We start from the raw sequence: 58,299 nt of genomic DNA, 5'->3' as shown, positions 1-58,299 counted from the left end.
ATTCGAGTTTGGTGATTCAGCACCGACAAAAGCAATTGTCTATAACAGACCTTTAAAAAGAGTGGATCCACCAGATAAAACTATGTTGGAAAATAGCGTTCGCCTCAGGTCCATGTCCGACTTCTGAATGGCAAATACTAACACCTCATGGATTCCCTCACACTCCTCCCCAATCAGATCTGGTCTGAAAAGCAATTCTGGGGCTCTGAAGCGGGCTGGGCCAATCTGGAGAGTGAACAGAGTGCAACAGTCAGAATAATTCTGGAAGGATCAGCAGCAGCTGCTGACATAGAAACAGCTTCCTCTATAACCCCACACAGATTTAGTATATACAGAGCTAAGAAATACAGAATTGATTACAGACAGTTATAACAAATTTCCTACTTGAAACCCTTTTCATTGTGCTGCCTAATTTAAGCACCTATATGAATTTAAAGGAGAACCAAAGCCTAACTAAAGAAGTAGCTAGAAATGTTGTACATTATGTTTTGTGCTTCTGTACCAGCCCAAGGCAACCACAGCCCTTTAGCAGTAAAGATCTGTGTCTCCAAAGATGCCCCAGTAGCTCCCCATCTTCTTTTCTGCTGATTCACTGCACATGCTCTGTGCTGCTGTCACTTACTGAGCTTAGGGACCAACTCACGATATACAGTACACATAGAATAGAAATGTCACAATATAAGACTGATAGCAATTAATTCAGATAATTACTACATTACAGCACAGAAACCAGTGCAATTAGCATCAGGATTTATTAAACAATGCTGTAGCATCAGCTTATATTACAGACAAACCTCATTTTCTGCTTGATAATTTGCAACAACCCCTAAGCTTAGCTTCTCAACAGCTGCTCAGAGCCCACTGAGCATGTGAGTGTCACAGACACTTTCTAAGATGGTGACCCCCTGTTACAGGTTTGAAATCCTGGATCATTGCTGCTATTGAGAAGCTGAAACTTTAGGCTGGTGCAATAAGTTCAGTTTATAAAATATGGCATTTTTAGCCATTCATTTTTAAGGTTTAGTTGTCCTTTAAACAATTTGCGTGCATGCTTATAGCAATGACAGTTCCATTTTAACTGTACGTATTGGTGAGCTGTGCTATGGAAAAAGCTCACTGCTTAATGAATAATATAATAATGCAAAGCTGCTCCAGAGCAATGCTAGCCTATACTACTCACAGCTGTAATTGCTGCCAAAACTAAAACCTCCAAATATGTTAATTGGAGGATTTGATTATATGATTATAATCTTTTTTAAGTGTACGATTATCTTTTATAGAACAAAATGTGAAATCATTTTGAGAGAGAGGCGCCAGCCTCATTGGTATTTAACAAAAGCGTACCCACCTCTATAGTGCTGCCGTCAGGTAAGTAGTATTGAGCCTTTTCAGTTTCCAATGTCTCATCCTTCTGAGGATTTATTGACAAGTAACACGCACGCTGGATACAAAATGGAAAAGAGAAAGAGCAATAAAATAATTTTAAACAATTTTGGGTTTTAATACTTCAAAGGATCAGTAACCCCAAAAAGTTTTTCTGAAGACCGGGAAAAAAACAAATCAAAGGACTGTAAAAAAAAATCTTTAAATCTAGAAAAACAGAAAACCAGGGGATGTAAAATAGGGTTTGACTGTATATCTTAATTTTTAGGGAAAATGTCCTGTTTTAAATCAGACAGCTTTTATTCTACAGTTCTGAAGAGAGCAATGAGTAACTCTTAAATTGGTCCTCATATTTTTTAATTATTTACCTTCTTCTTCTTCTATCTCTTTCAGCATTGAAATAGAGGTCCCTGATGCCGGCAGTCAAAAAAACGAGTGCTCTACAATCTAACTGTTCTTGCTACTTTATATTACTATTATATTAGGCCCTCTCCTATTCATATTCCAGTCTCTCATTCAAGCCACTGCCTGGTTGTTAGGAAATACTGAACACTACCGGCCAGAGAGCTGCTGAACAAAAAGCTAAATAATTAAAAAATAAAAAAGGAAGAGTTAATGCAGATATCATTGCCTCCATGAATGGTGATCTACACTTTCATCCCTGTTTATCTCCCATGTTAAACTAAAACCACTGTAATCCACAGAGATTATTTCTTGTTTGATATGTAAATGTGATCTGATGGCAATTCCTTTGCTGGCTCTTTGCAGCCTGGGACCGTTTAATAAATGTGTTTACTATTTATCTATTTATTTACTAAACTCCGAATGCCAAAAACCCAGAAAATGTGTGTTTTTCAAATCCAAATTTTAGTGGGAAAAAAAAAGTCAGAATCCGAAAACCCGGCATCTCAGACCTGCCGAGGTTGCATATAAGTCAATGGGAGAAGTCCCAAAGATATTTCGATCTACGCTGGGTTTTGTGCAATAATCCGAATATTTTGTGGTTTTCGGGCAAAAACCTGGTGGAAAATCTGAAAAACTGATACCATTTGTTTTTTTCCTCGAAAACAAAATTTTCATAAAAGTGTATTAATAAATAAGGAGAAAAAACCTGTGCCGATGATGCCTGAATGAGATTGTGAAGAGCACTGGGTCTAATTACTTGCAGAGCGAAAAATTAACAAAAACGATAGCATGTTGATTTAAAAAAGGCTATGAACCTCTTTGATGGTTTTCACAATTTCAAACTCCGCTGAGGTGTGGAAATCGTATCCTTCTTTCCGCAGGTAAAGGCGCAGGAAACGGGAAACATCTCTGCCTGCAATATCGATTCTCATGATGGAATGAGGCATGGCAAATCCTTCATAAATGGGAACTGCATGAGTCACTCCATCTCCAGAGTCCAGAACAACCCCTGTTGTCCTCCCTGTTGCGTAGCTACAATCCAGCAATATAAAAGAGTAGCGTAAGAGGAAATGTTACAAATATCATTTGTATTACCTCAAGATGAAGTTTATACTCACAGACTTAGCACAGCCTGCATAGAGATGAACAGCGCTGGGACATTAAATGTTTCAAAGAAAACTTCCGCTGCTCTTTCTCGGTTTTTACGGGGGTTCAGAGGAGCTTCTGTCAGTAACACAGGATGCTGCAGGGAATGTAGAGAGAAGGCAGTTACCGTATATACTCGTGTATAAGCCGACCCGCGTATAAGCCGAGGTACCTAATTTTACCTAGGAAAACTGGGAACCTGTATTGACTCGTGTATAAGCCTATACTACACTTTTGCCTGCACAGCTACATTTTACTTAAAGCTGCTCCCCCCTCCCTATGCGCTGAGCACTGACACGCGCAAGTATAGAAGGTGCTGTTTCAGGTTAATTAGGCTGCTTATGTGACATTTGCGCATGTGTCAGTGCTCAGCGCATACAAAGGAATTACCTTTGTACATGATGGAGGGGCTGATTGGCTGATAGAATGAATACGAATGTTTGGTGAAGGGGCTGATTGTAGAATAAGGGTGCTGGGTGGGTGGCTTATCAGGAATTCACTTTAGATGAGTGAGACTGAAAGGAACCAGCTGGACACTGGGCTAGTGACTGAGCACATGTGACTAGAGGTCTGTCCGACATAGGAATGTTCCAGTACATGCATGACTAAATCCCCTAAATAGCAGAGAAGCCTGTACAGACAGTGAGCAGACAATGTAGAGTGTACTTGTACTTGCAATAGTAACAGGTGCCTAAATGTAGAACAGGAATGGCTGCCAATTACGGTAGTCAATTAGAACGCGCCCCGCCTCCCATTAGCTGGAACTCACCTCACCGTGACGGGGTAAAGCACATTTTTACTTGGGGTCCGGAGCATTTTGCGCTAGGCGCTTCCTTTCTCCGGAGGCTGCTAAACTACAATCCACGTCACACTCCCGCGCTCCCATTCAGTTAGCGCTGGGGGATGCCTGGGACCGCATTCTATCTGCAGCTCAATCTCGTCTCTCTCTGGCGTGGGACGCTGCTTGGAATCATTGACTGACTCATTTCTTCCGCAAAACTCTGCCCTGAGCAGCCAGCGGTTGAGCTTTGTTTTTAAGTACCGTACCTTTTCCTCCGTGTACACCCCCCGCCCGCCTTACAGTGGCTCTTTGCTGGTGACGTCACCAGAAGGAGAGCGGCTTGTCTGATACTGGGCACTGGGAACGAGTAGCAGGGGAGAGACTCGCGTATAAGACGAGGTAGACTTTTTCAGCACATTTTCAATGCTGAAAAACTCGGCTTATACGCGAGTATATACGGTACATAAGCAAGATAGAAGTTATACTAAATAACGGATGTTCTTAAAGTCAAATACATCTTTAATATTGCATGTGCGTGTGTATGTACATGCTGTAACTGAATGGTCATGGGCAGTCATAATTCATGGCATAAAATAAATTTAGAGAAAGAATTTAAAAGGGATTCTGTCATGATTTTTATGATGTTGTTTTTATTTCTAATAATTTCACTGTTTACATATAATTCAATCTACCATATAAAATCTCATTTGTGAACCAACAAGTGTATTTTTTTAGTTTTAGTTTAGTAATATTGGTGTGTAGGCGCCATCTCAGGTCATTTTGCCTGGTCATGTGCTTTCAGAAAGAACCAGCACTTTAGGATGGAACTGCTTTCTGGCAGGCTGTTGTTTCTCCTACTCAATGTAACTGAATGTGTCACAGTGGGACCTGGATTTTACTATTCAGTGCTGTTTTTAGATCTACCAGGGAGCTGTTATCTTGTGTTAGGGAGCTGCTATCTGGTTACCTTCCCATTGTTCTTTTGTTTGGCTGCTGGGGGAAAGGGAGGGTGCGATATCACTCCAACTTGCAGTACAGCAGTAAAGAGTGACTGAAGTTTATCAGAGAACAAGTCACATGACTGGAGCAGCTGGGAATCTGACAATATACTAGCCCCATGTCAGATTTCAAAATTAAATATGAAAAAATCTGTTTGCTCTTTTAAGAAACTGATTTAAGTGCAGAATTCTGCTGGAGCAGCACTATTAACTAATGCATTAAAAAAAAACATGCCTTCCCATGACAGTGTCCCTTTAAAGAAACAATGCACCCTATTTGTAAGGATGGGTTCACATTTGCATACGAATGCTCAAAAACATATATTCCGTGTTCTATACAGGATGCCTTATTAATAATCTCCTTATATCTATAAGTGGGCGCAGCCACAATTGCTCTAAGGTGGTGACCTCATCCAAATATCCATATTAGTGAATTTCACAATAATCTCACTAGATAAATTCCTTCCCTGCAAGCATGTACATAATCACGTGTAAATAACCAGAATTCATGTTTCAGTTTCTATTCTGTGGTATGGGAAAAGTGTGGTCTCACACACCTTGCATCACCTCCCTCACCAATACCTCTTCTTAATCCCCTCAGTTTAATGATAAGAAAGACAAGCAGTAAGAATATTGTACATCGACACTGTACCTCCTCAGAGAAAGTCTGCAGCTGGTCTTTTGAATAGACATATTGCCAGATACGTTCCATGTCATTCCAGTCCTTTACTATTCCATGCTCCATTGGGTAACGGATTGAGAGAAGGCCCCTGTGCTCCTACGAGTATAAAAGAAATAGATTAATATCTATAATATGTATATAGTCATTATATATACATCACAGATAAATCTTTGTGGGGTATTACCTCTGCCTTTGGTCCGATAAACAAATCTCCCTCCAGGGCACCAGCCATGACGCGGATGTGTTTAGGCCTTCCCACACTTAAAAAAAAAAAAAAAAAAAGAATGAACACAAAACAAGGTTATAGTTACTTCATTATGGTCTCACAATGGAAAAAAAGCCCACCATTAGCAGGGGCTACTCATTAATAAAAGGGGATACTCACTAGTTTGGAAAGCAGTACTTTGGGATTTGGTCCCCTGCAAAACCAGCTTTGATGACTCCAGACCCCTGTAGAGAAAAAGGATTTTATAAATCACCACGTCTCACAAATTCCATGCACAGTAATAGCACATCTGCGTAAAGCCTGACTGTACACGTATAAGCCAGAAACCGTTTCTTTTTTTTTTTTTATAAAATATGATGCCAGTACTAGTTATAGATCCCAATATAAAGTCCCAAAAGCAAGAACAGTAAAGCATGTTGCCATGTCTGCATTTCTACATGATTGTAGCCCTTTTTAAAGGTCCAAACTTCGGTCAGGGTTCCTACCCCCCACTTACCATTATACAAGGTTGCATATATACAAAAATATAGCTATATAGTAATTCAGCCACAGATCCAACAATTGACCCACAGTTTTGACACCACCAGAGGCTGTTACAAAAAAAAATAGCCCTATTGGCCATATAGTGATTCTATGTTTGCCCAATTAACTACTGTATGCAGCAATCATGCCAGACTGAGAGGTGATGCAAATATCCAATAGGCTGGAAATACGGTTAATACCCACTGGATCTTAAAACATACTCAGCAGTTTCATGGCGGCATTTTGAGTGTGCCTGCGCTGTGCAAACTTTAGTATTATTCCATGGATGCATAACTACATGTGTGCACTGAACATCACTTCTCTGCAAATTTGAATTCAAACAAAGTTAACAAAGCTGCCATACTGCATGCTCCGCTGAATGCTCCAGACAACAGTAGCACTTCCCAGGGACATAAACTGTTCTCTTTGGGGTTTGTGAAGAATGTCTCACCTAAAGGGTCTGGCCACATGGGCAGATTAGTCGCCAGGCGACAAATCTCCTCTTCTTCACGGCGACTAATCTTCCCAATCTGCCTTCCGCCGGCTTAAATGAAAATCGACTGGGGGCAGGCACACGGAACCTTTCGTTTTTCCGAAGTCGGCCATAATTGCCTCACGAGGAAACTTCAGGCGACTTTGGAAAACGAAGCGCTCTGTGTGCCTGCCCCCAGGCGATTTTTATTTTAGCCAGCGGAAGGCAGATCGGGGAGATTAGTCGCCACGAAGAAGAGGAGATTTGTGGCCTGGCGACTAATCTCCCCAAATCTGCCCGTGTGGCCAGACCCAAAGAAGGCAACATAGCAAGTGCATAATCTGGCATGCCCTTTTACTTGTCATTCAGGGAAAACATACCTTATTGTTCACATAAACTACACATCTACAAATCTCTTAAATCACAAAAAGAGAAGATAGCAATCAAGCCAACTATGATGTTGACGTTTTATTACTGCCCTGTTATTTTATTGTCTATATCAACAGTTCCCTAAGACACTGAATGGGGCATGGCTCCACATATGTGGCATGTTTTATGTTGTTTTTCTGCTTAGCAATCCATAGAGCTGATTCCTATAGGGAAAGGCCTTTCCCCTGCCCCTTTAATTCCAATGGGTAGCACGTTGTTCTGGCAGGAAAGAGTCTTAGCCATGTTTAGATAGCAATACCTCCAGCCTGTCAGAGCTGAGACTGCATGTGGCACCGAGTCCGAGCCTCCTATAACAACCTACACCCTGGGAAGTAAATGTGAAACCAGAATAAATTGTAATTTAGCCAGTGTATATTTTAAGATGTTTTCATTCTTCCATTCTGACCCTGGAACCAACATCAGCACAAGAACTATTTATAAGGATTGAGGCTTATTTAGGATAGATCAGAGGAAAACCCACCTACCTAACATCACCATGTGCATTGCCAAGCATGGACTGCAGTGGTGTAAAGCATACTGTCACCTGCACCGATAAATGGAATGCACCATTTTGAAGTCTGGGTTTTAGCACCTTAGTTTGAGTTAACAGTTAGTTAACAGTTGAGTTTGGAGGAATAATGGATAGAGCTATTTTTTATGGTATGGGCTAGGAGACCCTGGTTCTAGTGAAAGCAAAGCTTAAAGCTACAGCATACAATGACATTTCTGACAACTACATACTTGCTCACGGGCAACAGGTCCTTTCCTGTTTCAGCACAGTAAGGGCCCAATGCACAAAACAAGCTCCATACAGAATGGATTTGCAAAGATGGGAGTGGAAGAACTTGGCTGGCCTGCACTGAGCCCTGACCTCAACCCAAGTGAACATCTGAGGGACGTAATGAAACAGACTGTGAGCCATGTCTGACCCCCACTGCCAGTCCCCAACCTCACGAATAGTCTTGTGGCTGAAAGGATGCCAATCCTACATTATAACAGCAAAGAGAGGACCAACTTCATATAAATCCCCTTGCTTTTGCACATACAGTGAACGAACAGGAGGCTGTAGGCTGAATTCTTTTATACAGGTCATGATGAAATCTCTGATGAGGGTACAGCATTCAGATGGAACTTACTGGCCCTTATACTGACATTGTTCCAGCATTTGGGGGCTCTTGACTGTTAAACAATCCCTTGCAATCCTTATACATAAAAGTTTCATGTATTTATGCCCAAACCAAAAATGCTGTATCATGTACTAACTGCTTGCTATTTCCATATTCACAGAAATATGATTAATAGAACTATGAATAAATCAGTAGATATATATATATATATATTTAATACACATGAATCTTGTTAATGATATCCTTAGAAATGATTGTCATTTCTGTCACATGACTCACTGGAACTTGTGAATTATAATAATGTACCCCTGTTGCAAAATATGAGCATATTAGAAGTCACCTCAGAGTTCCATGACCTGTATAAAAACACTCCTCGGTAACTTATAATATTCTTATATTTTTCAAGAAGGGGTACTTTATTCACTAAATAAATAAACAATATATATATATATATATATATATATATATATATAAATAAAAATACAAGAGTCCTCTGCACTCAACCCATTATCAATATATTTAAGACAGCGACATTTTGTGCATACTGCTACTGAAAAATGCCTTACCCTTTAAACAAAACAGGGATTGTTTGTCCATATATTGCAATATATTTAAGCTGGCCAACTACGTCAAAGTCATCCCATATCTGGCCAGTCCTATGCTCAATTTTATCTGATTCATTAAGAATTATATTGCTTCATTATACATTTTACAAAGGGACTAAGTTTTACCTGCAACTTACTTGCTGCTTTCAAAGTAAAACTCCCAAACTTGGCTGCCCTTTTATTAGACACCAGTGGGATCACCTGACTATATCTATATATATCTATATATATCTATATATATCTATATATATATCTATATATATATATAATATCTGTTGTGTGCCACACGCTAATCAAGTTTTTTTGGTGGGTGCTTGATCAAATATGTAAATATCTATAGAAAAGATCATCACCCCCTTTTCTTCTCTCTGTACCCTATTGAAAATTTCTAATAAATCAGAATTTAAAAAAAAAAAAGAAAAGATCATCAATCCAGTTCACCATCAAATAGTGTTGATTTTTTCCACCTGCATTCTAACATTTTGGTGAAGTGAACTGGAGTTCATAAATTTATGGTGAAATCTTAAGCATAAAGAAAAAAAAATCTTCCAGAGATCTTTACATAGTCCAATAACAAAATACAGCTAATTATCTTGAAACGTATAAAGTAAAACAATTAGTATTTAGGGCTATTCCACACGGGGAGATAGCCACGCGTTTGCGGTCGCGGCGACAAAGCGCCGCGCCAGTCGCCGCGACCGGCGCAGGCGACAGTTTTGTATGGGCGCCTATGTAAAAACGCCTATGCTAACCACACGAGGCGATGCGCTATTCAACAGTCGCCTGAAAATGCCTCGCCAGGCTTTTTCAGGTGACTGTTGAAAAGCGCATCGCCTCGTGTGGTTAGCACAGGCGTTTTTACATAGGCGCCCATACAAAACTGTCGCCTGCGCCGGTCGCGGCGACTGGCGACCGCAAACGCGTGGCTATCTCCCCGTGTGGACTAGCCCTTAAAGTGAAATGCCAAGGAAGGAAAAGGTCATGCTAAGCCGTCTCTTTCTTTTGGAAAGCTTTCCAACACCATTAGACGTGTTCATTTGGAATGTAATTGCTATTGAATGCTGTATCTACCTGGGTGTTAACATTCTCAGCGCTATTGATTCTAACTACTAAAACAATTTGGCTGATGCCTGCCGAATTTGGAAAAGAAATGCCTTCAATTGCAGTTACGTTTACTAATCACATTAATGGCGCTTCAGCAATTTCCATCAATTTCCGCGAATGCGCAGTTGTTGCGAACTGGGAAATTGCTCCAACTCAGATTACTGAAGAAACGAAAGATGGTTGCCGTGATCTCCGATCCCTGAATCTGCACGGAGGGGTAAGTAAAAAGTTAGGGCCATTTGCACGGGGTAGCAGCTAGGCTGGGGGGGGGGAGGGTCCACTCATTGTTGCATATTTGGGGTCCTCTGAAGGGCCTGGCCAACCAATATCTGCCTCAAAATTGGCAGGTTTGAAAGTCCCGTTGGGAAAGGGCTTTGTTGATGAGGTAACATAGTAACATAGTAAGTAAGGTTGAAAAAAGACACATGTCCATCGAGTTCAACCTTTTTTTTTTTTTTTTTTTTTGTTTATTAACTACCTATCTGCCAGTTGATCCAGAGGAAGGCAAAAAAACCCATCTGAAGCCTCTCCAATTTGCCTTAGAGGGGGAAAAATTCCTTCCTGACTCCAAAATGGCAATCGGACTAGTCCCTGGATCAACTTGGACTATGAGCTATTTCCCATAACCCTGTATTCCCTTACTTGCTAAAAAGCCATCCAACCCCTTCTTAAAGCTATCTAATGTATCAGCCTGTACAACTGATTCAGGGAGAGAATTCCACATCTTCACAGCTCTCACTGTAAAAAACCCCTTCCGAATATTTAGGCGGAACCTCTTTTCTTCTAATCGGAATGGGTGACCTCGTGTCAGCTGGAAAGACCTACTGGTAAATAAAGCATTAGAGAGATTGTTATATGATCCCCTTATATATTTATACATAGTTATCATATCTCCCCTTAAGCGCCTCTTCTCCAGCGTGAACATCCCCAATTTGGCCAGTCTTTCCTCATAGCTAAGATTTTCAATACCTTTTACCAGCTTAGTTGCCCTTCTCTGTACCCTCTCTAATACAATAATGTCCTGTTTGAGTGATGGAGACCAAAACTGTACGGCATATTCTAGATGGGGCCTTACAAGTGCTCTATACAGTGGAAGAATGACCCCCTCCTCCCTTGACTCTATGCCCCTTTTAATACAGCTCAAGACCTTATTTGCCCTTGATGCTGCTGACTGACATTGCTTGCTACAGCCAAGTTTATCATCTACAAGGACTCCAAGGTCCTTTTCCATAATGGATTTGCCTAGTGCAGTCCCATTAAGGGTATAAGTGGCTTGGATATTTTTACATCCCAGGTGCATGACTTTACATTTATCAACATTGAATCTCATTTGCCACTTAGCTGCCCAGATTGCCAGTTTGTCAAGATCCTGTTGCAAGGATGCCACATCCTGGATGGAATTAATTGGGCTGGATAATTTTGTGTCATCTGCAAACACTGATACATTACTTACAATACCCTCCACTAAGTCTTTAATGAACAAGTTAAATAAAAGTGGACCCAATACTGAGCCCTGGGGGACCCCACTAAGAACCTTACTCCAAGTAGAGAATGTCCCATTAACAACCACCCTCTGTACCCGATCCTGTAGCCAGTTTCCTATCCATGTGCAAACGACTTCATTAAGCCCAACAGACCTTAGTTTAGAAAGCAGTCGTTTGTGGGGCACAGTATCAAACGCTTTGGCAAAATCCAAATAGATCACATCTACTGCCCCCCCACTATCCAGAATCTTACTTACCACATCATAAAATGCAATCAAATTCGTCTGACATGACCTATCCTTCATAAAGCCATGCTGATTGTTGCTCATAATGCCATTCATTAGGACAAAATTTTGAATGTGATCCCTTAACAAGCCTTCAAATAATTTGCCCACCACAGATGTCAAGCTTACTGGCCTATAATTGCCAGGCTGAGATCGTAATCCCTTTTTAAATATTGGAATAACATCAGCTTTTCTCCAATCCATAGGCACCATACCAGATGACAGTGAATCTGAGAAAATCAGAAATAAGGGCTGGTCTAAAACTGAACTAAGCTCTCTTAGAACCCGGGGGTGTATGCCATCAGGCCCTGGAGCCTTGTTTACATTAATTTGTATTAAAGCTTTTTGAATCATATCCTGAGTCAGCCACTGACTAGATTGAGCTGGATCATTCGTGCAGTTATTAAGTGAGCCTGTGAACCCAGACTCCTCTATTGTGTACACTGAAGAAAAGAACTGATTTAACACATTTGCCTTATCTGTATCTGTTACAACCATACTGGTACCATTATTTAATGGAGCAACACTCTCAACCTGCATCTTTTTACTATTAATATATTTAAAAAACTTTTTAGGGTTAGTTTTCACCTCCACCGCAATTAACTCTTCATTTCTTTTCTTAGCCTTCCGGATTGCTGATTTACAACATTTATTACAGTGTTTATATTCATTAAATGCAGCTTCTGTCCCTACAGATTTGTAGTTTTTAAATGCCTTTCTCTTCTTTCCCATTAACATCTTTACCTCTGTATTAAGCCACACAGGATGATTCTTAGAGCTTCTACGTTTAGTCCTTAAGGGAATAAATTGAGAACAGTAATGATTTAATATCATTTTAAAGGACAACCATTTCTGTTCTGTGTTTTTAGCTGAAAACCTAATGCCCCAATCAATGCTCTGTAGGGCAGCCCTCAAGGCACTAAAATTAGCTTTGGCAAAATTCATGGTTTTTGTTGCCCCAGTATATTTTTGTTTTTTGCACCAGACATTAAAAGATATAACATTATGGTCACTATTACCCAGGGGTTCAATGACTTGCACATTTTCTATAAGTTCTGGGTCATTTGAGATCACTAAATCAAGAATAGCATTTTTTCTTGTAGGCTCCTCAACAACCTGTGCTAAAAAATTGTCGTGCAATAAGTTTATAAACTTGTTCCCATTAACTGATCTAGCAGTCTCTTCCACTGTGTCTCCGTGGGCCCCGTATGATACCAGTGTTGGCCCACAGACGAATATTCACGTAAATCCAATATTATCCAACACATAAGTAACCAAATAGGCAGAGGAATAATGTTAAGAGAATAAGAATAAACAACAGTCGTGGGGCAGCCAATGAAATCTGCCCTGGCACCCATTTTGGAAAAGCCCACTGACATTGATCACGTGACGCCCTAGCATAAACAGGAAATGCCCCAGCCTTGGGACTGCTAAAGCGCAACTCCTCGCAGACAAATACAATTTATATTATCCCAATAAGGGCTGATTGAGACCCTGAAATAGACATAACGGGATGTCATTATGCACATCACAGTCATCCCCATCCTTCCACACCCGGTCCATATTATAGTCCCACCCCTTCGCAAAAATCCACCAGTGACAAATGGAAAGTAAAATGCACTTCACGCCGTGTACCAATCACAGTACAGGGTGCGGCCCGCTGAGCTCATTCACACCGGCCAGCCACCCTTAGTTTGAGCGACAGCTCCCTCCGCCAATCCGAACGCTCCAATGCAACATTTGCCACACCCTTTATTCCACTAATATTCACTGACGCGACAGCAAGTTCGGTTGAGCTGACACCACACATTCAAAACGTTCAAAATCCTACATGGAAATAATGCTTTTGTCACCGAATATCGGCTCAGTGAATAGTCTGGCACGCTCAGCCTCAGTGTGGCGCCTGTTGCCCTAAGCCTTGGCAGAGAAGTGCAGCAGACAGGAGGGGTGCGGTTGCTATGACAAAGGGGAAAATATGCTCCCGAATATTCACTGGCAGGAGCCCAAGGCGATACCTGCGAATAACTACGCGTTATGCAAAAGCTTCTCCACGTTACTTACATTGTCAATCACTACGGGCTGGTTTGCAATCACATCGTATGACTCCATGGCGCCTTCCTTCCAGAAGCTGACGGGCCGGCGCTATCCGCTTCTGCGCATGGGCAAACCAGCGAGAATGGGTAGTCACGTGGTAGTGATACGCAATCCTGTCAGAGAAAGGGGTAGGCGGGAATTAGGCTTGTGGGGGCAGGTAGTGTGTGGAGATGCCGGATGTGCTGGTTGGGAGCTCTCCGCTCTGAGTCCCTTGAAATTATGGATTGCTGCTCTAGAGCTGCGAGCTCACCACAAGACTCCTATAGCAGTGACGCTATACTGTAAAACTGGGATTTTGCCCGTAGTAACAGTGGGGATAAGGATAATAGTCTCTGGAAAGGGACTGTGGTTGTGGGATAGCAGGTATAGTAGGGAGAGATGGTGCCTATAGTAACAGTGGGAATAATAGTCTCTGGGAAGGGAGTGTGACTGTGGGATAGCAGGTATAGTAGGGAGAGATGGTGTCTATAGTAACAGTGGGATAATAGTCTCTGGGAAGGGAGTGTGACTGTGGGATAACAGGTATAGTAGGGAGAGATGGTGTCTATAGTAACAGTGGGGATAATAGTCTCTGGGAAGGGAGTGTGACTGTGGGATAGCAAGTATAGTAGGGAGAGATGGTGTCTATAGTAACAGTGGGATAATAGTCTCTGGGAAGGGAGTGTGACTGTGGGATAGCAGGAATAGTAGGGAGAGATGGCGCCTATAGTAACAGTGGGATAATAGTCTCTGGGAAGGGAGTGTGACTGTGGGATAGCAGGTATAGTAGGGAGAGATGGTGCCTATAGTAACAGTGGGATAATAATCTCTGGGAAGGGAGTGTGACTGTGGGATAGCAGGTATAGTAGGGAGAGATGGTGCCTATAGTAACAGTGGGGATAATAGTCTCTGGGAAGGGAGTGTGACTGTGGGATAGCAGGTATAGTAACAGTGGGATAGTCTCTGCGAAGGGACTATGGTTGTAGGATAGAATTTTTCTGGTCCCATTAAAAATGTAAAATGAGGGGGTTCTATTTTATCACAAACTGCTTAAAATAGAAAACATTTGTACATTTCAAAAGTACTCAGAGAAACAGAGCGTTTCCATGTATTGATTTTTTGTTTAAATCCCCATTAAAGGAGAGCCAAATTGGGCTGGTTCAGTCTTTGGGTAAATGATCAGACAGTACTTGACACCTACTGTAGACCAGTATAGACCAAAAGCTATTGCCTCTCTGATCAATATTTGACTTGGACACTATCAAGAAGGGAAACACTGAAGTGGTTCTCCAGCTGCTGTGGGGTACCCCACCTTCTTAAAATTAGCAGTCTGCTAATTTCCAGTATGCAACTCAGCACTGATTTTTTACAAGCACTTTTTATAATGACATTTTTATTATCACATTTTATAGCCATATACACTTCACTATTGTATAATATGGTCGTCTTTTGATATTTAATATTGCATCTAATAATGTATTCAGATATGTGATATACCTTTAAATTGTAATGTGATTATAGACTGCACACTATTTAAAAACTTTAATACGTGGTGTTTGATTAGCTCTGATGAAGTGCCGGTTTGTACCTGTATAAAAACAATCCTCAGTAACTTATAATATTCTTATATTTTACAAGAAGGGGTACTTTATTCACTAAATAAATTAACTCTATATATATATATATATATATATATATATATATATATATATATATATATATATATATATATATATATAGTCAACTACAAAAGTCCTCTGCACTCAACCCATTATCAATATATTTAAGACAGAGACATTTTGTGCATACTGCTACTAAAAAATGCCTTACCCTTTAAACAACACAGGGATTGTTTGTCCATATATTGCAATATATTTAAGCTGGCCAACTACGTCAAAGTCATCCCATATCTGGCCAGTCCTACGCTTAATTTTCATCTGATTCATTAAGAATTCAATTGCTTAATTATACATTTTACAAAGGGACTAAGTTTTACCTGCAACTTACTAGCTGCTTTCAAAGTAAAACTCCCAAACTTGGTTGCCCTTTTATTAGACACCAGTGGGATCACCTGACTATAGCTGGGAGGGGTGGGAGCTACAACATGGAGACATTATATATATATATATATATATATATATATATATATATATATATATATATATATATATATATATATATATAATGTCTGTTGTGTGCCACACTCTAATCAAGTTACTAAAATTAAAAAAATTTGTACAGTTTTTATAAGAAACCTGACTGTATGCAGTAAAATTCTCCCTTCATTTACTGCTGTGGATAGGAATTGTCAGACGGTCCCTAACTGCTGAGCAGGGAAACAATCATACTTATGAACAGCAGGGGGAGCCCACACCTTACTTCTCAGAAATGCAGAACTCAAGCAGCTTTGTTTATGATGATCCATAAGCAGCCCAGACCACACTGAGCATGTGCATAGTCTTAGTTTTGCAAAGATGTTTAACAAAGTTACAAGATGGTGACCCCCTGTAGCCAAATTTGAAAGCATAAATTATTTGTTTGATTAGGCTTGTGGTGCAGTAAGTTCATGTTTATATTTAGTATTCAAAATACAGCATTTCTAGTCTTATTCCATTTTAGACTTTACATGCCCTTTAAACAGGAAGTGACATCAGACGTGGACAAGGCAGACAAAAATGTATTTTTCTATTTAAAGAAGTAAAATATACATAATAGAAGAAATATAGATAAGACCATCATCAGAAAACCCTATCAACAACTTGCAGGGTACCTGCTTTTTTTTGAGGGTACCAAACCCACTGCAGGACTCTAATGCTAGTTCAATCATCTTTGGTAATTGTTTTTTTTTTTTTTTTTTTAAAGTTCACCTTTTAGTTAACTTTTAGTATGTCATAGAATGGGCAGTTATAAGCAACTTTTCAATAGGTCTTCATTATTTATTTTTTATAGCTTTTAAATGATTTACCTTTGTTGTCTTACTCTTTCCAGCTTTCAAATGAGGGTCACTGACTCCATCTAAAAAACAAATGCTCTATAAGGCTACACATATATTGTTATTGTTACATTTTATTGCTCATCTTTCTATTTGGGCCTCTCCTATTCATATTATTATTAAAATCAATGCATGGTTGCTAGGGTAATTTGGACCCTAGAAACCGGATTGCTGAAATTGCAAACTGAAAATGTTCTGAATGAAAAGCTAAATAACTCAAAAACCACAAATAATAAAAAATGAAAACCAATTGCAAATTGTCTCAGAATATCACTCTCTACATCATACTAAAAGTTAACTCAAAGGTGAACAACCCCATTTAAGTTGGACGTGCAAGCCAATATTTGATTGTTCAGTCTGGGTGATTTAAAACATACTGCCGGACCACCTGTCCATATATGGAAAGTTGGGGGGAGTGTTTCAACAGGTAATTTTGCAGTCATGGTGGATCAAGTATTATTTATCTGTCCTAACTAAAACTTTCTGTTGGTCCACTAAATGGAAATAAAGAGGAGCTGCAGCTCTCCTTCACTTCCCACTGTTCTGATGGAATGTAAAAGTGGTGGTACACGCACCTAGCTGCCTGTAGTATATGTGTCTGTTTGGCCCATGGGCTGTTCAGGTACCATATGGGTTTATTCTTGAAACAAATACCAGCCTTACAGGGATCTGTGGATCAGGAATATCCTGCCCTGGACCTTCTAAAACTGGGACTAACATGGACAAAGTTTCTGAAGTGACTTCATTGGGGTGGGACCACGTGAAGTGTTTTAGATGCCTTGTTGTTAGGATGTTGGCCCGAACCACAGTAGCAATAACAATAAATGTGTGCAACGATCGGCACACAAAATCCAGAACCAATGCTAGGCTCCCTGGTCTCGGCTCTTGTTTCTGCCTTCTCGGCTAATTGGTGCCTCCAGGTCTTATAAAGAGAGAAGCCAAGTTAAGGGTTCTGGACTAGCAGAGGGGCACAATCGTTAGCAAGGGTCAAAACCAGGGTATCAATCAAGAAGAGTCAGCAGGCACGGGTCAGAATACAGATTTTAGAATAGTCGATTACCAGGCAGGGGTCAGGATCACAGAAGACAGATTAATCAGGCAGGCAGGGGTCACAACAAGAATCAGATACAAGCAAGATACAAAATAGCACCCAGGAACTCACAGGAGATTAACCTATAACGGGCCATGAATATGACGCCAAGTCCCCTTTAAATAGTTCTGAATTTGTCACCATTGCGCGCTGACATTATTACACCAGTGCCAATGCGCCTATAAATTCAGAAGGTGTGCGCACTAAGGAACCGGCACTAGACCACCTCACTCACCAGGGTGAGTGTCTCTCACAATGTGCAGCCTTACAGAGCCTTATATTGGGTCAGTGAAACCATTTGTATACTGGAAAGAGTCATTAAAAAGCAGCAAATATTTCAAAAACTATAAAAAATAAGGTCCAATTAAAAAAAAGTTGCTTAGAATTGGCCATTCTCTGACATACTAAAAGTTAACTCAAAGGTGAACCACCCCTTTAAAGAAAGGGCTGCGTTTTAGCCTCATATATACAGTTTGGTCCATAAATATTTGGGCAGAGACAACTTTTTTCTCATTTTGGTTCTGTATATTACCACAATGAATTTTAAATTAAACAACTCAGATGCAGTTTAATTGCAGACTTTAGCCTTTAATTCAGTGGGTTAAACAAAAAGATTGCATAAAAATGCGAGGATCTAAAGCTTTATTTAACACAATCACTTCACATTTCAGGGGCTCAAAAGTAATTGGACAAATTAAAAAACTGTAAGTAAAATGTTAATTTCTAATACTTGGTTGAAACCCCTTTCAAGTCTTGAATTTATGGACATCACCAGATTCTGGGTTTCCTTCTTTTTAATGTTCTGCCAGGCCTTTACTGCAGCGGCTTTCAGTTGCTGTGTGTTTGTGGGCCTTTCTGTCCGAAAGTTTAGTCTTCAACAAGTGAAATGCAGCTCAATTGGGTTCAGATCAGGTGACTGACTTTGCCATTCAAGAATATTCCACTTTGCTTTAATAAACTCCTGGTTTGGCTGTATGTTTTGGGTCATTGTCCATCTGTATTATGAAACACCTCCCAATCAATTTGACTGCATTTAGCTGGATTTGAGCAGACAGTGTCTCTGAACACCTCACAATTCATTCGGCTGCTTCTGTCCTGTGTCACATCATGGATAAACACTAGTGTCCCAGTGCCACTGGCAGCCATACACGCCCAAGCCATCACACTGCCTCCGCCATGTTTTATAGATGATGTGGTATGCTTTGGATCATATGCTGTTCCACACCTTCTCCATACTTTTTTCTAGCCTTTGAGTCAATTGTCCAATTACTTTTGAGCCCCTGAAATGAAGTGATTGTGTTAAAAAAAGGCTTTAGGGCTCTTACACAGGCGTTTTTTGCTGCGCTCCCCTGCATTCTGCTTTCTTCCGTTCAGCCCCAGGGGAGCGCAGGAGTAGACGCACTCAATTATTGTCAAGGGGGCTGTAATCACCCAGACACATGTATGCGCCAAACGCAGGTAGGAGGCAGCATGTTGTACAGCCCCCTTGACAATAATTGAGTGCGTTTACCCCCTGCTGCTGAACAGAAGAAAGCGGAACTCAAGGGAGTGCAGCAAAAAATGCCCGTGTGTAAGAGCCCTTAGTTCCTCACATATTTATGCAATCTTTTTGTTCAACCCACTGAATTAAAGCTGAAAGTCTGCAGTTCAGCTGCATCTGAGTTGTTTCATTTAAAATTCATTGTGGTAATGTACAGAACCAAAATTAGTAAAAAAAAAGTTGTCTCTGTCCAAATATTTATGGACCTAACCTATATATATATATATATATATATATATATATATATATATATATATATATTTAATACACAAAAGCTATCAATATCTTGTAAATGATATCCTTATAAACGGTGAGTTCTGATGTCATCAGTTATAAACCGTGAGTTCTGATGTCATTTCTGTCACATGACTCACTGAAACGTGTGTATTAATAAATAAAGTACCCCCAGTTGCAAAATATGAGGCCTTCGGCCTCGTGTTTTTATATGGTCATTAAACTCCTCGGTTACTTATAATATCCTTCTAATACACAAGAGCTATGAATATCTTGTGAATTATATCCTTATAAATGGTGAGTTCTGATATAATTTCTGTCACGTGACTCACTGAAACGTGTGTATTATAATAAAGTACCCCCAGTTGCAAAATATGAGGATATTAGAAGTTCCCTCGGGGGTTCCATGACCTGTATAAAAACACGAGGCCGATATGGTCGTTAAACTCCTCTGTAACTAATAATATCCTTATATTTTACAAGAGAGCCTCCTTTATTCACTATATATTCCAGATTTACTTGATACAAGTAACTGCACAAGGAAAACACGGGCACACATTGCTTGTATAGGAAAAATAATAATCATTGCAGTCACTGTGGGAAAGGTATATCCCCCTGGCCTTGTGTCACTATTTCTAAACCCCACAATTCTATTTTACCACAGGCTACGCCAATAATGGCACAACATAAATCAAACGAGAAGGAGGCCGAAGGAGCTGAACGCTACGATTGATATGATTGACAGTGATTACAGCCATTGGTAAGCAGAAAGGGCCCTGGACCGCAGAAACACCGAACTTCCGGAACAAGCAATTGGCACGGAGGCTAGAAGAGGGCCGTACTAACCGAGCTTCGTCCAAAGGCGAGAGATATTGGCAGTACAACCAGCCAATCAGCGGGAGCCGCCTCTCAGGACCACCATCTGCGCTCCAGCAACAAGCTGTTGGACGCCTCAGACTTTTCCCAGCCGTCTGCTGGTTGGTGGGGGCGAGTTTACCGTAGTTTGTAGGGGGGAGTGATAGTCGCCTGTTGTTCGAGTGGGCCCCTCGTAAGTGCCGAGCCCACGGTACTCCCCAGACATTTCTTTATTGTCTCCTGTTGGTGATTTGCTTGGAAGGGGGAATGGAGGAGCTGAGGCCTAGTGGTGCCCCCCTTCCCCAGGCTTTCCCGTCCCTCTTTCCTCCCGGTTTACACGTTATCTATAACGAGTGCCGAAGGCTCTATCCGGAGCAGGCGAACCCTCTCCAGGTCACGGCCATTGTGAAGTACTGGTGAGTATTCCGAACAGGCTGCCTATTGGGCTAGTGAGACAGACGAAACGTATATCTGCAGGGCAACTACAACTCCCACAATCCTCTGCGGCACCAGCTGGGGATCAAGTTTGTAAACTCTTTGGGGTAGATTTATCAAGAGTCGAAGTGAATTCGAGGGAATTTTCAAAGTAGAAAAATTCCATATTCTAAGTAATTTTTTGGATACTTCGACCATCGAACAGAATACTTTGATTCGAAGTAAAATCGTTCGAATATTCGACCATTCGATAATAGAAGTACTGTCTCTTTAAAAAAAACCTTTGACTTCAATACTACGCCAAATGAAACCTGCCGAAGAGTTATGTTCGCCTATGGGGACCTTCTACAGCATTTTGGAAGTCGATCGAACGATTTTACTTTGACTGCAGGATACCCAAATTCAATGAAAAAACGTTGACTTCGATATTCAAAGTATTTCAATTCGATGGTCGAATTTCGAAGTGTTTTTAACTTCAAAATTGAACCCTTGATAAATCTGCCCCTTTGTGTTAATTACTATATACTTTGTAACTTGCAGGGAAGGGAGCTGTGTGTACAGAGCCTTACACGACATTGTGCTTTTAATGCCTGACACTTGCCTGTCTATTGAGGAGAATAAGGCGCTGTTATCATTGTTTACAGGGCTGGCTTGCCGTTATGTTATCTTCTAGTATGTTATAGAATGTCCAGTTATAAACAACTTTAAAAAAAAAAATTATTTGCCTTCATCTTTTGACTCTTTAAAACGTACTAATGGGGTCACTGACCCCATCTAAAAACAAATGCGCCTGAAAAGCTACATATTTATTGTTACTGCTGCTTTTTATTACTCATATTTATTGTCCTGTCCTATTCGTATTCCAGTCTCTCTTATTCAAATCAATGCTTGGTTGCTTGGGTAATTTGTACCCTAGCAACCAGATTGCTGAAATTGCAAAGTGGATAGCTGCTGAATAAAACGCTAAATAACTCCAAGACCACAAATAACATGAAAACCAACTGCAAATTGTCTCAGAATATCCCTCTCTACATCATAATTAACGTTAATTTAAAGGGGTGGTTCACCTTAAAGTTAATTTTTAGTTTGTTTTACAGTGGCCAATTCTAACCAACTTCTCACTTTGTCTTTATAGTTTTTGAATTATTTGCCTTTATCTCCTGAATCTTTCCAGCTTTCAAATGGGGGTCACTGACCCCATCTAAAAACAAATACTCTGTAAGGCCACACATTTATTGTTATTGCTACTTTTTATTACTCGTCTTTCTATCCGTGCCCTCTCCTATTCATATTCTGGTCTCTTATTCAAAGCAGTGCATGGTTGCTAGGGTGATTTGGACCTTAGCAACCTGAATGTTTAAATTGCAAACTGCAGAGCTGCTGAATAAAAAGAATAAGAAACCACAAATAAGAAAAAATGAAAACCAGCCACTCTCTACATCATACTAAAAGTTACTTTAAAGGTGAACAACCCCTTTATAAAGGTTATACTTCACATGCCACTGTCCATTATGGATTTTGGCATAAATAAAGATTGCCATTATTTGTATAACATCAGTAAGTTATGAAGTGGCAGTTCATCACAGTATGCATCATGTCGACCCATGAGACATAGAGATGGGCACTGTATGAGCAGATTTTCCCAGGCATGGCCAGATGCTAGTCTCTGTTTTTTGGGTACAGTCAGGGCTGTTTTTGCTAGAAGTCAAGTTGAGAAACTTTCAGAGGCAGAAAATAGCTAAATAGAAATGTAATGCTAAGAGCCAAATTGCAATTTTAAGATTGTATATGTAGTTCATTTTTAGTGGTTTTAAAGCTGGCTAAAAATGTAAATCTGTCAAAAGGAGGCCTAAAGGCAGGGTCGGACTGGCCCGGCAGGACACCGGGTAAAAACCCGGTGGGCCCCGACCCTCATTCGCCCCCACTGGGCCAGACCCCCTCTCCCGATATCCGGGTTGAATTTTTTTTTCGGCGGCGTGCAGCACATTTGCTCATGTGCGCCGAGTGGCACCTTTTGCACATGTGCGTAGCTCTGTTCATTCTCAGCGCGTCACAGTAGGGGAGTGGGGCAGCACTCCTGGTGGGCCCCGGCCCCCCTAGTCTGACCCTGCCTAAAGGTGTAATCACTTGAGATGGTTAGGTGCCCGCCACAGTGATTATATAGTGAAAAAAGTACCCCCTCTTGTAAAATATAAGGATATTATAAGTAGGGATGCACTGAATCGAGAATTCATTCGGATTCAGCCGAATCCTTCTACCGGCCGAACCGAATACAAATCCTAATTTGCATATGCAAGTTAAGGGCGAGCAGGGAAATCACATGACTTTTTGTCACAAAACAAGGAAGTAAAAAATGTTTTCCCTTTCGCAACCGGTATTTGGCCAAATCTTTCGCAAAGGATTTGGGGGTTCGGCCGAATCCATAATAATGGATTCAGTGCATCCCTAATTATAAATTACACTGGATTAGAGTGCGGCACACACACACACATATATATATATATATATATATATATATATATATATATATATATATATATATATATATATATATATATATATATATATATATATATATATACATATACATACACACACATACAGTACGGGTCATGGTATTCCGAGGTGACTTCCAATATCCTCATATTTTGCAACAGGGGATACTTTATTTATTAAAACACACAAGTTTCATGTGACAGAAATGACATCACTAAGCTCCGATTAGAACCAATGACATCACTAAGCACCGTTTATAAGGATATCATTTACAGGATAGTCATGGCTTTTGTTTATTATAATCACTTACCTGAGACCCCAGGCCTGTGCTCCTGTTTGTTCCTTGTTGCCATTTTCTGTGACTTCTTCTGTTGTCTTCTCATTCTGGTCGGGCAGGCACAGTAAAGTGAAGGCCAAACTTATTTTTCACTCTACTGTATACACTCCTGCCCTGGCCTGGGGAAAGGCAGATGATTGCTGTGAATGAGCTTTTACAGAAATACCCTTAGCCGATGCAGTTATCTGCTAACAGGAGCCCGAGGTATCGGGTTATCAATTATAATTACTGGGGGATGCCTAAGATTTTGTCCAGTGGCAAAATACCTTTAGTTCGCCTTTAGAATTATTATACACAGACCTGGAGAACTGGCTTATATTACATTGTATTGTAATAACAGTCAAAACCAGCAGACAGAAAGGCATAGACTAACGCTACTTTTTCCTACATTCATAAGTAGCTTTATAATCGCTGAACATTTTTGTGTTTTGGAAGGTTTAAAATAATGCTTCCAAATATAAATATAGATTGCATATCATAAAGTTTCTCTGCAACAGACACACTCCAGGACTTCATAATGCTGTGAAATTAAGACAATTTTATTAACGTTTCGGTCACGTTTTGGACCTTTCTGTAGACATTACATAAAGGTCCAAAACAGAATTGAAATTTGACAATAAATGTTTCTTTATTTTCAGTCCCGGAGTGCGTCTGTTGTTGAGAAACTTTACTTATGATATACAAGACAGCACCCAGGCATATACTGATTATATATGGGAGTGCACCACACATGGGACTGTATGTATATATTATATTTATGTAAATATACATAGAAGAAATGATTAGTAAGCAGACTTCTCAAACTTTAGTTTTTGTTTTAATCCCGGTGGTTATGCCTATATTAATTATGCCTGTGTGTACTGTGCTTCGTCCCGCCTCCTTTATATGTGTTCCAGGGATCTGGAACATAATTGCACTCTAGCTGCTGCTGAACTCCAACTCCCACCATCCTAAAAAATATGAAGCATGCCATGATTTTCTGGGAGTTGTAGCATAGCAGAATGTAAAAGGCCATATTGAATACAGGTACATATACTATTAAAGGTAAGGGAGAATACTTGGGACCTGGGGTTTTCCAGATAAGGTATGAAGATCCAAATTACAGAAAGATCCGTTAAGTCTACTAGATAATCATGTAAACCATTAAATAAACCCAATAGGCTGGGATTGCTTCCAATAAGTTGGATTACATACATACATACATACCTACATACATACATACATACATACATACATACATATTACAGAGGAAAAGGAAATCATTTTAAATAATTTGGATAAAATGGAGTCTATGGGAGACAACCTTTCTGTATTTTGGGGCTTTCTGTATAATGGGTTTCTGGATAACCGATCCCATAATTGTACATGGTTTCACCCTTCAAATTGTGTATCAAAACATTTGTGTGTACTGGATTTGATTTCAAAGCTCTGGGACGAACATATTTTCACTGACTGTAACCTCTAATTTATCTGTTCTCAGGCTGGGGGGACCAGACCCACTAGATTATGTGAGCATGTACAGGAATCTTGGCAATCCAGCACTTGACGTTCCAGAACATTGGCACTATGTCAGCTTTGGCCTGAGTGATTTGTATGGTGACAACAGAGTCCATGAGTAAGTTCACACAACATATAAATTGTCTACATACATGTATAATTTGAGGGCACTTTTGTCATGCGCCCACAGGGGAAAAAAAAAAAGATGCATTGTAAATCTTGTGACTAATGCTCTGTTTACACAGGTCCATTGATTGAAATTTGTAAACTGTAAAAAAAAAATATATATATCTATTAGAATGAAATGGTTATGCTAACATAGCTTGTGCTGCACCCACCCGTGTGCTGCACCCACAATGGTATCCCCAAAGATATCATTAGCTGTAATTTGGAGCTTTCTGGATAACGGGTTTACGGATAATGGATCCCATACCTGCACACCCAAAGTGTGCCACAGTTGCTGACTGAAGGCTTGAAATCTATTTTGTAGTCACTGTGACTGAAAATGTTTTTTTTACTGCACAAGCATTATGATCTATATTACATGTGTGTATGGATTTTATACAATAATATACATGCATGATATTTATCAAACATAAAAGAACATTCCAAGTGTGTTATTATTATGAGCATAATGGTTACCCATGAAAGTAAGGTATTGTTTTTTTAATCACAATTTATCAGCAGAGTAAACAAAAATAAGTCTACTAAGATTCCCCATGATATGGTAAAATTCCTTATGTAGTGGTAAGGCCCTGGCAAATCTGGGAGTTTTTATTGAAAATGATACAACAGAATATGAGCATAATTTAGATTGTCAGGCTCTTGAACGGAAATGCAACAGTCATCTACATATCTTTGATACCATGTAATTGCTTTTCATTTGAAATGACGGAAGAACTTGGCAATTTCAAGAATTTGTAAGGTCCCTGGGCTATTTATAACGTACATGTTGCAGTTTTATACCCCTCATTTATATTTAAGCCCCCCCCCCCAAGCACAATGGTATAGTTGGTGATTAAGGTGTTTTGTTGCTCAGGGATTAACTCCTTGGGGGGTTATTTGCTCCAGGGTCCTTACAAACACATTTCGGCCTAATTACGTTTTTGGGCATCAGTGTAGGAAGCTACTGTTATGTTGTTAAATGTAGTGGAATGGGGGTTCTTTTTTGTTTTTTTTTAAATGTTAAAGGGGTTGTTTCACCTTTGAGATAACTTTTAGTATGATATAGTAATATTTTTATTACCCTAGCAACCATGCATTGATTTAACTGAAGAGACTGGAATAGGATCAGTAATAAAAAGTAGCAATAACAATACATTTGTAACCTTAGGGCTTTAGCACAAGGGCAGATTTAGTTGCCTGGTGACTAATCGATTTTCTTCTTCGGGGCGTCAGTCTCCCTGAACTGCCTTCCGCCTGCTAAAATGAAGAATTGCCTGCAGCCATGCACTCGTGGCGATTCGATTTCCGAAGTTTCCTCGTGAGGCAACTTCGGACGATTTCGGAAATCGAAGCAACGCTAGTTCATTGCCGCAGGCTGATTTTTCGTTTCAGCAGCCGTAAGGCAGTTCAGGGAGATTGTCGCCCCGAAGAAGAGGCGATTAGTCGCCAGGCGACTAAATCTCCCCGAATTTGCCCGTGTGCTTACAGCACTTACAGAGCATTTGTTTTTTAGAAGGGGACAGTGATGCCCATTTGAAAGCTGACAAGAATCAGAAGAAAAAGACAAATAACTATAAACCTATAAAAAATAAATAAAGAAAACTAATTAAAAAGTTGCTTATAATTGGCCGTTCGATAACATCATAAAAGTTACCTTAAAGGTGAACCATCCCTTTAATCTCTACTTACAGAATTCTAGGGCCTGTGGTACACCAGGCTTGTTTTTGACATTAACTTCAATTGCAGGCTTTTTGAGGGGTCACAGGCATTACTCCGCAGAACTATCTTTGCCTAATATGCCACGAGCATTTAACAAATTGCAAATGGTCTTCATTTTAATTTTTTTTTTTTTTTAAACCTGTATCGCACAGGCTTTGAACTGTGATCTAGTTGTTAAGGACCTTAGAAAATTTTGCTTTAGTTTTAGTAAAGGCTGCAGTACAAATTACTACTTACAGACTTGAGAAGAGTCTGGATTTCGATTCTAAAATTGAATTCAATAAAATGTATTTTTTGACAAATGTAAGTGTATGTAATGATCCCTCAGCTGCCTGCTAAATAGTGTCTTACTCTCAGTTTGATCTTGATAGATCTGAGTCTATTTAACGGCAGGCCACTGCTTTATTTCCAACTGAGAGGTCGCCTCTCTGCGGGTTTTCCTTTGTTTACACTGTTCCCTGCTAGTGTGAGTATCTGTGAGCCCATGTTGGCAGCTTTTCTAATTGTGAAATTACAGAATCAATAAAGTCTTTGTAAATGAACTATTTATCCCTGGAAAGTCTCAGAAAGGGCACTAGTCTCCTGGAACGCTTCTCCCTCTGTGCTGGAGGTAGACCTCCCTGGAAGAAATTGGTAACATATGGAAACCCTTTTTTCGCAAGTGTATTTAGTTTCAGATTGTGATTTGTTTGAGGTAGTTAACGCCATTAATAACACTGACGAAGGGAAAAGAAATTAGGCCACCAACTGAGACAGATTTACTTTGCAAGATCTAAACTCCCACGCATGCATGTTCCAAATGTATAAAGGGCAACTAAAGCCTGCATACGCATTTAATTGTGTTGTGCCGTAAGGCTGCTTTAAAGATACAGCATCTCTGTCATAATTTTTAAAGGCCTGCCACATACAGTACATTAATGGTGCAACTTTTACTTGTCTGTGAGATACAAAATACAATAGCCAAACTGTTTATTTTGGGCCATGCACCTCCAAGACAAAGCAACATTTTATTAAGCATATGCCAAATCCATTATATATAGTTCCCTTTTGTGTGAATTACATATGCCGAATAGGACCTGTTATGGGACCTGGGTTTTCAGAATAACATCTTTCCGTAATTTGGCTCTCCATACCTTAAAAAAGGCTGGTTTTGCTTCTTAATAAGGAGGAGTTATATCTTAGTTGGGATCAAGTACAAGGTATTGTTTTATTATTACATAGAAAAAGGAAACCTTTTTTAAAAATTGGTTGATTAAAATGGTGTCTATGGGAAGCAGCCTTTCTGTAATTTGGAACTTTCTGTATAACGGGTTTCCGGATAACAGATTCCATACCTGTATATTTATAAAAGTGAGTAAGATAGTTATGCATTGAAGTCCACTGAAGTGAAGCTGCAACTTTTACAAGAAACTTGTATCTACCTGGCTGCATGTTCACTAGTGTTACACCACTTTTTCCATGTTACTATCAAAATTTGAATTTTAAAAGTTTTTTTTATATTCTTTATTTTTTTTTTTTTAAATGTTTGAACTTGTTTGCATTCTACTCCTTTTCAGTAGGTTTACAAACTCTCAAATTTTAAAAACTTAAAAAAAATAAATAAAAAAAGCCTAGGTGAACTGCCATTGACTTCTACATGAACTAGCCCACAATTAGCTACAAAGGGCCAATGTGTTTTTCACTCTGGAAAAGAGGTTATCTACTCCACCACTATGTAAATGCAGAGGTCGGCAGTGGGTATAAAGTGGGGTAAGAACAAGGGTGGTTCACCGTTAAAGTTAACTTTTAGTTTGTTAAAGAATGGCAAATTCTAAGCAGCTTTTAAGTCGGTCTTCATTATTTTTTATAGCTTTATTTGCCTTCTTCTTCTGAAGCTTTCTAGCTTTAAAATGGGGGTCACTGGACCCATCTAAAATCAAATGCTCTGTAAGGCTACAAATGTATTATTATTACTCCTCCTTCTAACCAGGCCTCTCCTATAAATTTGTCCCTTTTTTCAAATCAATTGCTATGGTAATGTGAGCCCTAGTAGCCAAATTGCAAACTGGAGACCTGATGAATAAAAAGCTATAATAAATACGGTATATACCCGAGTATAAGCCGAGTTTTTCAGCATCCAAAATGTGCTGAAAAAGTCTACCTCGTTTTATACTCGGGTCAGCTGTATTCGACCCGAGTAGCTGAGATTGCAGTCACTTTTAATCATTCCTATACCAACAGTACACTTGGGGAGAGACTGCAATATCCCACAATGCCCTCTGTTGGTTATATGAAAGAATAACAGTGCGCCCTCTGTTGGTTATATGAAAGAATAACAGTGACTGCAATATCACACAGCGCCATCTGTTGGTTATATGAAAGAATAACAGTGACTGCAATATCACACAGCGCCATCTGTTGGTTGTATGAAAGAATAACAGTGACTGCAATATCACACAGCGCCATCTGTTGGTTGTATGAAAGAATAACAGTGACTGCAATATCACAGCGCCCTCTGTTGGTTATATGAAAGATTAACAGTGACTGCAATATCACACAGCGCCATCTGTTGGTTGTATGAAAGATTAACAGTGACTGCAATATCACACAGCGCCCTCTGTTGGTTATATGAAAGAATAACAGTGACTGCAATATCACACAGCGCCATCTGTTGGTTATATGGAAGAATAACACTGACTGCAATATCACACAGCGCCCTCTGTTGGTTATATGAAAGATTAACAGTGACTGCAATATCACACAGCGCCCTCTGTTGGTTATACGAAAGATTAACAGTGATGGCAAAATCAAACAGCACCCTCTGCACATGGTAGTGGGACAGTGGGACAATGCACACAGTAATCCGTTTGGCAATTCTCTGTCACCATCAACTTTGCAAAGAAGTCCGGTTGATCGCTGGGGGGGTCGCTTTGGCAGAATGTGCGCTGCTGGGAGACGGCTGTAGTTGTGTCTAGGCTTATACTAGAGTCAATAAGTTTTCCCAGTTTTCGTAGGTAAAATTAGGTACCTCGGCTTATACTCGGGTCGGCTTATACTCGAGTATATACGGTAACTCAAAAACCACAAATAATTAAAAATGAAAACAAATTGCAAACTGTCACATAGTATCATTTTCTACGTCATACTAAAAGTTAAGTTAAAGGTGAACACCTTTGCTACTTTCTATTCTTGGTTTCTACGCTGCAGCTAAAAGGATTGCCTCTCTTCTTGTGAATGAATGTTGCCCAGGCAATAACTGCTTTATTTATAGAAGTCATATTTACACTTTCCAGAGTAATTTAGTGAATAGTCTTTTCCAACACAATTTTGATTCTTGAGTTTATGCAATTGCTTAGGCTTTCTTTTATTCTGCTCGGATGTAAGGGGGTTTAATAGGGTGCCCTCTCATTTTAAAAGAGGGCATCAATTAAGGATATGCATGTCAACCAGTATCAAAACATCAATACATTTAGTTTTTCTCCCCCAGATATACAGGGATTGATGGTCCAAGTGGTTTTGGCTTTGAGCTTACCTTTAGATTGAAAAGAGAGGCCGGCGAATCTGCACCTCCAACATGGCCAGCAGAACTGATGCAGGGACTTGCAAGATATGTTTTCCAGTCTGGTAATGTATTCCAGATTTATATGTAATAAGTACACACTTCCAAGTCCATGCTTCCGGAGGAGCATTGGGAAGCACACATTCCTTTAAAGGGAATGTTCACCTCTAGCCATAGTCTAAATTTGAATAGCCCCCCCCCCTGTAAAAATCATTTTTGTAAATCATCTTTATTATTTTAAATGTTTAGTTTTGAAGCTACAGACCAGATAAGCTGTAGATCAGCCCTGCTAAGAACAGTGGCCGACAGGGAGATGTGTCGACCGGGATTATTTATGCACAACTGTGAGCAACAAATCTCCAGAAAATGCATCTGTCTCCATTGGAAATAACTAAAATCACCAGTGGAAAAACCAACCCATTGTGACGTCACCCAAAGTTGCCTCTGGAGGAAACTTCAGGTTTCGATTTAAAATAATAAAGATGATATATATTAAAAAAAAAAAAATTTTCTCACAGGAGCTACTCAAATTTAGTCTGTGCGGAAGATGAACCACACCTTTAATTTTATGTTTAAAATGGTTGACCAAAATGCAAAACTGTGCCTGCCATTTAACTGCACTTAACAGGAAAATAGTATTTTCTCATTTTCCTAGAGAACAGGAAATCGCTATAATAATAAAAAGATCTATTATCCAGAATGCTTGGGACCTGGGGTTTTCTGGATAAAGGATCTTTCTGTAATTTTGTCACCACACACAGCTAGTCAAAGCCTGTGGCAAAAGTATCTGTATTGATCAGTGAAGGCAGAAAAACGGGTCAACTGAACATGCGATCCTCTGTAGTTATGGCGATTTTGGCCTCAAAACTGCAAAAATTTGCCATGGGCTAACAGGTTGGGTATCCTAGATTTTCTAATATGTACTCTGTCTCCTGTCTTGATATTTGCTTTCAGCAATGTTTGTTTTGTTTCATTTGTGTGTTTGCAAGATTATCTGATGCAATCCCCTCACTCCTCCTCTTTCTGTAATTCAGAAAACACATTTTGCAGCGGTGACCATGTGTCATGGCATAGTCCACTAGACAACAGTGAGTCTCGAATTCAGCATATGCTTCTGACAGAAGATCCTCAGTTACAGCCAGTGAAGACGCCTTTTGGAATAGTTTCGTTTTTACAGGTTTGGTTGCTCAATAGTTATCTGTTCGCACAAATAGACACGTTCCACATGATTACAGGCACAAAAAATATACTTATAAGACAATCCCAAAAAGCTTAAATAATCTTATCCTGATAGAGGATTAAAGTTCTGCCTTGTTCCCAAGCTGCTGCTATGTATTTCTATTGATAAAAATCCCCTTTGTAGCAATCAAATATTAAGGGTAGAGACAGACCTGAAGATTCGGGAGATTAAGTCGCCCGGCGACAAGTCGCCTCTTCTTCTGCCAACTCATCTCCCCAAACTGCCTCCGTGTCGGCTAGAATCTAAACCTCGTGAGGCAACTTCGTGCAAATAGCTCCGATCACCATCCCGTCGGTGACTTAGATTCTAGCCGGCGAGGAGGCAGTTCGGGGAGATTAGTAGCCCGAAGAAGAGGTGATTTGTTGTTGGGCAACTAATCTCTCAGAATCTCCACGTGTGTCTCTGCCCTAACAAATATTTTAATGGGGAATAATTAAATACAGGCATTAGTTTAACAACCAATAGAACGATATATCCCCACCCCCAATGCAGATAAAACCTTGGTTTTCCAATGGGAGCGGTTTCTTGGTCTGAACAGTCTTGCTTCAAAATGCAGTTCTTTTTCACTGTAAAAGTGAGTAGTTCATGAAAGTTGTCAATGCAATTAAGTTGGCTAGAAATGCTACACATGATTTGGGCCTGTTTACTAGCCCAAGGCAACAATGGCCCATGACCCTTTAGTAGTGAAGAGCTGTCCCTCAGGAGATGACCCCAGTAACTCTCCATTCTCATTTGTGTTGATTGACTGCAACTAAATTATAGCTCTCAGGTGATACAGAAATTCCAGAACCACACAGGTTAACTAAAGTATAAATGTTCTCTTAAAGGGATTCTTCAACTTCCAAACACTTTTTTTCAGTTCAGTTGTTTTCAAATTGTTCGCCATAAACAGACTTTTTACGATTGCTTTCCATCTTTTATTTTTTTACCGTTTTGCCAAAATTGAAGTTTAATGTTCCTGTATCTAGTGTCTGTCTGGCAGCTCAGTAACCCAGGATCATTCTGAACTGTTACAATTTGCTACATTTAGTGCATACATTTAGTTGACACATTTCTCAGCTGTACCTGTGGAATACTAGCAACTATTGTATCCATTCTAACAGCTGCCTTTAAAGGGGAACTTCGGCTTTCAAACCAAAATTTGATAGAGGCCCACATAACACTGAAACCCCTAATATAGCCATCACAGTTACCTGTTTCTTCAAAGTATGAACAGATGTCATTTCTATGCTGCAATCCAGCTGATTAGCAGTTCTTCTCTTTCTGCATTATTTGAAATCCTGGCAGGGAAGGAGGGACTAAACACTGATGTTACAAATTGTAACAACTTCTCCACAGCTTACAGACAGCATGCAGGAACTATATAACCCACAATGAATTGCACTGTAATGTTCAATTCCTTATTGAAATCTTATTGCAGGGAATTGTTGATACAAAGTAACCATAGTCAGCCAGCTCAGCAAAGTAGTCAGACAGATCAGTAGGAAAGCAGGGGGCTAGGCTTAGGGAACTGTTAAACCATTAAAAATCATGAAAAGTCTGCAAATTATTGTTTAATTGATGTATATTGCAAAGTTGCTTTAAATTATGTTAACTTTTCAAAAAGCTTACATTATGTTGTTGTGGAGTTCCCCTTTGATGAAACCCATGGATTCTGCTCAGCAGCTACAAAGATAACAAATGTATCAACTGAATGTATCAATTCAGAGCAGTTAAAGAGTCGGTGACCCCCTCCCCCTACCAGAGTTTCTTTAGAAGATGAAAAATGTAACTTTACACTTCGATATTAGAAAACTCACAAATAGAAAATATAAAGTCTATCTGAAGCCATCTGAACTGGAAAAAGTGTTGGAAGGTGAACAACCCCTTTAAGACCAGAAACAGCCATTGCACTGGAACATTTTTTCAAGTGGTTCCATAGGGACACCAAATATTTTTTTAATGTTTTATTTTCATAAATGCACAAAGTAAAATAGAAAATGTCCATCTGTGAGCAAAAAAAATGTCTGTTTAGTGTTTTAAATTCACATAATGTTAAGGGGTTCGCTACAGTGAAATAAAAAATTCCAAATCTTCTAAAAACTTCCTGATTTGGCTGAATTCTTAACCAGATGATTTATTTGTGTGTCCCCCAAGTGGCAGGATCACTGCATTAAATATGTTAGCATAACTGTGTGGCAAAGCTTGACTAATGAATTCAGACTTTTAAATACTTTTATTTAGTCGAAAAATGTATTGAAATCCTGCGACTCCTCATCTGTTTTGTATTTAAACTACCATGAACGCCAGGCTTTGCATAAATGTTTCCAATGTGTGTTTGTCTTTTTTCATTAGATAGTCGGTGTGTGCACAGAGGAGTTGCATGCAGCGCAGCAATGGAATGGGCAGGGAATACTGGACATTCTGCGAACTGTGCCAGTGTAAGTAGCTTCAACAGTAGTTTGGGAAATTAATTATATTTCTCTTACATAGGTTGGGGGACACAGGCACCATGGGGATGACGCTTTTGCAGCTTGGAGAACGGACACGTTAAATGTGACTCCTCCTCCTGCTCTGGGCTTCATCCCCTGCCTCTTCCTATTAGAGTCTGTTTCTTTTTAGTGTCCTCAGAAGGAGACACGGTACACACTGTGGCTGGAGCAAGTGATCAGAACTAAGGTTTATGCCATAATGAGGCCAGGGATTTTTATAATTACAGCGCCTCCCCTCCATTTATTTTTTAAATTTATAGGGCACCTGTTGGGTAAAAATGTTATCCACAACCAAAGGTGCAGGCTAATAGAGCCTGCATTCCAGTTGGGTAACCATAGGTTTTTTTTTTTTTTCTAAAAATGCACCGGGAGGGAGCTCCCGGTGCGAGCAGTTATGTTGTCACTCGCATGCGCATAACGCACATGTGATGTCACGCTCATGCACATAACTAGCAATTAGGGGCACATTTTCATTATGCGCATGCAAGTGACTGGACATGGCTGCTCGCACCGGGAGCTCCCTCCCGGTGCTGGTAGCGTAGCACTGGCGGGGGGTGGTGCATTTAAAAAAAAAAAATACTGTTATCCCCAACTGGAATGCAGATCTCTATTAACCCGCACCTTTGGTTGGGGATAACATTTTTACCCAACAGGTGCCCTTTAATGATGAAGATAATAGCTCTTCTTCAAAGGGACTTTCAAAAAGATTTCCTATACCCCAAAAAAAATTATATTTAAAAACTAAACTTTTTTTAATTACTTTTTTTTTTTTTTTTCAATTATCTTCAGTGCTGGTGGTTCCTGGTTAATAACAGATATGCGAAGAGGAGAGACCATATTTGAAATTGATCCACACTTGCAAGTATGTTTATATAAATTATTTTAAATGTGCTGGCTTAAATGTATTATCGATCATTTAACCACATAAAAGGCATTCTGTCATGATTTTTATGGTGTAGTTTTTATTTATAAATTGCACTGTTTACACAGTCATGTGCTTTCAGAAAGAGTCAGCACTTTAGGATGGTATTGCTTTCTGCTGTTGTTTCTCCTACTCTATGTAACTGAATGTGTCGCATTGGGACCTGGATTTTATTATTGAATGCTGTTCTTATATCTACCTGGCAGCTGTTATCTTGTGTTAGGGAGCTGCTAGCTGGTTGCTTTCCCTTTGTTCTCCTGATGGGCTGCTGGGGGGGGGTGATATCACTCCAACTTTCAATAAAGAGTGACTGAAGTTTATTAGAGCACAAGTCACATGACTCGGGGCAGCTGGGAAACTGACTATATCTAGCCCCATTTCAGATTTAGAAATTTAAATATATAAAAATCTGTTTGCTCTTTTCAGAAACTGATGCATTTTGAAAAAAACATTTTTCCCATGACAGTATCCCTATAAAGGGGTGGTTCACCTTTAAGTTAATGTTTTGTATGTTATAGAGTGGCCAATTCTAAGCAACTTTGCGATAGGCCTTCATTATTTCGTTTCTATTTTTTTTTAATTATTTGCCTTCTTCTGACCTTTTTTCAGCTTTTAAATGGGGGTCGTATTCTCATGTGCCTATAGAGTGATTTGGTTATTAGCAGCATCTAATAGTAAAACCTTTTTTTTTTTTTTTCTCTCAATCCATCATTTCTGAAATTCTGATACGGTATTAATGTCTTGAATTTTGCCTTTATTTTATTTCAGCAGGAGAGAGTTGATAAAGGCATTGAGATGGAAGGGTCTAATCTTAGCGGTGTAAGTGCAAAATGTGCATGGGATGACTTGAGTCGCCCGCCAGAGGATGAAGATGACAGTAGAAGTATATGCATTGGTACACAGCCCAGGCGATTATCTGGTAAAGGTAGGTGCACGCAAACACTTAAAGGGGAACTATTTCGCAAATTAATATAAGCTTCATCCTACTAAAATAAGAAACTTTGTAAATACAATCAATTAAATATTCTGCATATCCTTCTTTCAGCATCTGTTTCTCTACATTCTGTTTTTTTGCAGCAGTTGGGTGGCTTATATTCATTGACAGTTAGAGCCAATATATTTTATAGGGGTCTCCCTTTCATAGAGCTTACTCAAATAACTGATTCCAGAACAAACAAAATAACTACCTTTTGCACAAATTCTGCATGTAGAGAGACATGATGTCTGGTGATTTTAATAGAGTGAGCTCTAATACATCTTCTAGGCACAAGGAGCCCCCTCCCCCCATAAGATATATTGAATCTAACTGTCAATGATTATCTGACACCCAACTCCTACATGAAGAGAAAATGAAGAGGAACAGATGCTGTGAGTGGAATAGTGAAAATAAACTTGATTATTTCAGCAACAGTATAGAATATTTAATTGATTTGTATTTAGAACATTTCTTATTTCAGTATGATGAAGCTTATATTAAATGTTCATTTTTGCGATAGTTCTTTAAAAATGCATGGCAATGGTTTATTTACTGTATGTTTTACAGAAATATTATTACATGAAGAAAATTGGACTATAAACTATATATTTGCATTTGTAATAGACACAGAGCAAATCAGAGAGGCTTTGCGAAGAGGTCTTGAAATCAACAGTAAGCCTTTACTACCTCCAATAAGTTCCCAGAGGCAAAATGGAATGAATCATGACCGGGTCCCGTAAGTACAGCATTTCATGCATTGTCTATCATAATTAGCTGGCCAATCACTGTAATTACTTTCCATTTAACCTGATTATGAAACAACTTCATCTTTCCAGTCTAGAAACTGATGCTGATGAGTGCTTGGTCAGTCATATGTAGGCCTGTGCAGCCTTACATTACCTTGATGCTTTCTGATTAATCCTGACTTGATTTTGCTCAGGCATTCCTTGTTTTATGTGAAATTTAGCCAGTAAGCTCAATGGAACAACATATCCAATTATGTGTAAGTTTTAGATGTTCTGTAAAACATTGGTATAATTATTCTATACAGGGAGCTTTATATTTTTTAAGTGTTTTGGCATTTTCTATCGGTATATATCAGTAGGTTCAGCTATGCTCTATGCTAATGAAAAGCACCCTCCATATACTTTAATCCCTCCTGTTATGGGTTTCCTCTCTGAAGAGTATTTTTGCAACAAATGGCAATTGTTTTTATGCCACATACTAACATGTTGCTGCCTTTCGTTTATTTTGAAGTTGTTGATTAAGATTATGAAATCTGTTTGTTAATCTTACTAATGTGCCAGGAATCGTATCTTGTTAAAGGGCTGTTTTATAGCAGGGCTGCCCGAAAGGTAGATTGGGATCTACCAGCCGACCTTTAGCTAGTGATCAGTAGATGTCAATAAGAAACAGCTTGTTTAACTCGCCCTCCTGTTTCATGCTTTCATTCAGATATATTTTATGTTATGGTCACATAAGAATAGTTGTTTGTTAAACATAGCAATATACATTTTCTCATAAATTAATATTTAAGTAACGTTTTCCATGGAACAGAATGCTAGCAATGCTTTTATGGATGTAGATCCTAATGGGACATCATCACTAAAAGTAGACCTCACATTAGTACAGTATGGGCGCTCCTTTTTTATAGACTGTATAATTCTAACCAACTTTTCAATGATTTTTTTTTTTTCTTCTTCAAATGGGGATCACTGACTTAAAGTGGACCTGTCACCCAGACACACAAATCTGTATAAGTCCATTTCAAATTAAACATGAAATCCAATTTCTATTTTTTATTAAAGCATTCATAGCTGTTGTAAACTCATTTAAAAATCTCAGCTGTCAATCAAATATTGTCTGCCCCTCCTCTATGCCCTGGGCATAAAGGCGGGGCAGACAATTACTTTCACTTTCCATTCAGCACTTCCTAGATGTCACTGCTCTCCACACATTACCCTGTTCTCTTAACCATTTAATTGTGTAGCCAGGGCATGATTTTGAATTCCCAGACTGAAGGAAACAAGATTCAAATAATTTATATAGTGTAATTAAAGTTAATTTTGCTTGACATTATTAAAGGACCAGTACCATCAAAAAAAAAATTCGTTAATATGCAATGAAAAATAAACACCAAGACAAATTAAACTTTAAAATTGCAAAGCCTTTATTAAGAAATAACTTACTGAAACTCCACTTCCACTCCTCTTCAAAAAAAGGCGACAGGGCGACCATCCATCCTGCAGTGCTCGATTTCTCCTCCCTGGCTTTTCTAGTGACAGTGAGTCTGTAGCACTTCCCCTATTCCAAGCAGCAGCGGCAGGTACTGTGAGAGCCGGATCAATGGGGTGTGCATGCCACTTGCTCCACATCACTGTGCCCATCTGATTGTGCCCGGGGCTGGCAGTGGCCGCTGGACATGCTGCTGCTGTCCGGACTCTCTACCTTGGGCACAGCACTGAGTAGGAGACAAGATGCTGTTTCCAATCTTTATATCCTGAATCCTAACTGGCTGGGAGGATTCAGCAGCGGGCACTGCCAGCCCCGGGCACACTCAGTTGGGCACAGTGATGGGGAGCAAGTAGCATGCACGCCTCAATGATCCGGCTCTCCCAGTACCTGTTGCTGCTTGGAATAGGGGAAGTGCTGCAGACTCACTGTCACTAGAATAGCCAGGGAGGAGAAATCAAGCACTGCAGGATGGATGGTCGCCTTTTTTGAAGAGGAGCGGAAGTGGAGTTTCGGTAAGTTATTTCTTAATAAAGGCTTTGCATTTCAAAAGTTTTTTTTTTTTTTAAAAAAAGTTTTTATTTTTGCATTTTGCTTTTAACAGGAAAGGAAAGAAAGGAAAGAAGACATACAAGCATTGTTCTTGCCAGTGGAGCCAAATAATAAAAATACAACTTTATCTATTGTAATATCATTGTCATACCTTTGTTATACATTGCTATACATTAACATGTCTCTAGTCAAATCAGGATTATCGTACATTACTACCTGAACGGGTGCCCTCCATGTCTAGCCACATGCCCCAGATTGTATCAAATTTTTTTGGACAACCTCGGGCTATATAGGTCAGTTTTTGGCTAGGGAGGGTGTCATTTACCAATGCACGCCAAAAGGCAAGGGTTGGAGGAGCAGTGGATTTCCACTGTAGCAGAATAGCCTTTTTCACGTAGTAGAGCAGTTGGAGGTAGCAGAGCTTGACACCGGACCGAAGCCCTAAGTCAGGGATCCCCAACCTTTTGAACCCGTGAGCAACATTCAAACGTAAAAGGAGTTGGGGAGCAACACAAGCATGAAACATTTTCTTGGGGTGCAAAATAAGTGCTGTGATTGGCCATTTGGTAGCCCCTGTGTGAATTGTCAACCTACATTGAGACTCTGTTTGGCAGTGCAGCTGGTTTCTATACAACCAAAACTTGCCTCCAAGCCTGGAATTCAAAAATAAGCACCTGCTTTGAGGCCATTGGGAGCAACATCCAAGGGGTTGGAGAGCAACATGTTGCTCACGAGCTACTGGTTGGGGATCACTGCCCTAAGTCATCAGCTATTCCTAAGAGACATACCAGTGGAGTCATAATGCACGGGACAGATAGAGTGCTGGAAATTTAGTGCAGAACTTCACCCCAAAATCTCTGGATAAGTGGACAACTCCAAAACACATGCATAAATGAACCAACCTCACGATTACATTTCACACACTGGTCCAAAGTCAGTGGGTAAATCTTTGCAAGTCTATACGGAGTAAGGTATACTCTGTTCAAAAATTTTATTTGTATGTATCTGTCCCTGATCGACATTGTGATGTCAGGAACCTGTTTGAGTGCGTCTACCCACATTTCCTCCTCCAGTTCAGGGATATCTCTAACCCATTTCACTCTCACTTTGGCCAAAGGGTCTGGGCAAGCCTGATACAAAATGTTATAGAACCAAGATGTTGGTTTCATAAGGTCCTCCCTACGCAGATATTTCTCCAACGTGGAGTCCACTAGTTCTATGGGCCTATTGGGAAATTGGGTCCTAAAAGCATGCCTTAATTGGAGATAGCGAAAAAACATAGAGTTAGGTAGATTGTAGCCATCTTTAAGGGCCTGAAACAACGTAATATCTCCATTCTCCACAATATCCCGGAGGCATTTAATCCCTCGGCTGGCCCAGTTGGCGATGTCAGGTAGAGCACCGAAGTGTGGAAGAGATCTATTGCCCCACAGGGGTGTCCAACTGGACCACACCGGCCTCGCCTTATGAACATGTTTAAGTGCTTTTTTAAAAACCTCGACCACTGTAGCCATTGGGGTGGTGAGTGTATAGTATTCAGTAGGCCCCCTGTATAGCAGCTTGGCCAGGGCTTCGAAGGATCCCATTATCGTAGCTTCCAAGGTAGTAGAGGGGTTATCTGCTTGAGGTATGATCCACCAGCGTGCAAAAGTTAATTGACTAGCCAAAAAGTAAAGCTTAAGATTAGGAAGTGCCAGCCCCCCACCCCTCACCGGAGCCTGGAGCACCTTAAAACTCAAGCGCGGGTGTTCTCCTGCCCATATGAACTTGCGTAATATGGTGTCTATTTGTTTAAACCAGTGACTCCTGGGTAATATCGGTGAGTTGTGAAAGACATATAAGAATTTGGGTAGAAACACCATTTTAAACAGGTTTATTCTTCCCGGGGGGAGAGAGGCAGCTGTTGCCAAACATCTGTCCTGGCTGTTAAAGCTGCAACTATTGGGGTCAGATTATGCTCCTCAAATTTTTTGCAGTCTAAGTGAATTGTCATTCCTAGATATTTAAAGGTCTGTGTCACCCGTAGGCTACATATTTGTGAAGATGAACCCGCGGGTAGCGGATCAATTGGGAATATAACTGATTTGGTCCGGTTAATGCAGAGGCCAGAGAACTCCCCAAATTTTTCAATTACTCTCAATGCTGCCTCCAGAGCCCCATAAGGGTTAGCTAAATAGAGTAGCATATCATCTGCATATAAAGATATTTTCTCTACAGTTTTTCCGAGTACCAGCCCCTCCACCTCCTGAGATTCTCTAATCTGTATTGCTAAGGGCTCTATGGCTAGGGCAAATAGCAACGGGGAGAGAGGACAGCCTTGTCTAGTCCCTCTCTCAAGTTGTATAGTGTCAGTAAGTAGGCCATTAACCAGAACTCTTGCTCTAGGGTTGTGATATAATGCTCGTACCCAGCCCAGAAACCGCTGTCCAAATCCAAACCTGTTTAAAATTTCCCATAAATAGGTCCAGGAGACTGTATCAAAAGCCTTTGCAGTATCCAGTGACACCACTACTCTGCTTCTACTATTATCATGTTCTAAGGCCAAATTATTGTACAGTCTCCGAACATTTATATCCGTGGCTTTATTTGGCATAAATCCGGTCTGGTCTGGGTGTACGAGTTCTGTTATGACCCGTTTGACTCTGTTCGCGAGTACTTTTGCAAATAATTTAGCATCGCAATTTAGCAGGGAGATGGGGCGATATGAGTCGCAACTGTCCGGTGGTTTTCCTGCCTTAGGTATTATTACTATATGAGCCATATAGCACGATTCTGGGAGGGGAAGGGCTTGAGAAGTCCTATTAAAGAGAGTACAGAGTTTAGGAGTCAGAGTTTTGGAGTGGGCTTTATACCACTCGGCTGGAAAGCCATCTGGACCAGGTGACCGTCCAGCAGGCATGTCGGCGATAGCATTCTCTATCTCCTCTACTGTTATATTGCCCTCTAGATCATCTAACATTTGTCGGCTAAGGTGTGGAAATGGTATCTTGTCCAGGTAGGAACTGAGATGTTGAGTAGGGGGTGATGGGGGAGCTGTGTAGATACTTTGGTAGAACTGTCGAAATCGGTTTGCTAGTGGTATCCTATCAGTAATCTCCACCCCGTCTTCTCCCCTAACCCCATATATAACCGTATGTGGGGTATCCCCTTTGGCTAATAGGGCTAGCAGTTTCCCGTTTTTGTCACCCTTGTCAAACCATGATGCTTTCCGGTATACCTCTTTCTGGGATGCTTTTTCAGTAAGCAGCAGGTTTAAGTGTCTTTGCGCTGTTGCCAGGTCCTGTTTGGTTATGTCAGAGGGGTGGCATTTCAAAAGTTTAATTTGTCTTGGTGTTTATTTTTCATTGTATACTAACCAATTTTTTTAAAAAAATTTTTTGATGCTACTGGTCCTTTCCGCATTTTTTCCCCATAAATAAACAGGGAATGACCATAAAATATGCTAAATGGTTAGAAGCAAGAGGGCCCACCGGGAGTTTTCCTGGTATCCCGGTGAGCCAGTCCGACACGTGTTATATCGCAATAAAATCATAGGTGTTGTATAACATTGCACACAGCTTTTTGGGGGGAGCAAGGTATGTTCTTTTGTCAGGTCCATTCCTTTCTATTTTAGTAGTGTCACAGTAAAGTGTAGCCATAAGGTCAGCTCCACATACATTTATATATTTCAGTGACTAGGTATGCGCTGTGTTTCCTATTCAGTCAGGCAATTTGCATTTTTCTTGCAAAATATGTAGGGTATCCTGTTAACGGTGATTCTCATTTCCTCCAATTGGTTTTGTCTTCACAAGGAGCCGTAAAGACAGCTTGGAAAGTGAGAGTTCTGCAGCCATTATTCCTCATGAATTAGTTCGCACACGGCAGCTTGAGAGTGTGCACCTCAAGTTCAACCAGGAGTCTGGAGCACTCATTCCACTTTGTTTGAAGTAAGTATGAATATGATGTCATAGAACATTAGTTGTTTCAATCAGTTTTATATGTATTCCTTTGAATGGTTTTTGTATAGTTTTTTCCTGCATTCTGTGGACTGCAATTTTTACTCCATAGATCTGGGAGTTGTTAAACAAATGGAGGGATGTATAGTCTATTGAAGAACAGAGAAATTGCAATAGTGATGCATCTATGTCTCCTTTCATTCTATATCTGCCCTTTATATTTGACATCAAAGTTGTTTCCTCCCCAGAAAGATGTGCAACACTGCAGTAAAGGGAGCAGAGCGCACACAGTAGATAAAACTATGGATGCACCGAGTATAGGATTCGGCCTTTTCCAGCAGGATTCAGCCGAATCCTTCTGTCCGGCCAAACCAAATCCTAATTTGCATATGCAAATTGGTGGCAGAGTGGTAAATCACATGACTTTTTGTCACAAAACAACGAAGTAAAAAAAAACGGTTTCCCCTTCCCACCCCTAATTTGCATATGCAAATTAGGATTCGGTTCGATATTCAGCCGAATCTTTTCGGAAGGATTCGGGGGTACGGCCGAATCCAAAATAGTGGATTCGGTGCATTCCTAGACAAAACATTGCATTGTTTTTAGTACATTATATTTAGGGGAATCAGAATGTGGTACAGATCTTTCCGTAATTTGGATCTTCATACCTAGAAAATCATGTAAACTTTAAATAAGGCCAATAATCTGGTATTACTTCCAATATGGATTCATTATGTTAGTTGGGATCAAGTACAAGGAAAAAAAAAATTTAAATCGGAATATTGATTATAATGGAGTCTATGGGAGATGGTCTTTCTGTAATTTGGAGCTTTCTGGATAATGGGTTTCCGGATAACGGATCCCATACTTGTACAGAAAAGTTTGCTTTGGAAAATTGTTTGAATATTTTTATAATCTGAATTTTGTGCTTTTCACCTTAGAGGTAGGCTGTTGCATGGAAGGCACTTTACATATAAAAGCATTACTGGAGATACAGCAATCACATTTGTGTCTACTGGAGTAGAAGGAGCCTTTGCTACAGAGGAGCACCCATATGCAGCACATGGACCGTGGCTACAGGTGACATTTACTTACTTTGTGTTAACATTTTGTTAATGGAAAATAATAAAATTACTCAGTGAGACAAAACACCCATCTCCATTTGTATCTGGCACTCGGGGGAACTTTTTAGATTTGCAGTGTCAGTAGAGAGTTATTTTCTGTTGCTGAGCTGAAAAACATAGCAAGCAAACACTCAAGAGTCCATAGACCTAAAACTGAAATTTTTTTAAAACATCCAGAACTTTAATGTCCTATAGGCTTTATGTACACAGGGCTTAGGAGCCATGAAGAATCAGAGCCTGACAGAATCTGATTGCATGAAGCTCTGACATCTAAAACAAACCATTGTCTTAAAGGGGTGGTTTGCTTTTTTTTAAATATTTTATAGAATGGCTAATTTTTTAAGCAACTATTCAATTGGCCTTAATTTTTTCTTTTTTTTATAGTTTTTGAATGTTTTGCCTCTTTCTTCTGACTCCTTCCAGCCTTCAAATGGGAGTCACTGACCCCATATAAAAACAAATGCTCTGTAAGGTTACAAATGTATTGTTATTGCTACTTTTTATTACTCATCTTTCTATTCAGGTCCTCTATTATTCATATTCCAGTCTCAATGCATGGCTGCTAGGATAATTTGGACCATAGCACCAGGCAAAATTGGAGAGCTACTGAATAAAATGCTAAATAACAAAAAAAAACAAACAAATAATAATAAAAAAAATTAAAACTAATTGCAAAGTTGTCTCAGAATATCACTCTACATCATACTAAAAGTGAATTTAAATAACCCCTTTAAGAATTGATACCACCTTGAGTAATGAGCAATGAAAAGCGTCTGTTTTTCTACTAAAAGGTGGTCATTTAAGTCCTTAATGGGAAAACTTCTACATAAAGCAATTTGCATTGTTGGTCATAGGTTGCAAAAGTCTTAAACAATGCCTCCCAGCATCATCTGAAGGAGTCATGGGATTTTAAAGCAAAACAAACCTTAATAAAAAAAACCCTACCCTTCATAGACCCTTCTGCCCCCTGGCAAATGCCCCTAACTCTTTACTTAGCCCGCTGTGCAGATTCTGTCCAGTGGAGTTCTTCTTCTTCTTCTCTTTGGTAATCTTCAGAATGAAACTGGCGAAGCAGGGCATGCGCAGTTGGAGCAATGTTCCGTTTCGCGACAACTTCGCATGCGCTGAAACTCACAAAAATTGTAGAAGCGCTGGTCTCATTCCGAAGATTGCGGAAGCGGCTGAAAATTACACCTGTGAACTCAGCTGGACAGAATCTGCACTGAGGGGTAAGTAAAGAGTTAGGGGCATTTGCCCAGGGGGGCAGCTAGGCTGGTGGGAGGAGGGAGGGGGCTCTATGTGGGGTAGGATTTTTTTTTTTTTTTTAAATTAAGGTGACCACCCAAAAACCTTAGACCCGGGGCCCCTAAAAAAAACTTTGACCAGGGTCCGACTCTCAGTACTATTATTCTTCCTCACCCAACCTCTAATCTATTGGTCTCTTTTCTTTACATACTATAATCTATTATTCCATTTATTTAGCCTCTTAGGGATGAAATAGGCCAAATGTTTAGCAGAATGATGGCCCACACTGATTGCATATCCCATAACTGTGTCCTTGTGTATCAAGCATATGGATACATACTAACGGCACAGTGGTGGAGCGAGAGTAGTGCTGCAGGCAAGGTCATAATCCTCTAAATAACTGCTGTTTTGACATTTAATTTAGCCCATCATAAGAGACTGTTTTACTAAATATTGGATGAGGTTTAACTGGTTACCTGGAGAAAATTGTGGCAGACCCTGTCATATGATTGAACACAAATGTGTATAAATAGTACTACAAATAAAATCCCACATAATCATTCTGTTACCAGCCAGAGATCATCTCCATTTCTTCATCGGAAGATAACATGGATATGGTTTTTGATAAATAGCTTTGTCGATTTTTTTGCAGCTCAGTCCGGGATAGTATCCATCAAGAACTTAAACCTTTTATCTTCCAGATTCTGTTGACAGAGGAGTTAGTTGAAAAAATGCTGGAAGATTTAGAAGATTTAAGCTCTCTAGAGGAAGTAAGTGGTCACTGGCTTGTGTGATATTGGTGGTGGACTGTGCATAGGGCAAACGCTCTAAAGTGGGCAAAAATGAATTAACATTTCATCGGGTGACTAACTTCTGCTTTATAAAATTGAACTATATACTTTCCTTAAAGGGGAAGGAAACCTCCTCGGCGCTAACATCTTCTTCCACGCGATCTTCTTCCTCCTTTGACCGGCGCATGCGCAGTAGGATCATTTCGCCGGTACGATCTACTGCGCATGCGCAGTAGATCCATACCGGCGAAATGCTCCTACTGCGCATGCGCCAAAACGCCGGTCAAAGGAGGAAGAAGATCGCGTGGAAGAAGATGTCGCCTGTGAACTCCCTGGACTGGACCTGCGCAGAAGGGTAAGTAACAAGTTAGGGGCATTTGCCCAGCGGGAGGGGTAGGCCAGGGGGGAGGAGGGAGGGGGGGCAATACACGGGAGGGGGGGAGGGGGGTTAGCGCTGACGAGGTTTCCTTCCCCTTTAAGGCTACAGACACAACAGGCTAAATCTTGGCCTGTTGATAAATACAGGTCTGAATTCATCCCCTGTGCTCCAATCCGCCTACCTGCACCTGGAGCCACAGTGTCGGCATCTGTGCAGGCACATGAAGCGGGTTTTGGCACCAAAAAAGGTGTGCATTCCCGGCACCAAAATCTGCTCCATTTGCCTGCACTTAAGCCACTACAGTGGTGTAAATGCGTTGGGGCAGAGTCACCCCCCCGCGCTTATCCACAAGCTGAGTACAGACTAGGGCTAAAATTACTTGACAAAACCATTTTGATTTTTAGACACTTGATCATCTCTCTGACTTTTAATGAGTTAAGCTAGGGCCAAAACGGGGGGGGGGGGGGGCTAGTGGAAATAGGCAGTAGCCTTCTCTCTTTTCTGCTTTAAAATCAGTGTGGCGGGGGGAGGGAAAAATATGTCGCATGATTTAAAGAATTCTGATTTGGTTCGGCCAGGCACAAGGATTTGTCCGAATCCTGCTGAAAATGGCGAAATATCGAACCAAATCCTGAATTCGGTACATCTCTAATTTGTACTATCTGATGTAAATGTATCTGTGTGAATTGGGTATTTTTGCATTGAAGGTCCCTTGGTGAATGTTTTCCATTGTTAAATTGAATCATTAAAAGTAATTCCTTGCTACACACAGTCATTTATTTATTTATTTTTTTAATAGCTTGAATGTGTGTCTATGTTGATGATTTCAGTGCTGATTACTTACAATCAGCCAGAAGCTGGAACAGTAAAGTGATCTTTAAATGCACAATAGCTGATGCTATTTTTAAAGCCTGGATAACTTAATTGGGAAAATAAGAACGGTTTAAAATTGTAAATCATTTTCTGTATTTTGATTAAAATATTCTTGTTTTTCCTAGATGAAACTACCGAAGGAATACAGCTGGCCAGAAAAAAAGCTGAAGATCTCCATTCTACCCAACACAGTATTTGATAACCCACTCAATTAAAGGTGGAGTAGCGCTGACATTTCTGTTAGATACAGGGACATCACAGTGGACTTTCCCCCCACGTTCAGCAGCTCCATCACTGCTGTAAACAAAGCCAAAGGAAAGCAATTACTGCACAATCTCCGCATCTAGAGACGACTGGAATGTACGTGATATTTCAGCCCCATTTTATATTTTTAGCATCCAGTGTCAAGTGTGTTTGGCTTCTGTTTACTACTGTGAGAGTCTTTTCATTCAGACTCCCTCTGACAAGCAGGGCTTTCTGTCTAATATGACAAGGCATAGTCTGGGCCTGATCATAAATGTCTCGTATTCAATGCGAGTGAGTCTTTCTAATCTGCTCGAAAAACATATTTCATAAGTATAAATTTACTTATACCGGGTGCCCTTGTACACCCACTGGGGAAACTCATACAGTTTCAATTTACTTTATTGAACCGACTGGATTGGGAAAGTTGTTCCATGGCTCGGAAAAGAAAAACTTTGCTTTTGTTTTACAGTTTGCTAACTGTAATTGTCTTAATAGGAGTAGTTGTGCTTTTGGTTGCCAAATGTTAACATGACAATCCTGATGGCTGTTTTCTTGATGGGGAACTATTGCGAAAATCTAAATTCAATATTGACTTCATCATACTGAAAAAAGAAACTTTCTAAATACAATCAATTAAAAGTTCTGTACAGTTCCTGAAATAATCAAGTTTATCTCCACTATTCCTCTCTCCGCATCTGTTTTCTGTCTTCATGCAGAAATTGGGTGTCAGATGAATGATCCAATATATCTTATAGGGGGGCTCCTTTTACCTAGAAGATGTATTAAAGCTCACTCTATTAAAATCACCAGAAATCCTGTCTCTCTACATGTAGACTTTTTGCAAAAGGCAGTTATTTTGTTTGTTCTGGAATCTGTTAGTGAGCTCTAATTAATCTGCTAGGAAAGGAAGCCCCCCTACAAGACTTTTTGGATCATTCATCTGACACCCAACTGCTGCATGAAGACAGAATGAAGAGAAACAGATGCTGAGAGAGGGATAGTGAATATAAACTTGATTATTTCAGAAACAATACAGAATATTTATTTGTTTGTATTTAGAAAGTTTCTTACTTTAGTATGAAGAAACTTATATTCCATTTTTATTTTCGCGATAGTTCCTCTTTAAACCATTTCAAATGGGACCCAGAGTATACCTGGGATGCAGCCTTTGCACCCTAGAGTTGGTATAGTATTTACTCCATATCACATTATTTAAAGGAGAACTAAACCCCCTGTTAATCAAAAATCCCCATCCCCTTCCTCCCATTGGCCCCCTCCCTGCTTCCTCCCTCCTTAGCGCTATCTTCAGTATCTTCTGGTTCCTCGCGTTAGCTAGCGTCCACACAGAGCTTTTTCACTCTGGTACTTGTGCCTACTGCGCATGCGGGGAAAACTCTGAAGATTGCTGAAGGAAAAGAAGAGTATTTGAAGATACAGAAGATGGCGCAGAAGAGCTCCACTTAGCTATGCTGCATAATTATGCCAAGCTACATGACGGATACTTTCCGCTAGGTTATTAAGGAGGCAGAAAGCAGTGAGGGGGGCCAATGGCCGGAAGGGGATGGGGATTTTTGATTTAACGGGGGGTTTAGTTCTCCTTTAATGTCTATTGTTGGAAGAACTTTACTAAAGTGGATCATAAGGCCCCATTCTGTACAGCACAGGGGCCCATTGTTTTATCCTGACTCATAGGTTAACAATCCCTGCCTATGTATTTAGTTACACTGGGTGATAACGGTTTAGAGACAACTTTTTATTATTATTCTTATAGGTGCTAAGGTTGCAACCATGCCTTTAATCTGGGATCTACTAGTTAATTACTAGTTAATATAGGGTTAAGGTATCCATTTACAATAACTGTAGACAGTAAATAAGAGAGATGGGCCTTCAGCTGTGCCCCTGAATCTGACTTCGTCCCTGTATAATTTTAAGTTTTGGGGGCAGTGACCAAGCCGTTTTTAAAGCACGAGTGACTGATAAACCATTGACGCAGGCTGATAGGACTTTCAGCGTAACCTGACTGATCAGTTAAAATATACTTTTTTTATTTTTACTAAACGCTATGTATGTCTGAAGCCAGTTTGAAATCAGATTTGTCCGTTCATCACCCCCCAAACCTAACATTTTAACACTATTGAGCACATTTGTGGAATAACGATTGGATGTTTAATCCAGGAAAGAATATCACGTCAAACACAAGGCGAATGACAACGTTAGGCTTCCATATTGACTTTAGACACTCAGCTGGCTGATTGTAGAGACATTCTCTTTCTATACAATGTTTCCTTTGTTTGTGTGAGAACCCGTGGACACTGTTCATAAAATAAATCCTATTTCTAAATAACGCAGCAGTGCCATCCCAGCACCCAACTGTCAGTCGACTATTGACTCCTTAATGGCAGCACAGACAATGGGCACAATAGGCAGCCAGGTCTTTATTTTCAGGCAGTTGGATATTGGATCCTGCAGATGCGACTGCTACATAATGCAGAAGTGCTGTCAGTTTCACTTTAAATTCACTTTTGATTCCAAGCTGTCTATAATGTTCTTTCATGTCCAATTACTTAAAACATAGCATAGAACCATTTCGTGTCAAAGTGGAGTCATATTAATTTTAGAAAGCATGGTTTCTGGCAGTTTTTGCATTTGGGAATAAAGGGGTAGTTAACCCTGAAGTAAAGTGTAAACCATTTACAATTGGTCTTCATTTCCTATGATCTAGCATTTTGTGCAGCAGCTCTCCAGTTTTGAATTTTGGCAGCTATCTGGTTGCTATGGTGTAATTTACCCTAGCAACCAGGCAGTGGTTTGAACGAATGAGACTGAAAGATCGAATAGGGCAAGATGGAATAGGAGAGGGCCTGAATAGAAAGATCAGTAACAAAAAAAAAAAAAAAGTAACTTAACTTAAGCCTCACCGAGCATTAGTTGTGCGGCTGCCGGGTCACTGACCCCCGCCCCCACCCCCTTATAAAAGCTTGAAAGGAAGGCAGATAATTTCTAAACAGTAAAAAAAAATAGTTGCTATGAACTACACCTTTAATTATTTTTTTTTAAATTTTTTGTTGACACCCTGTTGATTGACAATCTGCTCGGCATAAAGGGCACATTCCATACCTGGTTACTGTATTACAGTACAATGTATTTTCTCAGCCATCCAGTATTAACTTGGCTTCAAGCCTAGTCCTGCATCTAGGGGCCTCTGTTGCTTGAAACCTATTTTTGATGAAAATGTTTGTGCCCTTTCTTTTGGCTACAGTATTTCTTCCTCCTCCCTGTTAATCTCTGTTCCAGTACCGTGCAGTATAAACTGTAGTTTGCACTGAATCCTGGCTAATGAGTTTGCAGTTACAGCTATCGTAGCGTTCCATGCTTTCTTGTTAGTCGTTAGTGTTTGAGGTTATACATGGGGTTAACATTAGGGATGCACCGAATCCACTATTTGGGATGCAGCCGAATCCCTGGTGAAAGATTCGGCTGAATACCAATCCAAATCCTAATTTGCATGTGCAAATTAGGTGTTGGAAAGGAAAAAGTGGAAAAATTACGTGGCGAAAAGTCACGTGATTTCCCTACTGCCCCTAATCTACATATGCAAATTCAGATTAGCCAGGTTTAAGGATTTGTCCGAATCCTGCTGAAAAAGATCAAATACTGTCTGAATCCCAAACCGAATCCTGGATTTGGTGCATTCCTAGTTAACATGGCACCTACTGGAATCCATAAGGATACTGGAAGGGACACACAAGGTAATCTGACCACTATAGAAGTCAGAGGAAATGATCTTCCCAGTATCATGGCCGACGTTGGCCTTCATTCACAAGGTCCAGCATGTGTGATCTTGGCCTGTCAACCAGCAAAGTGTGTTTCCTCCTCCTCTTCTTAATGGGAGGTGATGGCGGGTGGGGAAGAGAGTTTTGATGGCTGCACTTTGAGATTAGTTCACCTGTTGTACTATAGCCTTTAAAGGATAAGTGAATATAAAATTGACGAGTGCTATTCTAAGCACTTTTGCAATGTACATTCTTTTTTTTTTTATTTGAAGATATTAAAGGATACATATTCTGTTAATGTGAATGATTTTTGTTACAACAGCGCCACCTGCTGGTAATTTTCCAACCAGTCTGACCACCAATTAGTCAAGGAAATTGTCCGGAGAAAGAAAGAGACTGCTCTGATGTTCTTCTGCTTAGGAAAAACAATTAGAAACCTTTCTTAAATCTTTCCTAAGTAGAAGAATATGACAGCAGCCCCTTTCTTTCTCCGTTAATTACTAATTGGTGTTCAGACTTTTCGGAAAATAACCAGCAGGTGGAGCTGTTGTAACAAAATGAATTTGTGTTAACAGCATATGTATCCTTTAATATCTTGGAATTAAAAATAATGGATGTACATTGCACAAGTGCTTAGAATAGCACTCTCATCAATTTTAATTTTTTGTTTTTTTTAAGGTTTACTTATCTTTTAAACTGGGCATACTTCTTAAAATCCACTGCTAACATGGTGGTCCAACCGCTGGCCCTTACCCATGTATCCCTTACACACATGTTCCATATATGTTAGCATGGAATCCATATACCTGGACCGGAGCAACATTTCAGCCAATGAAAGTGCTCACAAGCATTGCCTTGTAGTATTCTGCCGAACATGAAATCCACTCTGTTTGCCCAACCTAATACTAGTTCTCCACAGCATACACCTGGTTAGGCTGCACGTAGTATTATTTCGGGTATTTATGAAATGTATGATGGTCTGTAAGTCCCTAAGGAGCAACACACTTGTTCATGGGTTTCACCTTAATGAATCCTGTCGCCTAATTTAATTTTTTTTCCCCACCCATTTTTTAACTTAACGTTTTTATTATTAACCTTGTTTTCTTTTCCACAGACTATAAAGTGAAGCTGTTTTTGTTTGGAAATATTGTATGTAGCCTTTAATGTAAATTCCTACACTTTTTTTGCAGGTAGGTGGTGAGATTACAAACGACTCTGTGAATCACTAAATCTTCTCTCCTGTATTCTTACTGCATTAAAATATATTTTTTAAAATAACGACCCGGGTCCTCCAATTAAATATTCTGTAGCTCAGATGTAAGAACCCACTTCTCTGCTCACAGAAACCACATTGTATTAAATGCGCTGGTATGGTGACTTTTTATTCTATTGACCTCTGCTTCCCAAAGAATCTGTTCAGCACCCACCATGGGCAGCAAAGGGACTTTAATTTCCAGAGTCCATCACTTCAACATGGGACAAAATGAGGGAGGGGTTGGATGCCAATGAAGACTAGAGGGTCCGCTATGTGGGGTAGGGGGGTAGGAGTGTGTTTTTTTTTTTTTTTTTTAAAAATAAGGGTTTTTCTCTCCTTTAAAGGGATGGTTCGCCCTCAAGTTAACCTTTAGTATGTTATAGTATGGCGAGCTCTAAGCAACTTTTCCTTTGATCTTGATTGATTCTGGATGTTTTTATTTGCATTCTTCTGACTCCAGCTTTCAAACATGGGTCACTGACCCCCCCCCCTCTCTAAAAACTAACTGTTTAGCCTTACAGAACATTTTAATTATTGCTCCTTTTTATTTATCTTGCTATTCAGGTCCTCTCCTATTCCCTTTGCAGACTCTTATTCAAATAAATGCATGGTTGCTATAGTAATTTGTACCCTAGCAACAAGATTGCTGAAATTGCAAACTGGAGAGCTGCTGAATAAAAAGCTAAATAACTCAAAAACTACAAATTAATAAAAAATGAAAACTAATTGCAACTTGCCTCAGAATATCACTCTCTACATCATGCTAAACATTAACGCAAATGTGAACAACCCCTTTAACAACAGATGGAGCCCAGACATTTTTCGTTACTGTTAAGATGGCCATACACTGGCAATTCGGGTCCATTTAGAGAGATTCGGCAGCTGTCTGACTGGGCATGGGGCTAGAATAGAGCAGATGTTGATTAGGCAGGTTTGATTTTCATGTCGGTCCTCACCCAACAGTGCCCTGTAGTTGTAATCCGATTGTTGGCCCTAGGGCCAAATCAAGTTATTCTGAAATCGCCCCCTTTGGTGGGCACATTGGAGATGGGAGGAAATTTCCAATCGTTTATATTGAACTTGCCAAATAAGCAAATCTTATGGTTTGTAAAGGTATACATACCTTATAACATTCATACAGTTCATTTAGAGCCTCCCCTCTTCAATGTGATCTTAATGAGATATCTAACAGGTTCATAAGGGTATTTATCATACAGGACCTGTTATGGATCTGGGGTTTTCCAGATAACCGATCTTTCTGTAATTTGGATCTTAAGTCTACTAGAAAATCATGTAAACATTAAACCCAATAGGCTGGTTTTGCTTCCAATAAGGATTAATTGTATCTTAGTTGGGATCAAGTACAAGATTTTTTTTTTTTTTTTTTTTTTAAAAATTGATTATTTGAAAGAAAAAAAAATTGGAGTCTATGGGAGATGGCCTTTCTGGAAATCAGAGCTTTCTGTATCACATACCTGTATAGCACCCATTTAACCCTTTCTATTACACAGCTATTTGGCAACACACATTCTGCATTGTTCCTAAGCCTTTGGCAGAGATAGATAGTTTTTGTTGTTTCCATTATATGTCTTTTCACTGTGTGTCTCTAAAGTTGGCCATAGACGCAACCATCCGATCGTATGAATCGTGGATTCGTACGATTTTCGGACCGTGTGTGGTGAGTCCCGACATTTTTCGTCCAGCGGAGATCGGTCGTTTGGTCGATCGGACAGGTTAGAAAATTTCTGTCGGTTGCCGATAATATCTCTGTGTGTATTGCCGATCGTACGATTTTCAGTGGGAGACTGTCACTAGCTTTATCAGACATAACTATCGTACGATTGCTGTCAGAGGTAGAACATCGGCTGATCTGTTCTTTTAATACTTTATTTGATCGGAATGGTAAGACTTTGATCTGAATGGTTAGTGGTGGGTCGGGAGATGGGAAAGTCCGATCATACGTTGATTTGTACGATCGGATCTTTGCGTCTATGGCCAGTTTAACATGTAAGTTCAGATAGTCCTGGCCTGATTGTATCTATACTGTAATACTCCGTGACCGGGTAAGAAAATAACTTCTGCCTAAATATCAATGTGTTCTATCAGAGCAGCTACAGGGCTGATTGTTACATTCTGATAGAGAATTCACAGGTTTCTCAGCTGTCACTTAATGTCAATCTGAATTATTGTGACGTTTATATTCTATGTGTACTGTATATTGTGAGTGGGTCACTAAGCTCAGTAAGTGACAGCAGCACAGAGCATGTGCAGTGAATCTGTAGAAAAGAAGATGGGGAGCTACTGGGGCATCTTCTATTGCTCTCAAACTTACCATCTTTTTTGGGAGTTGCCCGATTTCGAAATGTTTGTACTATGACAATTGCAGGCAGTAAGTGCTGATTACTAATTAATTCATCACACAAGTGCACATGGAATGGGATTCATATGGCTCACTTTATTTTTTGATCATTATCATCTATATAGCCAGGAGTACAGCTGAGTCTCATTAAGTTAAAGACTTAAGCAGTGGCGGGATTCAGGTAGGGAGTGGGGACCCACCAGGTTTTTCCCAGTGTGACCTCTGTTTCCATTGCTTTCTCTAAGCAACATAAATATTTTCTGGTGCTCGAATAACATCTGATGTGCAAATATCTCTATAGGAACTTTTTTGCCCTGCAGAACCGTGTGCAGAATAAGGAATAGCGATGCTGATATAGTTCACTGGTTTCTCAGCTGCCACTTAATGTGATATTTAATATAAAGCCGTGTATTGTAACTTTATATTAAATATCAATACATATATATACATATACATGATAGAGTTCATGTTGTTTTAAAATGGAATAATCATCCACTAGATGGCAGCAGTCCCTAATAACGTGTTACTGATTTCTCCATACAGCCTCAGGCTTCTTAACCCACACTTAAAGTCCTCCAAAAAGGTAGAAGAGACTTGTTACACATTATGTTTGGGCTTCTGTACCAACCACAAATCTACCAGCACTGCCCTTTAGCAGTAAAGATTTGTGATGAGGGTGGGGGGAATTTCTAAACACCCGATAAAAAATTGTAAAGTTTTTGGTAATGAAAGATGCCCCAGTAGTTCCCCAACTTCTTTTCTGCTGATTCACTGCACATGCTCTGTGCTGAGCTTAGGGACCCACTCATTATATACTCTGTGTGTGTATGGGATCTATTATGCAGAATTCTTGGCATCTGGGGTTTTCTGGATGAGGGTTTTTTTAAATTTGGATCACCATTCTTTGTCAAAGATTAACGTTATACCCAGTAGGATTGTTTTGCTACTAAAATGGATTCATGTCGATTGGTTACCATTGTTTTATTATTAGAGCCTTTCTGAGCTTTCTGGATCATGGGTTTTCTGATAATCAATCTCATATTTTATGATAATTAGGATGGTGAGTGAGCAGATGAGGAAGTGAAAAGGAGCCACAGCTGATTTGCTTTACACAGCCAATCAGAACAATAGAAGGCAGCCATAATCCATGTGTCCCTTATGCAGTCTCCATACATTTGGCTAATGGGAGGGGATGTTAAGGCCCAGTGGGACCTTGATTGACAAGCGGTTGCAGTATATATTTAAAGGAACAGTAATATAAAAAAAATGAGAGTTTTAAAGTATTAAAAATATAATGCAGTGTTGCCCTGCACTGGTAAAACTGATGTTTGTTTCAGAAACACTACTATTGTTTATATAAATAAGCTGCTGTGTAGCAAATGGGGGCAGCCATTCAAAGGAGAAAAGGCTCAGGTTACACAGCAAATAAGCTCTGTAGAACATAATGGTGTTATCTACTATTTAGAATTTTTTCAATTTCCGCCATTGCTACACAGCAGCTTGTATATATTAGGGATGCACCGAATCCAGGATTTGGTTCAGGATTCGGCCTTTTTCAGCAGGTTTGAGATTCGGCCAAATCCTTGTGCCTGGCCGAACGGAATGCGAATCCTAATTTGCATATGTAAATTAGGGGCGGGTAGGGAAATCACATGACTCTTCTTCACAAAAGATTTTTTTTCCCCACTTTTTCCTTTCCTGCCCCTATTTTGCACATGCAAATTCAGATTCGGTTTGTTATTCGGCCGAATCTTTCACCAAGGATTCGGAGATTCGGCCAAATCCCAAATAGTGGATTCGCTGCATCCCTAGTTTATATGAACAATAGTAGTGTTTCTAAAGTAAACACAGCCGTTTTACCAGTGCACGGCAACACTACATGATATTTTCATTACTTTAAAACACTTTAATTTTTGTTGGGTTGACTGTTCCTTTAAGTCTTATTCCTAAAGTTTAGGTGTAACCCGGGACTAAAGCAGGCAGTACGATTTCTTGGAGCCAGGGGCAGACTATTATTAGGGGACACAAACTCAGCAGTTGTAAAAGGGTCATTAATATAGAGGGTCAGAACTAATGTCTCCGTTTAGTATTTGTGAAAGAGGGCATCTTATTTAATGTTTGGGGGGCTACCTAAGAAACAATTTGCAATCGGGAGCCAAATAACATTTACCCTAAATAGCGGTACAAATCCAATCAACCCTTGTACCATTTCAGTAAAGCCTGAGGTTCACTCTGTTCTTTTTCACATTAACAGGACATTGTCCAACCAGTATCCAGCATTCAGTATCTCCATTTGCTGCAATGTTGCAACTGCTTCCAGCAGCCTTCCCTCGATTAGCTGGTCAGGTTTGGGTTTTTCTCTTATTATTTTGAGCTGTTCCTGGCTCTGACACCATTTTTATTCCCCTGTGTCCTCTCCTTGAGGAGGAGCACATCCATAATAATCTGTGGCACAAAGTCGATAGAGAATATATCATCTTTCCGCATGGAATCCATTTCCTTTGTGCGACGACAGGCAAGCAGAATAATTGTACTCTGCTCCTCCTCGCAGGCAGTAAGTGCTGATTACTAATTAATTCATTACACAAGTTCTGCCTTTGGAATGGGATGCATATGGCTCACTTTATTTTTTGATCAATATCATCTATATAGCCAGGAGTACAGCTGGGTCTCATGGAGGTAAAGACTTCTGGTAAATGTAGCGAGGATGGGGCCCTTTAAGGCTAAAGCCAAGGATGACAAGGACCTATTCAGGTACAGTTTCCTTTGCTTTCTTTCTATCAGCAACATAAAAAATATTTTTGGTGCTTGAATAGCATGTGATATCGCTATAGGAACCCTATGCACCAGAATTTTCCTGAAGCACTAGGCCACCTATAAGGAGATGTTGATATAGTTTCCTGGTACCTCTATGCAAGCCATGAGCAAACATGGGGGAGGTTCCATGTATATAATAACATAAGTGCAGGCCATGACTCTTAAGGGTAAGTTAATAGTGCCTTGGCCCTTGACTGTGCCCCCTGTTAGCGCCTGTCCCATCATCTGGTCCTCTCTTACTAAGCCCTTAAAGGAACGATACAGTGTAAAAATAAAAACTGGGTAAATAGGCTGTGCAAAATAAAAAAAAGTTTCTAATATAGTTAAACAAAAATGTAATGTAAAGGCTGGAGTGACTGGATGTGTAACATAATAGCCAGAACACTACTTCCTGCTTTTCAGCTCTCTAACTCTGAGTTAGTCAGTGACTTTAAGGGGCGCCCACATGGGACATAGCTGTTCAGTGAGTTTGCAAGTGATCCTCCGCATT

General features: G+C 39.9%; 2 protein-coding genes across 3 annotated transcripts in view; one reads left to right on the top strand and one right to left on the bottom strand.

The window, feature by feature from the left end:
- actr1a.L (ARP1 actin related protein 1 homolog A L homeolog) overlaps positions 1–13,779 on the bottom strand; it is a 16,649-nt gene extending 2,870 nt beyond the window's left edge. The window contains 8 exon segments of the mRNA NM_001093013.1: positions 51–225; positions 1,349–1,441; positions 2,604–2,820; positions 2,907–3,031; positions 5,366–5,491; positions 5,580–5,655; positions 5,781–5,845; positions 13,710–13,779. Coding sequence (NP_001086482.1) covers positions 51–225; positions 1,349–1,441; positions 2,604–2,820; positions 2,907–3,031; positions 5,366–5,491; positions 5,580–5,655; positions 5,781–5,845; positions 13,710–13,757 — 925 coding nt within the window. The 5' untranslated portion in view covers positions 13,758–13,779.
- A 6,692-nt stretch (positions 13,780–20,471) lies between these two features.
- sufu.L (SUFU negative regulator of hedgehog signaling L homeolog) lies at positions 20,472–52,656 on the top strand. Of its 2 annotated transcripts, NM_001092544.1 has the most exon segments (13): positions 20,503–20,848; positions 25,181–25,315; positions 30,548–30,684; positions 31,654–31,796; positions 34,194–34,279; positions 35,120–35,192; positions 36,021–36,177; positions 36,853–36,964; positions 42,804–42,938; positions 43,889–44,027; positions 46,018–46,086; positions 47,485–47,719; positions 52,569–52,656. In NM_001092544.1, coding segments are annotated over 12 exon segments (1,425 nt in total). In that variant the 5' UTR covers positions 20,503–20,699; the 3' UTR covers positions 47,575–47,719; positions 52,569–52,656.
- The last annotated feature ends 5,643 nt before the right edge of the window (positions 52,657–58,299 follow it).

This window comes from Xenopus laevis, chromosome 7L (assembly GCF_017654675.1).
Source record: "Xenopus laevis strain J_2021 chromosome 7L, Xenopus_laevis_v10.1, whole genome shotgun sequence".
NCBI lineage: Eukaryota > Metazoa > Chordata > Amphibia > Anura > Pipidae > Xenopus > Xenopus laevis.
The sequence above is the reverse complement of the archived record's forward strand: the minus strand, read 5'-3'. Positions and strand labels throughout refer to the sequence as shown.

What these genes read in the sequence shown, in the direction of transcription:
- sufu.L (XM_041568475.1), top strand. Translation starts at nt 20,700, where the DNA reads ATGGAGGAGCTGAGGCCTAGTGGTGCCCCCCTTCCCCAGGCTTTCCCG. An exon ending in ATGAATCATGACCGGGTCCC is followed by an intron (nt 36,965 to 42,803) that starts GTAAGTACAGCA and finishes TGTCTTCACAAG; the next exon opens with GAGCCGTAAAGACAGCTTGG. An exon ending in CTCATTCCACTTTGTTTGAA is followed by an intron (nt 42,939 to 43,888) that starts GTAAGTATGAAT and finishes TTTTCACCTTAG; the next exon opens with AGGTAGGCTGTTGCATGGAA.